We start from the raw sequence: 72,089 nt of genomic DNA, 5'->3' as shown, positions 1-72,089 counted from the left end.
TCACTTTTGCTTTTAATTCCCTTGCCTTTGGGGATGTGCCGAGTAAGAGATTGCTACGGCTGAGGTCAGAGAGGTCTTTTCCTGCTTTCTCCTCTAAGGTTTTGATGGTTTCCTGTCTCACATTCAGGTCCTTTATCCATTTTGAGTTTATTTTTGTGAATGGTGTGAGAAAGTGGTCTAGTTTCAACCTTCTGCATGTTGCTGTCCAGTTCTCCCAGCACCATTTGTTAAAGAGACTGTCTTTTTTCCATTGGATGTTCTTTCCTGCTTTGTCAAAGATGAGTTGGCCATACGTTTGTGGGTTTAGTTCTGGGGTTTCTATTCTATTCCATTGGTCTATGTGTCTGTTTTTGTGCCAATACCATGCTGTCTTGATGATGACAGCTTTGTAGTAGAGGCTAAAGTCTGGGATTGTGATGCCTCCTGCTTTGGTCTTCTTCTTCAAAATTATTTTGGCTATTCTGGGCCTTTTGTGGTTCCATATGAATTTTAGGATGGCTTGTTCTAGTTTTGAGAAGAATGCTGGTGCAATTTTGATTGGGATTGCATTGAATGTGTAGATAGCTTTGGGTAGTATTGACATTTTGACAATATTTATTCTTCCAATCCATGAGCAGGGAATGTCTTTCCATTTATTTATATCTTCTTCAATTACCTTCATAAGCTTTCTATAGTTTTCAGCATACAGATCCTTTACATCTTTGGTTAGACTTATTCCTAGGTATTTTATGCTTCTTGGTGCAATTGTGAATGGGATCAGTTTCTTTATTTGTCTTTCTGTTGCTTCATTGTTAGTGTATAAGAATGCAACTGATTTCTGTATGTTGATTTTGTATCCTGCAACTTTGCTGAATTCATGTATCAGTTCTAGCAGACTTTTGGTGGAGTCTATCGGATTTTCCATGTATAATATCATGTCATCTGCAAAAAGCGAAAGCTTGACTTCATCTTTGCCAATTTGGATGCCTTTGATTTCCTTTTGTTGTCTGATTGCTGATGCTATAACTTCCAGCACTATGTTAAACAACAGCAGTGAGAGTGGGCATCCCTGTCGTGTTCCTGATCTCAGGGAAAAAGCTCTCAGTTTTTCCCCGTTGAGGATGATGTTAGCTTTGGGCTTTCATAAATGGCTTTTATGATCTTTAAGTATGTTCCTTCTATCCCGACTTTCTCAAGGGTTTTTATTAAGAAAGGGTGCTGGATTTTGTCAAAGGCCTTTTCTGCATCGATTGACAGGATCATATGGTTCTTCTCTTTTTTTTTGTTAATGTGATGTATCACATTGATTGATTTGCAAATGTTGAACCAGCTCTGCATCCCAGGAATGAATCCCACTTGATCATGGTGAATAATTCTTTTTATATGCGGTTGAATTCGATTTGCTAGTATCTTACTGAGAGTTTTTGCATCCATATTCATCAGGGATATTGGCCTGTAGTTCTCTTTTTTTACTGGGTCTCTGTCTGGTTTAGGAATCAAAGTAATACTGGCTTCATAGAATGAGTCTGGAAGTTTTCCTTCCCTTTCTATTTCTTGGAATAGCTTGGGAAGGATAGGTATTATCTCTGCTTTAAACGTCTGGTAGAACTCCCCTGGGAAGCCATCTGGTCCTGGACTCTTATTTGTTGGGAGATTTTTGATAATCGATTCAATTTCTTCGCTGGTGATGGGTCTGTTCAAGCTTTCTATTTCCTCCTGATTGAGTTTTGGAAGAGTGTGGGTGTTTAGGAATTTGTCCATTTCTTCCAGGTTGTCCAATTTGTTGGCATATAATTTTTCATAGTATTCCCTGAGAATTGTTTGTATCTCTGAGGGATTGGTTGTAATAATTCCTTTTTCATTCATGATTTTATCTGTTTGGGTCATCTCCCTTTTCTTTTTGAGAAGCCTGGCTAGAGGTTTGTCAATTTTGTTTATTTTTTCAAAAAACCAACTCTTGGTTTCGTTGATCTGCTCTACAGTTTTTTTAGATTCTATATTGTTTATTTCTGCTCTGATCTTTATGATTTCTCTTCTTCTGCTGGGTTTAGGCTGCCTTTGCTGTTCTGCTTCTATTTCCGTTAGGTGTGCTGTTAGATTTTGTATTTGGGATTTTTCTTGTTTCTGGAGATAGGCCTGGGTTGCAATGTATTTTCCTCTCAGGACTGCCTTTGCTGCGTCCCAAAGCGTTTGGATTGTTGTATTTTCATTTTCGTTTGTTTCCATATATTTTTAAATTTCTTCTCGAATTGCCTGCTTGACCCACTCATTCGTTAGTAGGGTGTTCTTTAACCTCCATGCTTTTGGAGGTTTTCCAGACTTTTTCCTGTGGTTGATTTCAAGCTTCATAGCATTGTGGTCTGAAAGTATGCATGGTATAATTTCAATTCTTGTGAACTTATGAAGGGCTGTTTTGTGACCCAGTATATGATCTATCTTGGAGAATGTTCCATGTGCACTCGAGAGGAAAGTATATTCTGTTGTTTTGGGATGCAGAGTTGTAAATATATCTGTCAAGTCCATCTGATCCAATGTATCATTCAGGGCCCTTGTTTCTTTATTGACCATGTGTCTAGATGATCTATCCATTTCTGTAAGTGGAGTGTTAAAGTCCCCTGCAATTACCACATTCTTATCAATAAGGTTGCTTATGTTTATGAGTAACTGTTTTATATATTTGGGGGCTCCTGTATTCGGCGCATAGACATTTATAATTGTTAGCTCTTCCTGATGGATAGACCCTGTAATTATTATATAATGCCCTTCTTCATCTCTTGTTACAGCCTTTAATTTAAAGTCTAGTTTGTCTGATATAAGTATGGCTACTCCAGCTTTCTTTTGGCTTCCAGTAGCATGATAAATAGTTCTCCATCCCCTCACTCTCAATCTGAAGGTGTCCTCAGGTCTAAAATGAGTCTCTTGTAGACAGCAAATAGATGGGTCTTGTGTTTTTATCCATTCTGATACCCTATGTCTTTTGGTTGGCGCATTTAATCCATTTACATTCAGTGTTATTATAGAAAGATACGGGTTTAGAGTCATTGTGATGTCTGTATGTTTTATGCTTGTAGTGATGTCTCTGGTACTTTGTCTCACAGATCCCCCTTAGGATCTCTTGTAGGGCTGGTTTAGTGGTGACAAATTCCTTCAGTTTTTGTTTGTTTGGGAAGACCTTTATCTCTCCTTCTATTCTAAATGACAGACTTGCTGGATAAAGGATTCTCGGCTGCATATTTTTTCTGTTTAGCACACTGAAGATCTCGTGCCAGTGCTTTCTGGCCTGCCAAGTTTCAAAAGAGAGATCAGTCACGAGTCTTATAGGTCTCCCTTTATATGTGAGGGCACGTTTATCCCTTGCTGCTTTCAGAATTTTCTCTTTATCCTTGTATTTTGCCAGTTTCACTATGATATGTCATGCAGAAGATCGATTCAAGTTACGTCTGAAGGGAGTTCTCTGGGCCTCTTGGATTTCAATGCCTTTTTCCTTCCCCGGTTCAGGGAAGTTCTCAGCTATTATTTCTTCAAGTACCCTTTCAGCACCTTTCCCTCTCTCTTCCTCCTCTGGGATACCAATTATGCGTATATTATTTCTTTTTAGTGTATCACTTAGTTCTCTAATTTTCCCCTCATACTCCTGGATTTTTTTATCTCTCTTTCTCTCAGCTTCCTCTTTTTCCATAACTTTATCTTCTAGTTCACCTATTCTCTCCTCTGCCTCTTCAACCCGAGCCGTCGTGGTTTCCATTTTGTTTTGCATTTCGTTTAAAGCGTTTTTCAGCTCCTCGTGACTGTTCCTTAGTCCCTTGATCTCTGTAGCAAGAGATTCTCTGCTGTCCTCTATACTGTTTTCAAGCCCAGCGATTAATTTTATGACTAGTATTCTAAATTCACTTTCTGTTATATTATTTAAATCCTTTTTGATCAGTTTATTGGCTGTTGTTATTTCCTGGAGATTCTTCTGAGGGGAATTCTTCCGTTTGGTCATTTTGGATAGTCCCTGGAGTGGGGAGGACCTGCAGGGCACTTCCCCTGTGCTGTGGTGTATAACTGGAGTTAGTGGGCGGGGCCGCAGTCAGACCTGATGTCTGCCCCCAGCCCACCACTGGGCCCACAGTCAGACTGGTGTGTGCCTTCTCTTCCCCTCTCCTAGGGGCGGGATTCATTGTGGGGTGGCGTGGCCCATCTGGGCTACTTGCACACTGCCACGCTTGTGGTGCTGGGGATCTGGCGTATTAGCTGGGGTGGGTAGGCAAGGTGCACGGGGGCAGGAGGGGCAGGCTTAGCTTGCTTTTCCTTAGGTGATCCACTTCAGGAGGGGCCCTGTGGCAGCGGGAGGGAGTCAGATCCGCTGCTGGAGGTTTGGCTCCGCAGAAGCACAGAGTTGGGTGTTTGTGCGGAGCGAGCAAGTTCCCTGGCAGGAACTGGTTCCCTTTGGGATTTTGGCTGGGGGATGGGCGAGGGAGATGGCGCTGGCAGCGCCTTTGTTCCCCGCCAAGCTGAGCTCTGTCGTCCGGGGGCTCAGCAACACTCCCTCCCTTTGTCCTCCAGCCTTCCCGCTTTCTGAGCAGAGCTGTTAACTTATGACCTCTCAGACGCTAAGTCGCGCTTGCTGTCAGAACACACTCCCTCCGGCCCCTCCGCTTTTGCCAGTCAGACTTGGGGGCTCTGCTTGGCCGGCAGGCTGCCCCTCCGCTCCGGCTCCCTCCCGCCAGTCCGTGGAGCGCGCACCGCCTTGCCGCCCTTCCTACCCTCTTCTGTGGGCCTCTCGTCTGCACTTGGCTCCAGAGACTCCATTCTGCTAATCCTCTGGCGGTTTTCTGGGTTATTTAGGCAGGTGTAGGTGGAATCTAAGTGATCAGCAGGACGCGCAGTGAGCCCAGTGTCCTCCTATGCCGCCATCTTCCCTGGAAACTCCTTAATGGTTTTGCCTTATATTTGTGTTGAAGAATTCATATAACTTTGCCACGTCACTGTTGTTGATTATATTTGTTAGCTTCAGCATTTTCCTTGTTGTTAATAGTATTAAAATGCTTTCTGAAAAGTCTCAAAGGAAGGGTGTCTGTGAATTTAGGGGAAAAAAGAAGAAAAAAAGAGGAAGAAATAGTCTACCTGTCATAGGCTTCCAAGAGGGTGCAGGAGAACCACAATGAGGATGAATGTCCAATGCTAGGTATTAAGATGGGGATAGGGACTATTCCAGAAAGTGATGCCTAGGGTATAGAATCTTGTGTGATTCACCAGTCAAAATTCCTACCTCTCTTGTGCAATGGGACTGTACTGTTTGGCCAAAACTTCATGCTCAATATAGCACCTATTATTACATCAACTCTGATGAAATGAGGGAGGAATCAGGGTCTTTCCTGAATATATATGGTTTCTTAGATATAGTGCTAGTAAATGTAATATGCTCTCTCCAATCAATGTACTCTAATAAAATTATAAAGATTGAGATTGGAGAATGTGGAGAATTCAAAAGGAATTTCCCCACTACTAGCAACTATGACTAAAAGGCCCTAAAAGGAGAGTTTAAAGAGTTGGAAGAAAAGCAAAGGAATGAAAATAATCTTTTTAGATGATTACCAAGAACTGGATCCTTTATATAATTTGTTTTGTTTCATTCATTCTCTGGAATAGGTATTATTACCATCATATTATACATGAAAAAAAAAAATCAAGAACTTAGAGAGGTTAAGAAACTTACCTAAAATATAAACAACTAACATTCTTGGAATCAAGATATAAAATCCAAGTTATTTTATTCCAAGGTTATGTTCTTTCCACTGTTATATTATTTCCTGAAGTAAACAGGCTTATTTTTCATTAAGTCTTCAAATTTAGTTGTCACTAGGCCTTCTCTGAACTAACTCAATGTGGCAGTCACTTCCTTTATAAGCACTCTCTGACTTTTCCCTTAAGCTCTGTCATGAGACTCACTTCCACCCTTTTTTTTCTCCTACAGAGGATGCAATTTCCTTCTCTAAAACCAATCCTTATTCCTCTACTTTGCATCAGTGTTTCCCAAAATGTAATTTGCAGATAAGCCACCTGAGGATCTTATAAAATGCAAATTCTGATTTGGTAGGCCTGAGATAGGATCTGAGCTTCTATACTTCCAACAATCTCCCAAATTGTAACACTCCATGAACCATACTCTGTGTAGTAATGGCTTAGCCCCATCCCTTAATTCCAATTCTATTAGCTTTTCCTTTCTCCCTGAACCAGCCTCCAAGATGCTCCCCAATGATTGTCACCTCTTGTGTCCACACCTTTGTGTACTTCCTTTCCACACTGAGTAATATTGACAGTGTGACTTCTTAGGTTTGTTTGTAAACGTCATTGTGACTTCTACCTTGCTCTTTCTTTGGAAGAATGAATAAGATGAAGCTAGCTGCCATGTTGTGAGGATACTTAAGGAGCCCTATGAAAAAGTCCCGATGGCCAAAACAAAGACTGTGGTGCTATCCATGTGAGTGAGCCATCTTGGAGGAACCATTCTCTGTCACTAGTAAAACTTTCAGATGACTGCAACTCCTGCTGACATTTTGACTGCAATCTTATGAATGTTCTCAAGCTAGAACCATCCAGCTAAGAGGCTCCCAAATTCATACTATAGAAACTCTGAGATAATAAATGTTGATTGTTGAGTTAAGCAACTTTTAGGTTGATTTGTTTGAGAGAAATAAATAATAGACCTTCACGTCTACCTTCAAGCATGAAAAGATTTTATTTGGAAAAAAAACCCCAAAAACACCAGGCCTCTTTTAGTTCCTATTTCATGCCCCTTTCTCCCTCACCAGCACACTTCTCCAAAGTGTAAGTATTGGCTGGCTCCATTTGATTTCTTTTTCCCCCAACTATATTGAGATACAATTCACAAAATTCCAAGATATTTAGTGGACATTGTTGTGATTTGCTATACATACACAGTGTAAAAGTATTCCCCCATCTAGTTAATTAACACATCCCTCACCTCACATATTTATCTTTTTTTTTTTTTTTGGTGAGAACCCTTTCTATTCTCTTAACAAGTTTTAATTATACAATACAGTGTTAACTATAGTCACCATGCTGTACATTAGATCTGCAGAATGTATTTAACTTAGAGCTGAAAGTTTATACCCTATTACCAGCCTCTCTCTATTATACTTACTCCCTAGCCTCTGACAACCACTTTTCTACTCTTTGTATCAGTTTGAATTTTTTTCTTTACATTACACATATAAGTGATACCATGAAGTATTTGTCTTTTTCTGTCTGGGTTATCTCACTTAGCATAATGCCCCCAAGATCCATCTTGTCACAAAAAGTAGGATTTCCTTGTTTCTTGTAACTCAGTGATATTCCACTGTATGCACCACTTCTTCTTTATTCATTCATCCATTGATGGACACTTAGGTTGTTCCCATATCTTGGCTATTATGAATAATGCTGCAACAAACATGGGAGTGCAGGTGTCTATTTGCTATCTTGTTTTCATTTCCTTTGGATATATATCCAGAAGTCGTATTGCTTTATCACATGATAGTTCTATTTTTAGCTTCTTGAGGAAGCTCCACATTGTTTTCTACAGTGACTGCACCAATTTACACTCCTACAAATAGTGCACAAGGGTTCCTTTTTCTCCACATTCTTTCCAACACTTGTTATTGTCTGATTTTTTTTATAGTGGCCATTTATTTGGTTTTGATTTGCATTTCACTGATGATTAATGATGTTATGCATTTTTTCATGTTTGTTGAAAATCTGTATATCTTGTTTGGAGAAATGTTTATTCAAGGTCTTTTGCCCATTTTATAATTGGGTTATTTGGGATTTTTTGTTGTCAGGGTGTAGGAATTCTTTACATACTCTGGATATTGACCCCTGATCATATATATGGGTTGCAAATATTTTTTTTTGCCATTCTACAGGTTGCCTTTTCACTCTGTTGATGGTTTTCTTAGCTGCACAGTTTTTAAGTTTGATGTAGATCCATTTGTCTATTTTTGCCTTTGTTGCCTGCATTTTTGATGTCATATTCAAGACATTGCTAAATCCAGTATCATGAATGTTTTCTCCTATTTTTTCTTCCAGAAGTTTTATAGTTTCAGGTATTACATTTATGTCTTAAACCCATTTTGAGTTCATTTTTGTATATGGTATAAGGTAAGAGTCCAACTGCTATTTGTGCAGACTTTCAATCCTTTCCTTTCAACTCCTTACCCTCTCCTTCCAAGGAACTGGAGTTTCATTATCTGAGCCTTTCTGTAAGAGTCAGCTGACTTTTGTTTGCTTCTCTTGGCTCCCACTACACAGAAGTTTTTTGGTTTTCTACCACCAATCCTTCCTTTCCCCTTTACTCCTTTACTATAGCTATCCCCCAGAGTTCAGTTTCTAGTATCATACTTTCTTTTCTGTTTTCTCTCTATTACTTTGGGGAGCAATTTATATTTTCTAGTTTCAAATCCATACACTCACATGATTTCTCTCAGATCTGTATTTTCAGTCCATGTCTCTTTCTACCATTAGGTTAATTTACCTTGGATACCTCATTCATTTGATAGCTTCAAATTGTATATGTCCTAGCCTCGGTTTACCATCCTTTCTCTAAAAGGTTTGTAATGTTAGCATCTTTATTTCAGTAACCCATTCTCATAAATTTGGAGTTCAAATTTACTCTTCTTTTTCAATTTCTTTATCTAGTTGTAGTCAGGTTCCATGTCTTCTTTCTTCAAAACCTTTTTCATTGTATTTCTAGTGCTGCCATCCTTGTATAGGCTCTCATTTTTTTGGCCCTAAATACTGTGGTAGCAACAGAACTTGTTTTCCTCCCCCTATTTTCTCCTCATCTAGTCCATCCTATGTCCCTCTACTAGACTAATTTTCTAATTAATATATCACTCCTATAATCAAAACCTCCTCTTGTTGCACTTAGGCTCAACTCTATGTTTCTAGACCTAGCAGTCAATTTCCTTCACTATCTGCTCCCGATCATTGATATAGCTAGTTGTATCTCCTTGCTAGTCCCCAACAGGAAACTTGGCCTCCCTGTGGAACATTTCATGCTCATTTCCATGTGCATTTTCTTATGTTAAAAAGCTCTTCACCTATTGCTCTCCTAATCCAAATGCTTCACTCCATTCAAGTTCTGTTATTTCTACAAAGGTTTTCCTTACTCTTCAGTCCATAGTAATACCATTTGTGAATACCTTCAATTCTTATCCTCTGCACCATTTATTTGGTTCTCAGGAAATTTTGTTGTTGAATGAATGAATGACATTATCTTGTGCTGCTACTTACTCATTCCATGTTTTTTGACATCTTTCTTCCATGTAGATTTTAACTTTATGAAAGGTAGGAACTCATCTAATTTTTCTTTTGCATAATTCTTATCACCTAGCATGGTGTAATGCCCCAAATAGATGTAATCCTGGGGGCACAGATTGTTTCTTGATAGTGTGGGCTGATGGCCAGAAATCTGTATTTCTAATAAGTCTTTCATCCTTCTCTCCATCTCATAAGATTTTGATGTACTGTTTGAGGATAGAGATCTTATCTACTTTCTTCATCATGTATCTTTAGTGCCTGGGATATAGTAGCTACTAGGTAATATTTTTGAATTGGTTATGCATTTGACTACAAACCACATTTGGAAACCATGGGGTAGGAGAAAGAACAAGAGACTAAATTAAAACTTTGAACTACATATGAAATACAAATGTTGCATATGTATTTGCATGTTGGGAAAATGTATATGAAATGTTTTGAAAAGTTGAAAGCAATTCCAAAGTGTAAACTATTATTTTAAGATGCTAAAGTTTTGTTTTAAGTGTGATTTCTTTCTGGTGGGTAGCAAATTTGCCCTGTAAAAGATAAAAATAACCTCATAAGTTTTATTTTTAGGTTTCTTATTTCTTATAAAGATAGGAAAAATTATCTTTTTTGGGGAGTACAAATCATAGACCTTTGAGTTGGAAGAGCACAAAAAGTTTAAGCTCCATTCACTTTAAACAAATATACCATTTATTGACTTCATTATAAATGAGGAAATTGGGGACTTAGACAGATTTAAGGATTTACCTAAGGTGGAGATTCTCTCAAAGTGTTGTCTACAGATGCCTCAGGCACTGTAATACACTAGGAAGTTTGTTCAAAAGTATAGACTCCAGAGCTCTACCCACGACTTAGTAAATTAGAATCTTTAAAGGAATCTGCATTTTTAGAGGCTTCTTGTATTATCTGTGGTTTTTGGCATAGTGCTTCTCACACTCTAATGTTCATCTGAATTACCTAAGGATCTTACTAAACTACAAATTCAGATGCAGCATGGGATATTTTTCATTTGTAACAAGTTTTCAAGTGATGCTGATGTTTCTTGTCCATGGACCACATTTTGAATATGAAACATTCAAAGCAGCAGTTCTCAAGATGTGGTCTCAGAACGAGCAGCATCACCACCATCTTGGAACTTGTTAGAAACACAACTTTAGGGCCCCACTCCAGACCTACTGAATCAGAAACTTTGATACATGTGAAAATTTGAGAACACATTAACATTTGAGAACTACTGATTTAAGAACTTTGATTGAAAACCTCTTGCCAGAGCCTACCAGATAGTCTGATTTAGTTATCCGTGATTGAAGCCTGGACATTTTTAAAGTTCCCTAGTTGATTCTAATATGCATTCATGATTGCAAATGGTAGTTTGAAAATGTTGGCCTAAGGTGGTACTTGTATTCTTAGCAGGACCTAAGACTCTTGCATGCTGGTGACATCCTCTTTCCACTCTTTCTGTGGTTCTTAAACACCAGCACTTCAGAATACTGACATGTGCTTGGATTCTGCCTAATAATCTCATCACAACTCCCTCCACCCCACAGCCAAGCGCCCCCTTACCTCCCATACACACAGACAGGGAGTGGGAAGGGAGAGAAGAAAGGAATTGTTTCATCTAGGGAGATTTTTAAAGATTCCAATTCCCAGCCTGGGTTACGGTATGGAAATTTGGACTTTCTTTAAAGTTCTCTAGTTTTCAAGCATCTTGCCTTGCATGACCCTGTTTACCCTATACTCCTCCCTTCGTACAGGCTCAGATCACTTTTGCACATGGGACATCTTTTCAAATAGAAAAATGCAAAGGTTTGGGTTAGTTTGAGTAAATAAATAAATAAGATAGCCTAAATTCTATAGTTGTTGAGTAGATTTTAAATCAAAGTATGACTTTTAGATGCTCTTTGTGGGGCAGAAGCTGAGCTGAGAATAGAAAGATATTTCTTGGTGCATCAGTGGATAGAGTTCAAGTCACACATTTACAGCTAATTGCTTATCAGAATGTAGTTTTATTTAAACTCCCGTTTTTGGCAATGCCTCCTTTTTACCAACCCTACCACGATCATACTTCTCTCTGCAAAAAAAAAAAAAAAAAAAAAAATTACCTTTATCAAAGAACTCATAATAAGTTCCTACTAATGTTATATAGGTGATGAATTAGAACTGTTTGGCTAAATTTTTAGAGTTTAATGGGGATCAAAACATCAAACTAACATAATGAAGTTCTTATAGTAAAACACTGTAGACTGACAAGAAAGTGAACAGAAGGTAGAAACTTGGGAGAATGTGGAAGTTAACCTCTATATTAATTTTCTATTGCTGTCCTGCTTAATCCTTTCACCTTGAACACTGGTGGGACCTGTGAATATGACAAAATAGTCACCCTTTTGATTGCTTTGTTATATAGTACTCTGTCTCAGGAGAGAGAGAGAGAGAGACAGACAATGGAGATAGTCTCTTGTTGACCTCGAAGAAGCTGTCATGTTGTAAGAGACCACGTGGTTAGAACTTGAGAGAGATTTCTAGGAACTGAGAATAACATGTGGCTGACAAACAGCAACAAAATGGGAACCTCAGTCCTATAACCACAAAGAACTGAATTCCCCATACAAACTGAATGAGCCTAGGAGAGGACCTCAAACTCTAGGTGGAAATGGAGACCTGTTGACACCTTGCCTTCAGTTTTTCAAGAGGAAGAAAAAATTCAGATTTGCATGAAGGAATAAAAAGTACCTAAATGGTAAGTATGTGGGCAAATATAAAAAACTGTCCATTTTTGGCACTGAATGCAAAATTAAATGTATTGTGGGATTTATAATGTTTGTAGATATAAAATGTAAAACGACAATAGCACAAAGGGCAGGGAGGTAACTTCTCACATTTTACATGAGGTGATACAGTGCTAACTCTCAATAGACTCTGATAAATTTAGGGTGCATATTTTAACCCCTAAAGTAAATAACAGAGACACACAGAGAGAGAACTGTAAAAAAGATTAGCTAAAAATCCAAAAGAGGATTTTTCTCATTTTCTTTCTTTTCCTCTTCCACATACTTTTCTTTCCCTTCCTAAATAATTCAGAACTAAAGCCAACAGGTAGGGCCAAGCAAGGTAGGTGTCTATGCCAGAATTGGGAGAAAAACAGTGGCCCAGAGGATGATATCAGGGCCCAGCTAGGTTGAGGAGGATGTCTACTTGGGGTTTAGGTAAGCAGGATGTGGTAACCAGTATTCTAATAGGCCTTGGTATTAGTCTCCTAGGGAAACTCTAGCAAAGTATCACAAACTGTGAGGCTTAAAATGACATATGTTATACTTCTGGAGGCCTGAAGTCCAAAATCGAGGTTGTCAGAGTTGTTTTTTTCTGCCTGCTCTGAGGAAACAACTTTCCCTTACTTCTCTCCCAGCTTCTGGTGGTTGCCAACAGTATTTGGCTTTCCTTGGCTTGTGGCAGCATAACTCCAATCTTTGACTCTGTCTTCACATGATCATCTTCTCTGTCTCTGTCTCCTGTGTCCAAATCTCCCTCTTTTTCCTTTTATAAAGGAAACAAGTTATTTCCTTTATTTCCTTATTTCCTTCTTTTATAAAGACACAAGTTATTGGAGTTAGGGCCTACCTGAAATCCAGGATGATTTCATCTTGATATCCTTAATGAATTATACCTGCAAAGACTCTATTTCCAAATAAGGCCACCTCCTGGGGTTCAAGGTGGACATGATTTTTTGGGGAGTAATAATATTCAACTTGTAGCATCCCTCAAGGCTTCTCCCCCTAGTAATTTAACAGCTTCATGAGACGCTGAGCAGAGAATCTATCTATGCCATGCCTGGATTTATGACCTACAGAAATAATGAATTAATAGATAGGTGTTATTTTAAGCCACAAAGATTGTGGTAATTTGTTACTCAATAATAGAAAACTAAGAGAGTATCTGCAAAGGAAGGCTGCCTGATGCAAAGTATAGAAATATTAGTGGGATGTAGAGGAAGGCATCCTCAAGGAAGGTATCCCAACTTGGGGTGTTGGAATTCAAGTGGAGGTAGGAGGGCATTTACACAAAAGGGAGGCTCAGCACAGGGTATCATAGCCAAGATGGATGCAGGGGGCGTCAGTGTAGGAGCATAGCACTGGTGACTTGTCATAGCCTAGCCAGAATGGAGAGGTATCAATATTAGAGGGAGGTAGCCCAGTACAGAGTACTGCAATCTATGCTGAATGAGGAGGATGTCCACATGGGAAGGCAGACCAATTCTGGTTGTCAGAACCTGAGCTAGGTGAAGAATGTATCTGCATAAGAGGTGGCTCAGTACTAGGAGAGAGAGCTCAAGATGGGTGAGGGCATCCATGGAAAAGAAAAGCCCAGTTTGTCATAGAGCAGGTTGAGTGAGGAAAGTGCTTTGATGATGGTACTGCCTGGGTTGGGGTATCAGAGCCAAGTGGATAAAAGACAGTATTCACATGGAGAAGCACACTTACATGGGGTGCCAGAGTTAAACCCATTAAGGAAAGTGTCCATGTTAGAGAGAGAGTAACCTGATACTACATGTTGGAGCCCAAGTAGGTGAAGAGGGCTTTCATGTGGTGAGAGCTCAGAACAGGGGGTTGGAACAAGAATGGGATGAAAAGGGCATCCATATGAGGGTTGAGGATTCCAGTGCTGAATGTTGGAACCTAAGTGGGATAAACAGGAAATTTGTTCAGGGGATGAGAAGCAGTGGTGACAGATTAATTATGTCAGAGGAATTGATTAAGTAAGAAAATATTGTGAGTATAATGGGAGACATAATCTTATTGCCAGAGAAGCGAGTTTAAATGAAAAGTAGGGGTGCTTGGGTGACTCAGTCAGTTGAGCATTCAGCTTTTGAGCTCAGGTCATGGTGTCACAGTTCTTGAGTTCAAGCCCCACATCAAGCTCCACAATGACAGCAAGGAGCCTGCTTGGGATTCTCTCTCTTTCTGTCTCTGCCCCTCCCTCACGTGTGCTCTCATCGTCTTTCTCAAAATAAATAAACAAACAAATAAATAAATAAAATATGAAAAGGAAAAATAGGAATGAACTTTATAATGTTGAAATTGAATTGGAGATGTTGATGTAAATTCCTGGTTTTTACTATCTACATAGATGTAGAAATAACTATAAATGTAAATGTCTATAAATACATACATACACACACTTGCATATATTTACCAACTCTGTCCACTGTGAGGATCTGAAAACTACTTCCAATAATAATGACATACCAAATGTCCAGATTTTGGTCTCTAAATAATATTACCATTAAAAGGAAATAGGATTCCGGAGGGAAATGGCTGACTCCAAACCTGGGAGATAAAAAGTAGAAGATGAGCCTGGAGCTGGTTGTTTTATGTCAAAAAGTAAGGAAAATCTCAAAGAATGAGAAGACATAACAAAAAGACAGTAAGTCATTTTGAAGGGGCTACAACTCTCCAAATCTGGGATAATTGGAGCATCAAAATTAATGATAGCAATGGATGATAGTGCACAGAATAAAAACTAGGAAGCCAGGAGTCCATAGTGATATGCATACATAAATGAATAAATTAACAGTTTGAAGAGGAACAGTTTACGTAGTCTAAAAGTATTTCCTCATAAAATGTTTATTTTTTTATTTTTTTCATTTATTAATTTTTAAAATTTACATGCAAGTTAGTTAACATATGGTGCAATAACGATTTCAGGAATAGAATCTAGGGATTCATAACCTACATATAACATCCAGTACACATCCCATCAAGTGTCCTCCTAATGCCTCTTGCCCATTTAGCCCATCCCCCCACAAACACCCCTCTAGTAACCACAGTTTCTTCGCTGTATTTAAGAGTCTCTTATGGTTTGTCCCCTCCCTGTTTTTATATTATTTTTTATTCCCTTCCCTTATGTTCATCTGTTTGTATCTTAAATTCCACATATGAGTGAAGTCATGGTATTTGTTTTTCTCTCACTGACGTATTTCACTTAGGATAATACACTGTAGTTGCATCCATATTGTTGTAAATGGCAAGATTTCATTCATTTTCATCGCCAAGTAATGTTCCATTGTACATATATACCACATCTTCTCTATCCATTCATCAGTTGATGGACATTTTGGGCTCTTTCCATACTTTGGCTCTTGTTGATAGTGCTGGTACAAACATTGGATGCATGTGACCTTTTGAAACAGCACTCCTGTATCCTTTGGATAAATACCCACTAGAGCAATTTCTGGGTTGTAATGTAGTTCTATTTTTAATTGTTTGAGGAACCTCCATACTCTTTTGCAGGGTGACTTCACCAGTTTGCATTTCCACCAGCAGTGCAAAAGAGTTCTTCTTTCTCGACATCCTTGCCAACATCTTTTGTTTCCTGGGTTGTTAATTTTAGCCATTATGACAGGTGTGAAGTGGTATCTCACTCTGGTTTCGATTTGTATCTCCCTGATGGTGAGCTATATTGAGGATTTTTACATGTGTCTGCTAGTCATTTAGATGTCTTCTTTGGAAAAGTGTCCATTCATGTCTTTTGCCCATTTCTTCACTGGATTATTTGTTTTTTGGGTGTTGAGTTTGATAAGTTCCTTATAGATTTTAGGATACTAACCCTTTATCAGATATGTCATTTGCAAATATCTTGTCCCATTCATCAGTTGCCTTTTGGTTTTGATGATTCTTTCCTTCACCATGCATAAGCTTTTTATCTTGATGAGGTCCCAATAGTTCATTTCTGCTGTTGTTTCCCTTGCCTCTGAGACATGGCAGATAAGAAGTTGCGGCAGCAAAGGTCAAAGAGGTTGTTGCCTGTTTTCTCCTCTAGATTTTTTTTCCTGGGATTTTTATTAAATTATATTGAATTTATGGATCAATATGAGGGTAATTTACTCATAAACTATATGGTGTCTTTCAGTGTATGAATATGAATTAACTCTCTGCTTTTTATTTTATTTTATTTTAAATATAATTTATTGTCAAATTGGTTTCCATACAACACCCAGTGCTCATCCCAAAAAATGCCCTCCTCCATGCCCATCACCCACTTTTCCCTCTCCCCAACTGCCCACCAACCCTCAGTTTGTTCTCAGTATTTGAGTCTCTTATGGTTTGCCTCCCTCCCTCTCTGTAACTTTTTTTCCCCTTCTCTTCCTCCATGGTCTTCTGTTAAGTTTCTCAAGATCCACATATGAGTGAAAACATATGGTATCTGTCTTTCTCTGACTGATTTATTTCACTTAGCATGATACCCTCCAGTTCCATCCACGTTTCTGCAAATGGTCAGATTTCATTCTTTCCCATTGCCAGGTAGTATTCCATTGTATATATAAACCACATTTTCTTTATCCATTTGTCAGTTGATGGACATTTGGGCTTTTCCCATAATTTGACTATTGTTGAAAATGCTGCTATAAACATTGGGGTACATGTGCCCCTATGCATCAGCACTTCTGTATCCCTTGGGTAAATTCTTAGCAGTGCGATTGCTGGTCCTGGGTAGATCTATTTTTAACTTTTTGAGGAACCTCCACACTGTTTTCCAGAGCAGCTGCACCAATTTGCATTCTCACCAACAGTGCAAGAGGGTTCATATTTCTCCACATCCTCACCAGCATCTTTAGTCTCCTGATTTGTTCATTTTAGCCACTCTGACCAGCATGAGATGATATCTCAGTGTGGTTTTGGTTTGTATTTCCCTGATGAGGAGTGATGTAGAACATCTTTTCATGTGTCTGCAGGCCATCTGGATATCTTCTTTGGAATGGTGTCTATTTATGTCTTCTGCCCATTTCTTCACTGGGTTATTTGTTATTTGAGTATGGTGTTTGGAGAGTTATTTATAGATTTTAGATACTAGCCCTTTATCCAATATGTCATTTACAAATATCTTTTCCCATTCCATTGGTTGCCTTTTAGTTTTGTTAATTGTTTCCTTTGCATTGCAGAAGCTTTTTATCTTGATGAGGTCCCGATAGTTCATTTTTGCTTTTAATTCCCTTGCCTTTGGAGATATGTCAGGTATGAAATTGCTGCGGCTGAGGTCAGAGAGGTTTTTTCCTGCTTTCTCCTCTAGGGTTTTGATGGTTTCTTGTCACACATTCAGGTCCTTTATCCATTTTGAGTTTATTTTTGTGAATGGTGTAAAAAAGTGGTCTAGTTTCATTTTTCCGCATGCTGCTGTCCAGTTCTCCAGGCACCATTTGTTAAAGAGACTGTCTTTTTTTCCATTGGATACTCTTTCCTACTTTTTCAAAGATTAGCTGGCCATACATTTGTGGGTCCAATTCTAGGGTCTCTATTCTATTCCATTGGCTTATGTGTCTGTTTTCGTGTCAATACCATACTGTCTTGATGACGACAGCTTTGTAGTAGAGGCTAAAGTCTGGGATCATGATGCCTCCCACTTTGCTTTTCTTCTTCAATGTTACTTTGGCTTTTCAGGAATTTTTGCATTTCCATACAAATTTGAGGATTGATTGTTCTAGTTTTGAGAAGAATGCTAGTGAAAATTTGATTGGGATTGGATTGAATGTGTAGATTGCTTTGGGTACTATTGACATTTTAACAATATTTATTCTTCCAATCCATGAACATTGAATGTTTTTCCATTTCTTTGTGTCTTCTTCAATTTCCTTTATAAGCTTTCTATAGTTTTCAGCATACAGATCTTTTACACCTTTGGTTAGGTTTATTCCTAGACATTTTATGGTTCTTGGTGCAATTGTGAATGGGATCAGTTTCTTTATTTCTCCGTTGCTTCATTATTGGTGTATAAAAATGCAACCGATTTCTGTACACTGATTTTGTACCCTGCAACTTTGCTGAATTCATGTATCAGTTCTAGCAGACTTTTGGTGGAGTCTGTCGGGTTTTCCATGTAGAGTATCATGTCGTCTGCGAAAAGCGAAAGCTTGACTTCATCCTTGCCAATTTTGATGCCTCTGATTTCCTTTTGTTGTCTGATTGCTGATGCTAGGACTTCCGACACTATGTTTAACAACAGTGGTGAGAATGGATAGCCCTGTCCTGTGCTTAATCTCAGGGGGAAAGCTCTCAGTTTTTCCCCATTGAGGATGATATTAGCTGTGGGCTTTTCATATATGGCTTTTATGATGTTTAAGTATGTTCCTTCTATCCCAACTTTCTTGAGAGTTTTCATTAAGAAACGATGCTATATATTGTGTCAAATGCTTTTTTCTGCATCTATTGACAGGATCGTATGGTTCTTATCTTTTCTTTTATTAATTGGTGTATCACACTGATTGATTTGTGTATGTTGAACGAGCCCTGTAGCCCAGGAATGATCCCACTTGATCATGGTGAATAATAATTCTTTTTATATGCTGTTGAATTCGATTTGCCAGTATTTTGTTGAGAATTTTTGCACCCATATTCATCAGGGATATTGGCCTGTAGTTCTCTCTTTTTTCTGGGTATCTGTCTGGTTTGGGAATCAAAGTAATGCTGGCTTCATAGAATGAGTCCAGAAGTTTTCCTTCCCTTTCTGTTTTTTGGAACAGCTTGAGAAGTATAAGTATTAACTCTGCTTTAAATGTCTGGTAGAATTCCCCAGGGAAGACATATGGTCCAGGACTCTTATTTGGAGATTTTTTGATAACTGATTCAATTTATTCACTAATTATGGGTTTGTTCAAAATTTCTATTTCTTCCTGTTTGAGTTTTGGTAGTGTGTGGGTGTTTAAGAATTTGTCCATTTCTTCCAGGTTGTCCAGTTTGTTGGCATATAATTTTTCATAGTATTCCCTGATAATTGCTTGTATCTCTGAGGGGTTGGTTGTAATAAATCCATTTTCATTCATGATTTTATCTATTTGGGTCCTCTCTCTTTTCTCTTTGAGAAGCCTGGCTGGAGGCTTATCAATTTTCTTTATTTTTTCAAAAAAAAAAACAACTCTTGGTTTCATTGATCTGTTCTACTGTTTTTTGGATTCTATATTGTTTATTTTTGCTCGGATCTTTATTATTTCTCTTCTGCTGGGTTTGGGGTGTCTTTGCTGCTCTACTTCTAGTTCCATTAGGTGTGCTGTTAGATTTTGTATTTATAATTTTTCTTATTTCTTGAGATAGGCCTGGATTGCAATGTGTTTTCCTCTTAGGACTGCCTTTGCTGCATCTCGAAAGGTTTGGATTGTTGTGTTTCATTTTCATTTGTTTCCATATATCTTTTAATTTCTTCTCTAATTGCCTGGTTTATGCATTCATTCTTTAGTAAGATGTTCTTTAACCTCCATGCTTTTGGAGGGTTTCCAGACTTTTTCCTGTGGTTGATTTCAACTTTCATAGCATTGTGATCTGAAAGTGTGCATGGTATGATCCCAATTCTTTTATATTTATTGAGGGCTGTTTTGTAACCCAGTATGTGATCTATCTTGGAAAATGTTCCATGTGCACTCGAGAAGAAAGTATATTCTGCTGCTTTGGGATGTAGAGTTCTAAATATATCTGTCAAGTCCATCTGGTCCAATGTATCATTCAGGGCCATTGCTTCCTTACTGATTCTCTGTCTAGATGACCTGTCCATTGTTGTAAGTGGAGTATTAAAGTCCTCTGCAATTCCCACATTCTTATCAGTAAGATTGCTTATGTTTGTGATTAATTGTTTTATATATTTGGGTGCTATCTAATTTGGTGCATAGACATTTATAATTGTTAGCTCTTCCTGATGGATAGACTCTGTATTATTACATAATTCCCTTCTCCATCTCTTTTTACAGCCTTTATTTAAAGTCTAGTTTGTCTGATATAACTTCCAGTAGCATGATAGATGGTTTTCCATCCCCTCACTTTCAATCTGAAGGTGTCCTCAGATCTAAAATGAGTCTCTTGTAGACAGAAAATAGATGGGTCTTGGTTTTTTATCCATTCTGATACCCTGTGTCTTTTGATTGGAGCATTTAGTCCATTTACATTCAGTGTTATTATTGAAAGATATGCGTTTAGAGTCATTGTGTTATCTGTAGGTTTCATGCTTGTAGTGATGTCTCTGCTACTTTGTGGTCCTTGCAACATTTCACTCACAGAGTCCCACTTAGGATCTCTTGTAGGGCTGTTTTAGTGGTGATGAATGCCTTCAGTTTTTGTTTGTTTGAGAAAACCTTTATCTCTCATTCTATTCTGAATGACAGACTTGCTGAATAAAGGATTCTTGGCTGCATATTTTTCCTGTTCATCACATCGAAGATTTCCTGCCATTCCTTTCTGGCCTGACATGTTTCAGTAGATAGGCCTGCTACTAACTTTATATGTCTACATTTGTATGTTAAGACCTGTTTATCCCCAGCTTCTCTCAGAATTCTCTCTTTATCCTTGTATTTTTCCAGTTTCATTGTGGTATGTCATGCAGAAGATCGATTCAAGTTACATCTGAAGGGAATTCTCTGTGCCTTTTGGATTTCAATGTCTGTGTCCTTCCCAAGATTGGGGAAGTTCTCAGCTATGACTTGTTCAAGTATGCCTTCATCCCCTTTCTCTCTCTCTTCTTCTTCTTCTGGAACTTCTACGGTACAAATAATGTTCTGTTTTATTGCATCACTTAGTTCTCTATTTCTTCCTTCTTGATCCTGGATTTTTTTTATCTCTTTTTTTCAGCTTCCTCTTTTTCCATAATTTGATCTTCTAATTCACTTATTCTCTCCTCTGCCTCTTCAATCCATGCTGTGGCCACCTCCATTTTTTTTGCACCTCATTTATAACATTTCTTAATTCGTCATAACTATTTTTTAGTTCCTTAGTCTCTTCAGCAATAGATTCTTTGCTGTCTTCTATGCCTTTTTCAAGCCCAGCGATTAATCTTATGACTATTATTCTAAATTCTTGCTTAGTTACATTGCTTATATCTGTTTTGATCAATTATTTAGCTGTCACTTCTTCCTGGAATTTCTTTTGAGGAGAATTCTGTTTCATAGTGTTGGCTAGGTTTCTCTCCTTAAAAATCTTGTTATGTGCTCTGCACCTGCAAGCACTACTGTATTAATGTGGGGGTCATACACCATCCGGGTCCTGGCCCTTCTGGAAGTGTATTTTGGAGAGTGTTATTTCCTCTATGTTTTGACTTTGGTTATTTTATTTCTCTACTTGTAGTGATATTTTGGACCCTCCACGAGGTGTGCTTTGATTTGTTCCTTGAAATAGCTGTGGAAAGGAAAACAGACAAACAGGAAACAAAACACACAAACAGACAAAACAGACCAAAAAAAACACACACAAACAAAACAAAACCAAACAATCCAAAAGCAAAAAAACCAGAAACACCAGCTATAAGTAAAGAACAGAGTGGAGGTGGTGCTGATGGAAGAGCACATACAAAGAGAAAAATGACAGGGGTGGGGACAAAGAGAAAAAAAAAAAACATTGACCAGACAGAGACTTAATGGTTTAATCTAGAGAGAGAGAAAGAAAATTAGGAGGTGGGGAAAAAGAAATGAAGATAAAGTTACCCAGACATAGAAACTATATGGCTTGATTATTCCAGATATACAGAAAGTAAAGAAGGAGGTGTAGAACATGTATCAAGAGAATGGATTAAATATGTCTGCTTAAACAAACCAACAACCAGAGTAACCAGCCTAGAGGATGGAAGAGATAAGAAGGGGAATAAGAAGGGAGAATATATCTAAATAACTAGAATTGTCCTGGAATTAATCCACACTGTGCAGCAGTGCTGGTCTGGAGGATGGAGCCGTCTGGGTCCACAGCATCTATCCCGCTCCAGTAGGTACAGAGTTACCCAGCAGGGAGAGGCATGGTTTGGTGTATGCTGTTCCCACATCCACTGTGGCCCCGAGGACTGATCCCTGAGGCCCCATCTCAGGTGGTGGTGGGGGAATGGTGATCCCCTAGTCTCTTCTCCACGGACCTGCTGGACTCCGCTTGAGTTGTCCTCATTGTGCTACTGCAAGATTACAACCTGAACCAAAGTCGGACACTCAACTGATAGAGCCAGCCAGGCACCCCTCTTGAGGGTTTTTATGAAGAAAGGATGCTGTATTTTGTCAGATGCTTTCTCTGCATCTATTGAGAGGACCATGTGGTTCTTAATATTTCTTTTATTAATGTGATGTATCACATTGATTGATTTGTGGATATTGAACTAGCCCTATATCCCAGGAATAAATCCCACTTGATCGTGGTGAATAATTCTTTTAATGTATTGTTGGATCCGGTTGGCTAGTATCTTGTTGAGAAATTATGCATCCATGTTCATCAGAGAAATTGACCTGCAGTTCTTCTTTTAGTGGGGTCTTTGGTTTTGTAATCGAGGTAATGCTGGCCTTGTAGAATGAGCTTGGAAGTTTTCCTTCAGTTACTATTTTTTGGAACAGCTTCAAAAGAATAGGTGTTATGGGGGACCTGGGTGGCTCAGTTGGTTAAGCCTCCGACTTCAGCTCAGGTCATGATCTTGCTGTTCATGAGTTTGAGCCCCACATCGGGCCCTGGGCTGACAGCTCAGAACCTGGAGCCTGCTTTGGATTCTGTGTCTCCCTCTCTCTCTGCCCCTCCCCCGCATGCACTCCACATCTCTCTCTCTCTTAAAAGTCAATAAACATTTTAAAAAATGTTAAAAAAGAATAGGAGTTAACTCTTCTTTAAATGTTTGGTAGAATTGCCCTTGACAGCCATCTGGCCCTGGACTCGTGTTTTGGGACATTTTTGATTACTGATTCAATATCTTTACTGGTTATGGGTCTGATCAAATTTTCTTTCTTCCTGTTTCAGTTTTGGTAGTTTATGTTTCTAGGAAATTGCCCATTTCTTCCAGATTGCCCAATTTATTGGCATACAATTACTCATAATATTTTCTTATTATTGTTTGTATTTCTGCAATGTTGGTTGTGTTGTCTCCTCTTTCATTCGTGATTTTATTTATTTGCATCCATTTCTTTTTGATAAAACTGGTTAGGAGTTTATCCATTTTGTTAATTCTTTCAAAGAACCCAGTTCTGGTTTCATTGATCTGTTCTACTGTTTTGTTTTGTTTTCTTTTTTTTTGATATCACCGATTTCTGCTCTAATTTTTATTATTTCCCATCTTCTGCTGGTTTTGGTCTTTATTTGCTGTTCTTTTTCCAGCTCTTTAAGGTGTTAGGTTAAGTTGTATATCTGAGACTTTTCTTCCTTCTTTAGGAAGGCTTAGATTGCTTTATACTTCCCTCTTATGACCCCCTTTGCTGCATCCCAGAGGTTTTGGGCTGTCATGTTTTCATTTTCACTGGCTTCCGTGTACTTTTTAATTTTGTCTTTAATTTCTTGTTAATCCATTCATTCTTTACTAGGATGTTCTTTAATCTCCAAGTATTCATGATCTTTCCAAATTTTTTCTTGTGATTGATTTCAAGTTTCATAGCATCATAGTCTGCAAATATGATCTCAATCTTGTACTTGTTGGGGCTGATTTGTCTCCCAATGTGTGATCTATTCTGGAGAATGTTTCATGTGCAATCCAGAAGAATATGTATTCTGCTGTTTTAGTATGAAATGTTCTGAATATATCTGTTATTTCCAGTTCAGTACGTCATTCAAAGCCAATGTTTCCTTGTTGATTTTCTGATTAGATGATCCGTCCATTGTTGTAAGTGGGGTGTTGAATACCCTTACTATTATGGTATTATTATCAATGAGTTTCTTTATGTTTGTGATTAATTGATTTAAATATTTGGGTACTATATGTTGGGGGCATAAATGTTTACAATTGTTAGATCTTGGTGGATAGACCGCTTAATTATGATATAATGCCCTTCTTCATCTCTTGTTACAGTCTTTATTTTAAAATCTAGCTTGTCTAAAACAGACACATAGACCAATGGAGTGGAATAGAGAACCCAGAATTGGAATCACAAATGTATGGCCAACTAATCTTTGGAAAAGCAAGAAAGAGTATCCAATGGAAAAAAGACAGTCTCTTTAACAAATGGTGCCTGGAGAACTGGGCAGCAACATGCAGAAGAATGAAACTAGACCACTTTCTTACACCATACACAAAAATAAACTCAAAATGGATGAAAAACCTAAATGTGAGACAGGAAACCATCAAAATCCTAGAGGAGAAAACAGGAAAAAGCCTCTTTGACCTCAGCCGCAGCAATTTCTTGCTTGACACATCTCCAAAGGCAAGGGAATTAAAAACAAAAATGAACTATTGAACATCAAGATAAAAAGCTTCTGCACTGCAAAGGAAACAATCAGCAAAACTAAAGGTCAACTTACAGAATGGGAAAAGATATTTATAAATGACATACCAGATAAAGGGTTAGTATCCAAAATCTATAAAGAACTTCCCAATTTCAACACCCAAAAAACAAATAATCCAGTGAAGAAATGGGCAGAAGACATGAATAGACACTTTTCCAAGGAAGACATCCAGATGGCCTACAGACATATGAAAAGATGCTCAACATCACTCATCATCAGGGAAATACAAATCAGAACTACACTGAGATACCACTCACACCAGAGTGGCTAAAATGAACAAATCAGGAAACAACAGATGCTGGAGAGGATGTGGAGAAACGGGAATCCTTTTGCACTACTGGTGGGAATGCAAACTGGCACAGCCATTCTGGAAAACAGTGTGGAGGTTCCTCAAAAAAAATAAAACTACCCTATCAGCCAGCAATAGCACTGCTAGGAATTTATCCAAAGGATAAGGAGTGCTGGTTCATAGTGGCACATGTACCCCAGGGTTTACAGCAGTGCTTTCAACAATAGCTAAATTATGGAATGAGACTAAATGTCCAGCAGGTGATGAATAGACATAGAAGTGATTTATATATATAACGGAATACTACTTGGCAATGAGAAAGAATGAAATCATGTCCTTTGCAGCAACATGAATGGAACTGGAGAGTATTATGCTAAGTGAAATAAGTCAGTCAGAGAAAGATAGATATCATATGTTTTTACTCTACGGGAAACTTGAGAAACTTAATGGAAGACCATGGGGGAAGGGAAGGGGAAAAAATGGCTACAAACAGAGAAGGAGGGAGGCAAACCATAAGAGACTCTTAAATACAGAGAACAAACTGAGGGTTAGTGTGGGCAGTGGGAGAGAAGGGAAATAGGTGATGGGCATTGAGGAGGGCACTTGTTGGGATTAGCACTGTGTGTTGTATGTAAGCAATGAATCATGGGAATCTACCCCAAAACCAAGAGCACACTATATACATTGTATGTTAGCCAACTTGACAATAAATTATATTAAAAAAATAATATCTAGTTTGTTTGATATAAGTATGGCTACTCCAGCTTTCTTTTCATGACCATTAGCATGATAGATAGTTCTCCATCCTCTTACTTTCAATCTGAAAGTGTCTTTAGGTCTAAAGTGGGCCTCTTGTAAACAGTATATAGATGGATCTTGTTTTCTTATCCATTCTGATACCCTATGTCTTTTGATCAGAGTGTTTAGTCCATTGACATTTAGAGTGAGTTCTGAAAGATATGAATTTAGTGCCATTAAGTTGCCTGTAGAGTTGGAGTTTCTGATGGTGTTTCTAGACTTTGTTGGTTTGGGTCTTTTTTGTTTTGTTTCTTCTTTTCTCCCCTCAGAGTCTGCCTTAAAATTTCTTGAAGGGTTGGTTTAGTGGTCATGAACTCCTTTAGTTTCTGTTTGTGAAGCTCTTTATCTCTCTTTCTATTTTGAATGACAGCCTTGCTGGATAAAGAATTCTTGACTGCATATTTTTCCAGTTCAGCAGGTTGAATATATCCTGCCACTCCTTTCTGGCCTGCTGAGTTTCTGTGGATAGGCCTGCTGCAAACCTGATCTGTCTTACCTTATAGGTTAAAGACTATTTTTCCCTTGTTGCTTTCATAATTCTTTCCTTGTCTGTGTATTTTATGAATTTGACTATGATATGCCTTGCTGATGGTCAGTTTTAGATGAATCTAATGGGAGTTTTCTGTGTTTGAATTTTGATGTCTGTGTCTTTCCCCAGTTTAGGAAAGTTTTCCACTATAATTTGCTCACCTAAACCTTCCACCCCCTTTTCTCTCTCTTCATCTTCGGGGACTCCTATGATTCAGATGTTATTCCTTTTTAATAAGTCACTAATTTCTCTAATTATTGTATTGTGCTCTTTTGCCTTAGTTTCCCTCTTTTTCTCTTCTTCATTATTCTCCATAATTTTCTCTTCTATATCATTTTTTCTCTGCTTTGCTTCGTCCATCCCTGCACCATGGCATCCATTCAAGATTGCATCTTGGTTATAGCATTTTTAACTTTGTCCTGACTAGATTTTCCTTCTTTTATCTCTGAAGAAAGGGATTCTATGTGTTTTTCAACCCCAGCTAGTATTCATGGTTTTAAACTCTAGTTTAGACATCTCACTTCTATCTGTGTTGAATACGCCCTTAGCTCTCATTTCTTCCTGTTCTATCTTTTGGGGTTAATTTCTTCATTTCATCACTTTGAAGGAAGAAAAATAATAAGAAAATAATAATAATATAATAAAATAATAAAATAAGAATTAAGAATTAAAAAATTATGAACAACGCAAAAAATCAAATAAAGAAACCTGGATGGTAGATGTGTTTTGGTCTGGTTGTTGAACAAAACTTGATAGAATAGAGAAAAAAGGGAAAGAACAGAAAGAAAAGAAAAAAAGGGAAAAAAAGTTAAGAAAAAAGGGAAAAAAGGTAAGAAAAAGTTTAAGAATTATAAAAAGTGTATATAATAAAATAGAATAAGATGAAATGCAGAAAGTGAAATAGAATAAAAAGATTTATAAAAAGAAAATATAGTAAAAAGAATTTGAAAACTTAAAAAAAGAAAATAAAAATAAAATTTTCTCTTTCTGTATCCAAGAAAAAGAAAAGAAAGGAGAAAAAAAAAAAAAAACAATTTAAACAAAGACAGAAGCAAAAACAAAAAACAACAAACTAACCCAAATAGGTGCACCAGCAAACAGAATGAAAACCAAGTGAAGTTACATCCAATTTCCCCTAGAACTCAAACTATGAAGCACTCTATTGTCTGTACACTAAGCAGGAAGAGTGACTTGTGCTGGTCTTCTAGTGCGATGTACTTGGAGGGCACAGATGAGTGGAGCTTGGTGTAATGGCTCCATTCTCCACCTGGTGGCACTGTCTTGCTTACTGGGATGGATCTGTCTGGCACGTGTATGTTCGCATGTATGTGTGTGCATGGGAGGGGTGGTAATGGCTTCATCCAACTTCCTAGTGTCTGGCACAGGAAATTTGTGCTCTCATTGATCTGCAGTCAAGCACCCGTACCCTGTCTGTGTCCAAGCCATCAGTCCGCCTGGTGGCACCTCCCTCCCGAATTTTATCTCAGATGGGGCTATGTTTCCAAACTCCTTACTTCAGAGAACCTTGTGGCTTGGACCCACAACGGTTGGATCCTGGTTTGCCCCAGGATAGGTTCATGTGGTTACCCAGTGGCAGAGATTCAGAGATTATGACAAATCATAACACATAGCCAGCTCCAGGTTTCACCACACTCTGGCATCTTTGTCCCACTACCAGCAAACATGGCAGGTCTCCAGTTTCCAATGGGACTTTTGCCTGTGGGGAGGCCATATGGCCTCTACCAAATGCACTCTAAGCAGGGGAACTGCTTCTCCCTGTGTGATGCACAAACTCCTCATACCTCACTGGCTGCTCCTGGGGATTCAATCCTCACCAGAGCACTGCCAGGTATTGAGCTTCAGAATTTCTGACTCTGGGCTTCACTCTTTATAGAATCCTAATGGTAATTGAAATCTTCTCCTTTTTCCCTATCAATGGTTTTAGGGAATATATTTCTTGTTCAGTTCCTTGTGAGTGTTTCCACTCTTTCTCTTTCTCTCCTGCTACTTTCAGGAGGAGTGCTTTTCCTGCATGATCCCAGTGTGCTGCACTCTCCCTCTTTCTCTTTGTCCTCTCTCCAAAAACAGCTCCCTGCTCTCTGCAGCTTTTTCTCCTCCAGTTCACCTCTCTGCACTGTATGCTTGCTGAGTTCTTTGGCTCAAGTTATGCATATTATTGTGTTAATTCTAAGATCAATTTCCTAGGTGTGCAAAATGGTTTGGTATTGATCTAGTTGTGCTTCAGGAAAAAGACAAGCTGAGAATTTCTATACTACTTCTCCATCTTGGAAATCCTCACTCATAAAATACTTATTAAACAAAACAAAAAAGGGTAACTTTTCTGGTAGAATCCCCTAGACAGCACCTTAAATCAAATGATCAAAAAGAACATCGTCATTAGTGGGTCAGATTGAATTTCAAATTAGTTGAGAAGTGTTACAGCATTACTTCCCTAGTATTCTTGCCCAAATTGCATAACTTGGATCTAATCATGACAAGATATCAAATTAAGGAACATCCTACAAAGTAAATGACCTATAATCTTCAAAAGAGTAAAGGTCAATAAAGTTAGGAAAGACTGAAGAACAATTCCAGCTTGAAGAAGGCTAAAAGACATGACAACTAAAGGCAACACAATGGCGCCTGGGTGGCTCAGTTGGTTAGGCATCCGACTTCGGCTCAGGTCATGATCTTGCAGTTCATGAGTTTGAGCCCCATGTCTGTGCTGACAGCTCAGAGCCTGGAGCCTGCTTCAGATTCTGTGTCTCCCTCTCTCTCTGCTCCTCCCCTTCTGGTGCTCTCTCTCTCTCTGTCTTTCAAAAATAAATGTTAAAAAAATTTAAAGGCAACACAAAATCCTGATATGGATTCTTTTTCTGTAAAAAAGATTCTTGGAACAAACTGGAAAAATTTGATTGGGATCTGAGAATTAGATGGTAGTTTATGTCAATTTTAGCTCCCTGATCTTTGTATTGTGGTTATGAAGGAAAATATCCTTCTTCATTGAAATTACAAACTAGTGTACTCATGGGTGATAGGGTATCATGTAGGCAACTTACTCTGATATTGTTCAAGAAAAAATATTTTATACTACTTTCAACTTTCATTTAAGCCTAAGATTTTGTTTTTTAAATTAGAAACTCTGTAGTCTAGCTAGTCTGCCCATTTCCTAATACCAGCTCCACCATTTATGAGCCAAATTCTATGTATTGCATTTTATTTTATTTTATTTTATTTTATTTTATTTTATTTTATTTTATATGAAATTAATTGTCAAATTGGTTTCCATACACCACCCAGTGCTCATCCCAACAGGTGCCCTCCTCAATACCCATCGCCTTCCCTACCCTCCCTCCCACCCCCAATCAGCCCTCATTTTGTTCTCAGTTTTTAAGAGTCTCTTATGGTTTGGCTCCCTCCCTGTCTAACTTTTTTTTTTTACTTCTTCCCCTCCCCCATGGTCTTCTGTTAAGGTTCTCAGGATCCACATAAGAGTGAAAACATATGGTATCTGTCTTTCTCTGTATGACTCATTTCACTTAGCATAACACTCTCCAGTTCCATCCATGTTGCTACAAAAGGCCATATTTCATTCTTTCTCATTGCCATGTAGTATTCCATTGTGTATATAAGCCACAATTTCTTTATCCATTGGTCAGTTGATGAACATTTAGGCTCTTTCCATAATTTGGCTATTGTTTTATTGCATTTTAATTATTTATAAGAGATAGGTTTGTTACAGGATTAAATGAGATAATACAAGTAAGACTTCAAAAAAAACTATTCAAAGAATTATAATTGATATTAACAAATATTTAAGTATTTAAAAAGTTAGGGAGGAAAGAACAGGGAAAGAAAAGACAACGTAAATTGTAGACAAATAGCAAAATGGTAGACCTAAACTCAGTGATATCAAATATAAATGAGTTAAACATTCAAGTTAAAAAAGCATAGATTGCCAGACTGATTGGAAAGAGAGCCCAACTGTATGTGTCTAAAAGAAACTAACTTTAAATATAAAGACACAAATAAATTAAAAGTAAATGGATAGAAAAAATTATACCAAGTAAGTATCACAAAAATGGACTATATTAATATCACACAATTAGACTTCAAGACAAAGTGTACAACCCCAAATAAGAAGGACCTTATTGGAAAGATAAAATAGTCAGTCATTAAGTAGACTTAATAATCATAGATATATATGCATCTGATACTGGAGCTTCAAAATATATGAAGCAAAATTTGAAAGAACTGAGGGGAGAAATAGACAAATCTATAGTCAGTTGGAGATTTTTATCATTCTTCTTGGTAACTGGAAGAACTGGACAAAAATTACTAAGGACAAAGAAGATTTGACCTGATTGATAGTTCTTCAAGTCTGTACCCAACACTTGCAAAAGTTACATTTTTTGCAAGTGTATATGGAATGTTCTCCCAGTGGGGGCATGAAATAAGAATCACCTTCAAAAGATTGAATATTACAGAGTATATTCTCTGACCACAACAACTTAGAAATTAGTAACAATATGATGTCTAGAAAAGCCTAAATATTTAGAAATTAAACCATACTACACTGTATTTTGATTAACTTGAATTTAAATTAAAAACAACAACAACAAAGCAAAACATTATAACTCCAAATAACACATAGAAAGGTTGAAGAAGAGCACAAGTGAAAACTAAAAATTATCCAACCACTTTGGAAAACTTTTTGGTGGTTTCTTATATACATATATACTATTGTCTCTTTTTTTTTTCCATAACATATACACTGTTCTATCGCCCAGCAATTCCAATCCTAAGATTTTGTCCTAGAGAAATGTCAACAATTTGTCTATAAAACAAGATGTACATGAATATTCATAGCAGCTTTATTTATAATAAATACAAACTGGAAACAACCCAAATGTTCATCAACTTGAGATAGGAGAAAAAAAAATTAGTATAGTCATGCCATAAATATTACTCAGCAATGAAAAAGAGTGAACTGCTGATCATATAACATGGGAAAACCTCAAAAACATTATGTAAGCTTAAAAATTAAAACAGTAGAGTATGTATTGTATTTTTCTATGCACATGACATTGAAAACCAGACAAAACTAATCTATGGTGATAGAAATCAGAAAAGTGGTTCCCTATGGGACCAGAAGGGGTGTCTAGGGAATTTTCTGAAGTGATAGAAGTGTTTTATGTCTGGATTGTGATGTTGTTATACAGGTATATTCACTTGTCAAAACTCATAAAATTGTACATTTAGATGTATGTGTCTCACTGTGTGTAAATTTTAACTCATTTTTGAAAAGATATTTTTCCATATATTCCTAGAATTCATATTCTACTGAGATAATCAGTCATGAATAAGATAAGTGATATCCCTAAATTGCAAATATGTTGCTTCTGGAATTAAAAGAATAATATAAATATTAATAAAACCACCTCAGTGAATAGAGGTAGAAGAGGATCTCATAAAGCATGTATTATTTGAAATGGATCTTGAAGGTTGTGTAGCAATTTTTCAGGTGAATGGTGGGAGGTCATTCTATGCAGACAGAATGCATTGTGCAAAGGCACATGACATTGACTATAGAGTGTAAGCTAAAGATGGAAAGGAGGGGTTCAAGGACAAATTGCAATGGGCATTTTGGAGTAAGCTGAAGCATTGGGCTTCCATAACACAAACCTGTAGAGGTTTTAAAGCAATGGAATGATATGATTAATGTGTCTTTTAGTAGTATGTAGGATACCCTGGAATAGGAAGAAATTGATGCCCATGTCCTGGACTCTCAATGCCTTTTGAATGAAATTGCTCTGAGCATATCCCCTGCTTGAGTGTGTATTTTAGTTATCTGTCAAATGATGATCAGGACTGTACACTGAATGACCCTAAAGGTTTTCTCTGGGTTTCCCTGCAATGAGCTACCTGCAACTAGTGCTTCTCCATAGTGGTAGCATCTAAACATAGCCTCACTTCTGACATGGTACCCAAATGCTATCAGCTTGGGAGAGCAACTTCCCAAAGTAACTGGTGACCAATTCCAGACTGTTTCTCCCTTATGTACAAGGATACTACCATACTTTCCCTATAAAAAGGAAGAGTAATATGGGGGTAGGATCCCACTTTCTAAAGCACAAAAATGGTTCATCAAAATAGCCCAAATATATCTCTCTGCAGGATGAGATCTTGCTGGTGTATTTCAGAAGTCTCTTTGTCCAGAAATATTTCAAACTCTACACACCTGATTGGACCAGGGGTAGGTCAACCCATACTTTGTTCACTAGCTGACAATTCATAGCCTAGAGTAACAAGATGATTTGTATCATTGACATTCTTCCTTTTGGGGCAATGAAATAGGGAGTACTAAAAGGTACTTGACCATTTAGCAGCAGGAGCAGTTTTTGGAAGAGTGTCAAAAAATGAGTGTCAAAAAGTGCAAACCCAAGCCAAGTATAATAGAAGCTAAGAAGGAGCTGAAAAAAGGAGAATGGGCCAATGTGCAGAGAGAATGGAGACCCCAGGAAAGGGAAAGTAAGAGTACTCAGCCTCCATACCTGTCTTAGGGTTTTTTTTTGGGGGGGGGGGGCGAGGTTACATGGAGGAATTCCAAATTAACTTTAAAGTCCCATAAATTATTTCTATCATTTTTCCACTAGCCTATTCCCTTGGACATTTTCCTTTAAGTTACATGAGTAGAATTCTGTTCTTTACTCTTTGTAAGCCTTTAGAATGCTATGGTAGCTATTGTTTTGAGCTTCCTGAAAAGCTTTCCACCACCCTTACCTTGTAGTAAAAGATTCTGATCCCTGGCCACAGGGAAGAAAGGTGGACATGCCAAATAGGCTTTTAGAAATATAAGACTGAAACTGGAGTGAGAGTTTGGGCTGGAAAGAGATCATCTTCATCATATAGATAAAAACAAGGAAGTAACTTTTTTCTATTAGTTTTTATTTTAATTCTAGTTAGTTAACATACAATGTTATCTTAGTTTCAGATGTACAATATAGTGAATCAATACTTCCATATATCACCATATGTTCATGATCACAGGTGCACACCTTAATCCCCATCACCTATTTAACCCATCCCCCTACACACCTCCCCTCTTGTAACTATCAATTTGTTCTCTGTAATTAAGAGTCTGTTTCTTGATTTTTTCCCCTCTCTGTCTTATTTTTCCCTTTGCTTATTTGTTTTGTTTCTTAAATTCTACATGAGTGGAATTATATGGTATTCATTTTCTCTGACTGACTTATTTTGCTTAGCATTATACTCTCTCGCTCCATCCATGTCATTGCAAATGGCAACATTTCATTCTTTTTTATGGCTGAATAATATTCCACTGTGTGTGTGTGTGTGTGTGTGTGTGTGTGTGTGTGTGTGTGTGTGTAATCACCTCTTCTTTATCCATTAATCATTTGATGGATACTTGGGCTGCTTCCATGTCTTGGCTATTGTAAATAATGCTGCTATAAACATAGGGGTGCATGTATCCCTTTGAATTAGTGTTCTTGTAGTCTTTGGGCAAAAATACCCAGTAGTGCAATTAATAGATCATAAGGTAGTTCTATTTTTAACTTTTTGAGGAACCTCCATACTGTTTTCCACAGTGGCTGCACCAGTTTGCAGTGCAAAAGGGTTCCCCTTTCTCTGTATCCTTACCAACATCTGTTGTTTCTTGTTTCTTTGTTGTTTCTTGTATTTTTGATTTTAGCCATCCTGACAGGTATAAGTTGGTGCCTCATTATAGTTTGGATTTGCATTTCCCTAATGATGAGTGATGTTGAGCATCTTTTATGTACTGTTGGCCATCTGGATGTTTTCTTTGGAGAAATGTCTGTTCATGTCTTCTGCTCACTTTTAATTGGATTATTTGTGTGTGTGTTGAGTTTTATAACTTCTCTATATATTTGGATACTAACTCTTTATCGAATATGTCATTTGCAAATGCCTTCTCCCATTCTGTATGTTACCTTTTAATTTTGGTGATTGTTTCCTTTGCTGTGCAGAAACTTTTATTTTGATATAGTCTCAATGGTTTATTTTTGCTTTTGTTTCCCTTGCTTCAGGAGACATAACTAGAAAAAAGTTACTACAGCCAATGTCAAAGAGGTTACTGCCTGTGTTCTAGGACTTTTAGGGCTTCATGTCTCACATTTAGGTCTTTCATCCATTTTGAATTTATTTTTGTGTATAGTGTAAAAAAGTGGTCCAGTTTCATTCTTTTGCATGTTGCTATCCAGTTTTCCCAATACCATTTGGTGAAGAGACTGTCATTTTCCCATTGGATATTCTTTCCTGCTTTGTCAAAGATTAATTGACCATATAACTGTGGTTTATTTCTGGATTTTCTATTCTGTACTATTGATCTGTGTGCCTTTTTTTTTGTACCAGTACCATACTGTTTTGACTACTATAGCTTCAAGTAATACAACTTGAAGCCCAGAATTGTGCTGCCTCCAGCTTTGCTTTTCTTTTTTAAGTTTGCTTTGGCTATTCAAGTTTTTTTGTTGGTTTCATATAAATTTTAGGATTGTTTGTTCTAGTTCTCTGAAAAAAAAATACTGTTTGTATTTTGATAGGGATTACATTAAATGTACAGATTGCTTTGGATTGCAAAGTAAGGTTTTTAAGTTTATTTTGAGAAAGCAAGAGAGAGAGAGAGAGACAGAGAGAGGGAGAGAGAAAATTCTAAGAAGGCTCTATGCTGACAGCATAGATGTGGGGCTCGACCTCACAAACCATGAAATCATGACCTGAGCCAAATCAAGAGCCCCACGCTTCACCAAATGAGCCACCCAGGTGCTCCCCTAAGGGAAGTAATTTTTATAGAAAACTTCCAACATATTAGGTACTGGCACATTATATATATCAATACCAATTAATTTTGATACATCCAGGGATGTATTGACAGAGGAGGGAACTGAGGTTTAAAGAGTTTAAAGTGGCTTAGCCACTGTCATGCAATGGGTAGGGGTCAGAGTGATCAGTCTACAAAGCCCATGCCCCTCCATCAACCCTGGGGTGCCTCCCAGTTTATGGGAGTTCAGAAGGTCTATCTTCTAGGAAGATATTAATGATGAGAGCAAGACTTGGAATTCTGGGGCACTCCAGCTCTTGAGAAGAGGAGCTAGCCAAAGAAAAGGGAAAGACCCACCATGGTGCTATGGGTGTGGGTGAGTACTTTGAAAAGCAAAAGGGTGTTCAGCCGTCAAATGGTTCAAAAACATCAGGAAGGATGAGGAGTGAATTGGATCTGGTAATTAGAAGCTCAAGTGTGACCTTTGTGAAAACCAATTCTGCCGGTGCTGAAAGTAGAAGCCAAGTTTAAAATTTTTTTTTAATGTTTATTTATTATTGAGAAACAGAGAGAGACAGAGTGAGCATGGGAGGGGCAGAGAGAAGGGGAGACACAGAATCTGAAGTAGGCTCCAGGCTCTAAGCTGTCTGCACAGAGTCGGACCAGGGGCTCCAACTCACAAATCCTCACAAACCTGAGATCATGACCTGAGCTGGAAGTCAGACGCTTAACCGATTTAGTCACCAGGCGCCCCAGTAGAAGCCAGGTTTTAATGAGCACACAAGTTCATAAGAATTGAGGGAGTGAGGAGTGTCAGTAGACCGTATTGAGTATGGGCTGTGACAACAAGGGAAGGAGCCAATAGTGATGGCATACCTCAGAATTTGGAGTTCCAAGGAGGAGCAGGCATGAGGGATTAGCAGTGGATAGAGCAGGATAGAGTGGGCGCCTTTTGAAATAGGAACTAAGGAGGTAAGAAAGGAGTCATAATTGGTAGGTCTGTGCATGTGTGAGAAATTTGGGCAGTTTATACGGTTGAAAGTGAAATCTACAAAAGTAAAAATAAAGGATCAGCTGCAGCACATATTGGAAATCCCTGTAAGCTTACAAATTCCTAATTTGTTATCCCTCTTTTACAGATTGGGTACTTCAGGTTCAGTAACTTGATCAAAATCAAATTGCAAAGACCAACTCATGACCGCGAAGTTCTTAACCTAGGTTGAAGTCAGCAGTAACTCGACCTCGCCAGCGGCCGGCGGCCCGGGACACGGCTGGAACTACACTTCCCAGTGTGCTAGGCTGGGCGGGGCGCGAGCGGGGAGGGCGCAGGCTCCTTCCCAGAAGCAAAAGCGGAAACAAAAGAGTCTCGCCGGCGTCCCCTCCCGCACACTCGCGCACACTCGCGCTCGGGCGCACTCGGAGCAGGCACCGGCTGCCGGAGCGAGTTGGCGAGCAGCGAGCCGGGGACCTGCAGGGTTGATCCAGCCGAGCGGAGAGCGAACAGAGCCCACGACGACCCTACGTCCCCGAACCCTGCAGCCGCCCCCAACCGGCCGGTGTCCCCGCCGCCCTCCCTGACCCATGGCGCTGAAGAGGATTCAGAAAGTGAGTGCGGAGGCCAGGCCTGGAGCGGCGGGGTGCGCTTCGGCTCCCTGTCCACACTCACCCGGGCGATGGTCCCGAAAGACGCGCTGAGAGGGCAAGAGATGGGAGGGTGGGCGGGGATCCGGCCAGAGATGCCGGACCGGCCAGAGGGCACTGGATAGGTGAAGTGGGAGCAGGAGCAGGTCCCGGGTGGCCGGAGGTGCTTGGAGGCGGGGGCCCCGCTGCGGGCTCGCGCAGGAGCTGAGCCAGGAACCCTAGGGTGGAGATCCTTCTCGGGCTTCAGACCTTCCCGAAATCTGTGCTTCACGGTCACGACTGGATTTTGCCCTATACCAGTCTAGTTTTGGCCCCTGTCATGCTGTTTCCTCCACGCTGTTTCTTAAGCGTGTTCTCTTATGTTCTTGCTTCCCCGGGCTCCGGGAGAGGGCAAGGAAGGTGTGGTGGGCCTGCAGCCTTTCTCCTCGGTACTGTGGGTTTGTTCTTTTTCTCCTCTGCGGTTGGCTCCTGCTCAGATCCCCGAACGGGCTGGAAAAGCCCATTTGGGGCCCAGGAGCCAGAAGAAGCCTCTTTGCCTCTTCTATTTTGGTACCTCTTCTGCTGCCACTTCAGGTCACATAGCTGTAGTGAAAACATAGTTGCTGATACACAACAAGATGACCTCCTGGCTGTGATTCATCGTGAGTCAAGCCAAACAGGTTTTTTCCCCCTTATGATAAACTTACATGTAAAGTTCGAAACACAAAGAAACTGCCACAGTTTAAGTTGTTTGATGCTTTGACACATGAGTATAGAATGAAGAAGAAATGTGTATGTTCATTCGACAAATATTTATCCATTCCAACTCTGTGTAAGGAATTATCTTCTCTTGCATAATACTGTATTTATTGCTACTGTTTCAGATGTGAACATCCCACAAAATTGGGGTTGGGGCATTTTTTTTTTTCTGTTCAATTTTATTTTTTGTTGGGTTATTGGTCTGTTCACTGACACAAGTTTTAAAAAGGTTTTATAGCTACAGTTTATGTGGAGAACACTGAGAATTTATATCTTAAATGGGGAGTGTTTCAGCAAGTTAAGCCAACAACAGACAGCATGCCTTGTAAATAATTTTAGAAGAAATCAGTGCTACAGAAAATTTTTATTAGGTTTTTCAGGCATGAAGTGATAGAGATATATATACATTGTGCTGTCATCTTCTAGTACAGAGGACAGCAACTTTCAGGTCCAGACTTTTTTGTTGTTCAAACACTGAATCTGTAAAATACTGTGTGTGTTTGTGTGTGTGCGCGCGTGCCATTTGAGGGTCTTTCACTATAAAACTAACATCATTAAAACTAATTAACTTTCACTATAAAAGCTAACACTCCACATCTATTGATTAATGTTTTCTGATTTGAAGATAATGCAGTTATACATTCAAAATTATCCTAGTTTTGAAGCCCTAATCAGCATCTTTGCCATGCCTTGTATACTTACAAATGATGATGTAATATTGGCTTACATTTGAATTAAACAACACACATGTTCCAAGGAAGTTTTAAAATTCCATTTCCTCCTTTCCTACTTGTGACAATTCTTCATAAGACTTTGCATATACCATAGCTTTTAAATAATTTAGAATTTGTCCACAGCAAGTAGACAAAGAAAATGGACACTATTTGTGAATACTTTACTGGGCAGTTGTCAGTCACCATGCTGAACCAATGTATTTGGCTTATATTTATAATATGGAATACACCCAAATCATATTTTTAATTTATAACAGAGTTGCCTGGTAAAAAATAAAATCACATAAAATTGATGTTAGGCCTGTAACAAATTGATATTTTGGAGAATAAATTGGGGATCACATAATGTCGCATCTCTATGTGTCAGTCTTTGGCTTTCCTTTTTTGTTATCAGAGAAGTTGACTTGCACAAATCTCCCTTTCCACTAGTCACATGTTCCATTCCCTCAAACTTTAAGGGGTGTTATTTTGTTTGATTTTCCACTTTTCTTACTTTTCACACCTTGATTAGAAACCAGTTCCAGGTAAGGTGTGCTGTTTGCCTTATGAACAGTAACAAAGCCTTTTTTTATATCATCAGTATATAAATTTATATTTGAATCTTGGCATGTTCCAACCAAAGAAGATGAATATTAAAGAAGATGAATATTAACTTTTGGCCTTTCTCTGTAAATGTATGAAAATAACACTATCCAATACCTTCCAGGTCATTGGGTTGTGATTTTCCTTTCCTAAAGTGGCAGACCTTAAAGTTGTGTAGAACTACTGAGAACTCTGCATTTTGGAGTTGAATAGAGGGTAGGGGCAGCTTCAGAATAGCTTTGGAACTGCTTCTAGGGTAGCATATTAGAAATAACTGTGGGACGTTTTCAGACTGTCCCCACTGTTGTAAATGGAAAGATGTTGAATCCCTCAGATAGGCTGGGGTGGAAAGAAGTTGAGAATTATTATTCAGAGAAGGAACCTGAGGCCAGGAGTGAAGGAATGCTTTGTTTAAATTAATCTCTGAAGAAGTGACTTGAGAATGTTGAAAAAGTCATGACTTCACATTTCTTTACCTCATGTGAAAAGATTAAAGATGATTGAATTAAAATTGTATGTATATACGAAGCATGTAGATATCAATGTTTAAAATATATTTTTATAGTAAAGTATGCTAAATGACTTAATACTCTTATTTAGACATCCAGTGCCAGTTTTGCATTTCAGCTCATAAATTTACACACCCATGCCCTATTTTTTGATACAGTAGAAGATGTTATCACAGTCACCTAAATCACTAAAGGGAGAAAGTTTGGACAAAGTCTGAGGAAAGATACCTAAGATATATTTGAAAAAAGAGGATAGTTTTTTAGCTGGGCATCTATTATTTTCTAGAATTATTTCTAAGTGTTTCTCTTATCAATACTATGTTTAATCCTTGATAAGCTTTTGTTGGAAATCACTTTTAAAATTATGAATGTTATATCATAATACTGCATGTTTTGAAAAGCAGAAGAAAAACAGGAGATCCTAATATAGTCATTATTATCATCTTAGTATATTTTTTTCTAGATTTTTTTATTTGATAAATTGAAGTTATGATCATCATACTATCATGATATGATATTATTGCTTTTTTGGTCTTTTGAAAAGTGAAACAAGTTTTGTTTTGCAAATATAGCAACACAGATAACTACTCCTTAGTGTACAGTTCTATCCTCAAAATGGAATATTTGCTTTTTTAATAGTAATTTGACTTAAACTTCTTATGTAAGAAGATTAAAATACAACTTTATAAATGTTTTGAGCTGCTGAATTTTTTTATTTGTACAATTCCACAGTACACTCTTTATATCAGTCTGGGAGATCTTAGGATACTTAAAAAAACAACCAAGCCCTTTGTGGATAGAGCATCAAAGAGAAGAAGGTCTGTTTTTTTATTTCTCGCTCTGTGACTTACTAGTCTGTTTCCCTATCCATATAATGATACTGTAGCTAAGTACAACCAGCATGTAATATATAATGATTACTCTGTGATAGATGCTGTTCTAAGTGTTTGACATATATTAATTGATATAACCATTAGTGAATCCAAGAAGTTGAAATAATTATTATCCCTGTTTTGCAGATGATGAAGCAGAGGCACAGAAAGTTGAGTAATGTATTGAGAATCACATATCTAATAAGTGGCAGTGCTAGGGTTCAAAACCAGGCAGTTGGCTTTAGATTCCATGCTATTAACCATTTTAGTACATGGCTTTTCTTATCCAAATGGACTTATATCTATTGTATTTAAATTGATAGACATATAGAGTCAAGTGAGTTTATGGTCATGATTTGCAAACTGGACTATTCTATACATATGTAAAGTGGTATTTAAACCTTGGCATATTTAATCATTTTCACTGATGCATCACACTGTGTTGTTGTGCATTTTAAATCTCTGGTCTCAAGTAACATATGCTGAATCATTTAACATGGTAAATGAGTAATATAACTTTGTTTATTCTTGTTCTATCACTTAAAATTTTTCTCCTCCAAAGGGATTTAGAATAATTGTTTGGAAGTTATAAATATTCTGTCAAAGTATCATTTCATTGTGAAGTTTTCATTTGAGAAAACTATTTATGAACTGATACAGCTGTTTAGTCCCTCTAGTGGCTTTGAGTAGCAGTCGACTGTTCAGATGACACAAATATGTTAGGAAGACTTGCAGATTACAAGATTAGGTCTAGGACTCCAGATTCTTTCAGTAAAGAAGGATACAACTTTGGGGCACCAGGGTGGCTCAGTCTGTTAAGCATCCACTTTGGCTCAGGTCATGATCTCACAGTTCGTGGGTTTGAACTCCACGTCAGGGTCTGAGCTAGAAGCTCAGAGCCTGGAGCGTGCTTTGGATTGTCTCCCTCTCTCTGCCCCTCCCCCACTCATGTTCTGTCTCTGTCTCTCAAAAATAAATAAACGTTAAAAAAAAGAAGGATATAACTTTAACAAAAATTTTAGAAAGGAAGAACACAGTATTTATGCTTCTTGGTAGATGAAGTGGTTTTCCTTGAGATGAAAGGAAGAAAGTGTTCTTTTTCTAAAAAGCCACAATGTCAGTTTTTTTGGCTTCTAAATCTTTGCAATTAAGCTCACTCTTCCTTTTACCCTGGGTATCATGTATTTTTCTTTCTTAATCACAACAAAAGTGTAAAAAAACAAGATAACCTATTACAGGTAAAGAGTTCTGAGGTCCTTCTCTGTGGAAATAAATAGCATAGATCTAAATGAAGCTGTTTATGCCTATTTTAGGAAGCCAAACACATATTATAAAAACCAAGTTAGCAGGATGTGGGATTGCCCCCACTAAAGCAGAGTAGCATCCTTACATGCTTTAGTTCCCTGAAATACACATAGAAAGCATATTTAACGAGTGCTACTAATCAAAATAATAAGCCTGATACTTTCCATCAAACTGAATTAATGGTTGTCTATAATGTATTAGCTCTCCTGTCTTCCCACCTTCTTTTTAACAGTGGGTGAACTGATATTACATTAATTAAAAACAGGTATTGAGATACTTGTCCTGTCTCCTTTTAACCTTGTGATGCTGGAATAAAAGATGCTAGAATATACAATCCAGATTTTCAGGGAATTGGAGGGATCCTCAGGCTACCTCAGAACATCTGTCTGAAGGCAAAACAGGTTCTGTTTCTAGCCACTCTTGGTCAAGATGGCCTCTGAAAAGCTGAACTTTTTCTGCATTTAATTGGTTCTGGGATGAATTTGAAGGTTCTGTTAAACACATTACACAGTATTAGAGGCTACTATGTTCTGCAGTTGTCCTTTGTATGGGGAGGAAGCTACCATCCTGAAGCTTAGTTTAGTGCTACCCATCGTGTTTCTGGATGTTTCCTCCACTGCTCTCTATTCCTATTATTCTGTTTTTTGTTTTGTTTTGTTTTGTTTTGTTTTGTGGCTCTTTCTCTTCAGTGTACCACATTGCTTATTAGATGCCTAGTATCGTTTTGGATTTATGAAAACCTTTCCAACAGGGATAAGGTTGGTGTGTTGCTTCCTTCACTTTAAACTTACTTAGTAGTGCAAACAATCTGACGATTCTCAGTGCAAATGACTACCCTCCTTATGTGAGCGGAGTCTGGATTTTGTTTAGAGGGAACCAAAAAGACCTGATGGCCTGTGCTCATTGTTCTTCTCTAAACCAGTAAAATTCTGGCCTGTGTTTTTGCTTCCCCTAAATTTTGATGTGTTGTATTTTCATTTAGTTAAAAATATTTCCTAATTTCCCTTTTGATTCTTCAACCCTTGAGTTATTTAGAAGTATATTATTTATTCTCCCAATACTTGTGATTTTACAGATAGTTTTCTTCTCTTTTCGGTCTTTTTTTTTTTTATGTTTATTATTGAGAGAAACAGAGCCTGCATGGGAGGGGCAGACAGAGACGGGGACGGAGGATCTGAAGTGGGCTTCCCTCTGACAGCAGAGCCCAAGGTGGGGCTCAGAATGACAAACTGCCAGGAGCTGACCTGAGCCGAAGTCAGACCCTTAACCTACTGAGCCACCCAGGCGCCCCCAGATAGCTTTCTGTTATTGATTCTGAGTTAATTCCATTATGAACAAAGAAATTGTTATTTGACTCCTTTTCAATATTTGGGATTTGTTTTATGGCCCAGTGTATGGTCTGTACTTTATCCTTCCATAATAGTGATGCCCTTCAGATGCCCAACATAGCTTTTGAATGAAAATATTTAATGAATTCCAGACTTCATTTTGCCAGTTTCTGGTTGGTGTCTGTGGAGCCTAGGTTATTTCTAAGGAATGAATGCCAAACCTTCCCGATGTCTTCTTGCACTTTTATGAGCTTCCAGAACAGGAGTGATGAAACCAATTTAGTGGGTCATAAACATCATTTTAAAAAATGGAATAGAAAATGGAATATTAATGCTTTAGGTATAGTAAGAGTGGTAGTGTTTCATGAAACTTTTTTTTTTTAATTATATATTTGTGCCTGTGCCCTGTGCCTGTGTGTATGTGTGCTAGGTTGTACTATATGTATCATATTTTTCTTGTTATGAATTGCTGTAAGAAAAGTATGAAAAACATTGTTCAATAGCATAAGATCCTTAGGTAAAATTAATATTATCAGAAATATATGCCACACATTCGTATGTGTGTATATATAGAGAGAGCAAATGGACATACATACACATAGAAACACATATACACATATATATATGTATATATATATTCACATATACAGTATAAAGTACTGTAGCCTTGGAAACCGTTCTATTTGCTACAAACCGCCAATGCTCATTGTTTTCTACTAAAAGTTGTAGCATTTGTGATATATAACCACAGTATTCAAGAATAGTGCTGAGTGATACTAAGATTAATTGATTTATTATGCAAATACTTATTAAGTGCCTGCTGTATAACAGTTATTTGGGATAGAACTGTAAGAAGTGATACATAATAAATATTTGACAAATATTGAAAGATATGTTGGTCTTTTAAGTAGTTTTTAAGAAATAGGCTGCTAGCTTTTTATTCTTTCATTTTTTTTCTTTCTTTTTTTCCTGAAGCACCTTTCTTTGTTACTATGAAGTAAATAGTAACTTTTAATAATGTAGCATTGAAAATGCTCTATGTTGCATGTTACATTATGTGTTAGAATTGTATTATGCATTTTGAAAAGTTGTCTGTAATTTTCTATCATGTTTTTCTTGCCTCTCAGAGTATCTTTAAACAAAAACACTCCTCAAAGCTTATGGAGTAGTGTTCATTTCTAACCTTTTGTAAAATTAGAGTTCCTGGAAAAAGAAAAAGAATCCCTTTTCATTTCCTCACTTGTCACACTTTTGTGTTTCTTGAGTATGGCTGAAACTGTACAAATGACCTTAATTCAAGTACCAGAGTATTGTTGACTCCAATATTGATTGAGAATAATGGGCTGTAGTTACTGTAGCCTTGAGGTGAGTATTGTTTCAGGGTGGGGAGAGTGCTGGAGTGGAAATCAGATGGTCTGAGCCTTTGTTCTAACTTTGGCTTTATGACCTTGGCCAAGATACTCATAGTCTTTATTTTCTTTATCTAGAAATGATGCATTGAACTAGATCGTTTCCGTGGTCCTTTCTGATTTATAATGAGTCTTTTAAGATGTCTTACTCTTTGATTAAAAAGCAGTTATTTGTGATGCAAATAAGATATATTTCTGTTTTTGTACCAGTATCACATAACAAGCTTTTCTAATTCCATTTAGCTCCCATCTGTTTCACAGGTATCTTTAAAGTATAGAGATCGTTTTATCCACATATTTAGAAAACTGCCTTATACAGCTACCTTCCATGTAGTAGATTTTTTTGGATTCTAGTTAATGCATTTATGGAGTACCTTCTGTATATAAGGCATATACAAAATGAAATAAGGAGATACATGGAAAAGTGATGTATAGCTAGCATGAACCTAAGAAATTTAAAACTATTAATAGTGAGAAAGATACCATAATTATTGGGTAGACTTATGAAAGTACAATAAGGAAAATGTAACATATTTGAACAGAAAGAGAGTTGAAGGTTGGAGAGACCAAATTTATTTAGGGAAGATCAGGAAAAATATTATGCAGATGGAATTAGATATAGGTTTGGAAGAATGGGTAGCATTTTTAAAGATGAGGTTCATAAAGGAAGCTACAGAAATGAAAGCACCAGAAAGTACTTGTCTTGTTTAGGAAGGAACAGATAATCCTGCCTTTGGGAAGCATTTGGGGAATAGTAGACATACAAGTTCATACAGTGGAGGGCCTTGAAGACTCATCATGAGAAATGTGTACTTAATGCTTCAAATTTGGGAAAGTTTGGGAAGCCATTGAAGTTTTTTTGAGTAAGGAAGTAACATTCTTAATCATATTCTTAGGTATCCATTCTTGCCCTCATAGAACATAGGATTGTTTACCATTTGTAATTACAAATCTGATGAATGTCATAGTATAGAGTTCTCTGGGAATATAGCAGGGACCCTTTGAAGTGTTCAAGCAAAACCTTAAAAAAATGTGTTTAAGATGAGACTTTAAAGGTAAAAGGAAAGTAGGTAAAGTGAATGAGTGTGTGTGTGGTGGGGAGGTGCTTAGGAGTCTTCTATCTAAAAGGAAACAAGGGACAAAATAGCATTTGGGGACTTTAAAGTTATGATTGGTATGGAGAGTATTGGGGGAAAATGGTTGCAGAGAGAAGGAGTCAGATGCTAGAAGGCCTGGTAATAAGCCATTTTAAGGATTTATAAATTTTATGTTAAAGCTAATGAAAAATATTGAAAGGGTTCAACTTGGTACTTTGAGAAGATGATTTTAACTACAGTGTCTTGGTAGAGAAATAGGACAAGTCAGTTAACCCACTACACTTGTTTAAGTGAGATCCAAAGAGGGTCTGACCTAGGATGGTGGCAGAAGACATTTGGAAAGAGGGTTATATGAGAAACCCTGGCCTTTTTGAGTTGGTCTGACCCACCCATGCCTACTTGGCCTTTCAGATCAGATCTCTAAGGCTCGGTGGTCAAGGCAGTCTCTTCAGGCCCCTACTACCCAATCTGTTCTCAGATACTTTAATAGTGTCTCCCTGATTTGAACCTTTGGCTTCTTATGCTGAAATGTCTCATCTTGCTCTTCTCAGACTTTTTTTGTCCATTGGACCTCAGTTTTTTATATTCTGGGACCCTTTCAGTGGGAGGGATTTGGACTGAAGGAGAATCTGAACAACTTGTACTGATTAATATGAGGGATGGGAGAGTGGGGTGGGATATGATGAAGGAATCAGATGGTGATTCTAAAGTTTAGAGTTTGGATTACTGGAAAAAGTATATTTTTATCATAATACTTCATAAAGAAGACTGAAATACAGTTTTTACTGGGATATCTTAGATTTATCTGAGATGCATTTTTATTTATGTAATTCCTGTGATGGAAATATATGTAAAGGAGGTGACTGGGAGTCTTCTCTTTAAGAGGAAGCTATGTTTTAAACTACAGGCAAGATAATATCGTGGGAAATTGAAAGTCATTATGACTGCTGTAGAAATCACTGGGAAAAAGTGGTTGCAGATCTGAGATATTGGGTAGATGATGTCCCTAATCTTGACCTCAAACATTTATTCCAAATTATGCTCTTTATAACTCTGGTTCAATAAATACTATTTTGATGTAACAAAGTCAGTAGCATAACTGCTTTCTTCATCTTTTTTTGTGCAGAATTTGGCTGCATTATTATTATTGATTGATTGACTGATTTTTTAATAAATAGCCTTTACCAGATATATCTGATCCAGAGACAGTGAAGCAGCTAGGACCATTGTGTTGAAATGAGTAGTTCCTATGACTTAATCAATTGGATGCCATCAGCGTTTTGAAGTCTTCCAGGAAAAATCTGCATGGTTAATAATAAAGCTGTTCTTTAATTCAAGAGTTTAAGGAGGTTCTGTATATGGAGACCTTTCTGACAATTGTTTGATATCTCTATTGAAATAGCTCTAGTCAGCTGGGTAAGGAGACCAGAGTCTGAACTGTAAGCCTGTGAATGTTTATTTACAGACAAATCAAATATAGCTCATATATCCCTTTAGAGACAACATCAAAAATACAATGTGGTAAGAATCACTGTCTTGTTTTAGGAGTTTTCAGGTAAAGATAGTTGTGTCACATGAATTAATTGCCTGTTGAGCCAGGGTTTATGAAATAATGTTTTCATATGCTTTGGGTTCAGTAATTTAGATTTTGGACTGTAAATCAGTCCCTATGAACAGGCTGTGCATTAATGTCCTTTATACACATCCAGTGGGGTATATATTGTATCTATTACAGAGATTTAGACCTTCTGAACATTGAAGCTAGAGAACAACCAAGCTTTTTCAGTCTGGTCAGCATAATTTTTTAGAGAATATTTACTGCATAGTGTCATATTAAGTTTGATGGTAAATAAATAAGGCAGCTCTGACTTGTTAGCTTTCATTCTCCACTGTTCAGGTTGGACTTTTAGCCTTCTGGGAACTGAGAGATTAATGCAAGCCTCTCTTCTCTTAGATTCCCTTCTTTGTTTCCTTTTATTTGTTTACTTTCTTTGAATTAGGCTGCCTCATCTACTTTTAGATTTTTAAATTCCCTAGAGGCAGGGACTGTGTCTAGGTTGGTTTTATGGAGAACACTCAGCATATTGTGGGGGTGTTATAAACATGCCATCTGTATCAATTTAAAATTCAGTTTCAGACCTCTTAGTACTTTCCTTTGTGTCTACTTGGTTATAGAAATCTGAACTGGAATAGAGGTGCTTAGCCATGTAAGGCTATATAAATCCATTAAGTACACATTTTTGTGGACGTATAATGCTTCTATAGTTCCAGTCAAAATCTGCCTTTCATATACAATATCTTATATTTTTATCTTTAAATTTAGATACCCCAATTAGTTTTTTTATTTGAATGTTAATCACATTGGAATAGAAAATTGCTTCACTGACAGATTACTTTTGTCTGGAGCATCTTTCACCAGTTTGATGGTATTTATTGCCTGATCTGTGTTTAGGTATAAGGTTAGTTTGTTTTAAGCTTACTTTGTCTCAAAGGAGAAGAAGGAAATTGGATCAACTATGTATTTCAATTTTAGATTTTAAAAGTCACTGGAAATGAAATTGGAAGATACACCCATACATTAGACACACACGCACACACACACACACACACGCACACACCACATAGTGTGTTGACTATAATGAATTTCTTTTCATATATGGATTCATAACTAGTCTCATTGTTTGATAGACATCTGTTAACATTAGAAGATTTCTAGGGGCGCCTGGGTGGCGCAGTCGGTTAAGCGTCCGACTTCAGCCAGGTCACGATCTCGCGCTCCGTGAGTTCGAGCCCCGCGTCAGGCTCTGGGCTGATGGCTCAGAGCCTGGAGCCTGTTTCCGGTTCTGTGTCTCCCTCTCTCTCTGACCCTCCCCCGTTCATGCTCTGTCTCTCTCTGTCCCAAAAATAAATAAAAAACGTTGAAAAAAAAAAAAAAAAAAAAAAAAGAAGATTTCTACATATTTCTGTTAGGTATATACCTGACAGTAAACTTGCTGGGTCATTAAGTATTCCTGTGTTTACCTTTGGTAGTTAATGTCAAACTTTGCCTCATTCACCAGCAGCATGAGAGTTCCAGTTGCCTACCATCTTTGCCAACACTTAAATTTTTTCTGGCTTTTTCACTTTAACTATTCTGCTGGGTTTGTGGTGGCATCACATTTTGGTTTTAATTACATTTTTCGTTGATGCCTAATGAAGCCAGGCCCCTTCTCATATATGTATTGGCTGTTTGGATAGTCTTGTCTTGTCTTGTCTTTTCCTTTCCTTTTCTCTTCTCTTTTTTCTTCCTTCCTTCCTCCCTCCTTTCCTCTTTCTTTCTTTCTTTCTTTCTTTCTTTCTTTCTTTCTTTCTTTCACAGTCTCTTTTATAAAGTGCCTATTCGAATCTGTCTTTTAAAAATTGATCTGTAGATAAAGATTTTATGTATTCTGGATGTGGTTCTTTTGTCAGATATGTATATTACAAATATTTTCTTCTGTTTGATGGTTTGCTTGCCGTGTAATACTTTTAATGTGTCTTTCGATGAACAAATGTTCTTGATTTTAGTCCAGTCCAAATTTTTTATTTTTTCCCTTATGGGTAGTGCTCTTTGTTTGTGTCCTGCTTAAGAAGTTTCTGTCTCCTCCAAGGTCATGAAGACATTTTATGTTTCCTTTTAAAAGCATTATTTTATCTTTTAAATGTAAACCTATGATCTATTTAGAATCCATAGAACCATATCCAAAGATATGGTTTGAAGTGGGAGAGGTCAAGGTTTATTTTTTTCCCATATGGATACCTAGATGACCATCTATTGAAAAAATTTTTCTTTTCCTCCACTAGAATCCTGCTGACTTCACTTTTAATTTTTGAAGGCTAGGTTTGCCATTGTTTTCTTTCCATTTGAAATACATTGATAAATAACGTAAATACTCATGGTCCCACTCATATGTCAGACACCATCACTTTTGCTTCTACATCAAAAGTGCTATTTGTTTATCAGAAATAGTGATAATATCCTAAGTTGGGTTTAAAGGATATATTGTCCATTTCTTTCATGTGCAACTCTCTGCAGTTAAACTTTATAGAGCCCTAGGGAGATACCACCCCATTAAAGTGTGTGAAAGATACCCCCTGGATTTGGCTTATGCCCTGTGTGGCAAAATGAGGCAGCCCTAACTGCTACTTGTAATAACTGGCTAATACAAAAACAAAATACATTAAGTTTTCTGTGCTGTAGCAATCTACCTTTTGCAAATAAGGGTTATTTTTATTTAAGTATAGTATTGTAGTGTGCCACAGGTTTAAAGGGGTAGAGTAGGAGATAGTCTTTGAGGTAGTATATGTGGCTTTCCCGAATTTACTAGATCATATAACCTTATTTATTAATGTTTCATACTTGTACTTATTTTTTATTTAAAAGGTAGTTAGTGTCAGTCCAGATATTCTATGCCAGTTCCTTACTAGATCACACTTCTGTCCTAGGAAGAAACTTTCTAAGATCCTTAGAATGTTCTAAACTTGAGTAGACACATTCAGAAGATGACTCTTGAGGTGTATGGCTACTCTTAAATGTATTTGCTTGGAGACAGAACCATTTTTAAGTTTCTAAGAATCTAGAGGCCCTCTTTACTATAGCTTTTAAACTGTGTCTTGTGAAGTTATTTTTTTCCACAAATCAGTTCTCCTTGAATTTCATGCCTCAGTTTAATCATCAACAAATATGCCTGACTGGTGACTTAGGAGGATTTTTATTAGCATCATAACCTGATATCATTAAGTCTTTAAAACATTGAGAGGGTAAAGGTGGGATAATAGTATAAAAACAGAATCATAATCCCTATTAGATAGGATGTGGAACTGCTTAATAAACGTTTGCTATAATTAGTCCACTGGTTAAATTAATCATGGGACAAAAAACAACAAAAACAAAAAACTCTGTCATTGCCACAAACTGCGACCCTATCCCTGGGCAGCTCTGTCACCAAGGATTGCCAGTGGTTGGAAGATACCCTACTTTGAGCCTGGTCAACTCAGCACAAACCCCTAACTCCTGTCAGAAAAGCAACCAAAAGCTGTATCCTGACATTAGGTCAGCAGCATCCTAAATAAACAATAAGGATGGAATATTTAGAGTTATGAGGTCTTCTAAACCAGAAAAAAAAAACCAAAAATTACTAATGAGAATTTTGTGTGGCTTTGGCTATTTTACTAGAATATCATACATTCTGTAAATTGAAAATAGTTGCAGCAGTAGCATGATTTTTAATACTTTAATGATTAATATTCTTTTGAGATTCATTTTTAGGTATGATTATTTGTTACTTAAAAGGCCACCTCGGTGTTTTTAAGTGAACTGCACTCTTCTCTCTTAACACCTGTTATTACAATACTCTTTTTATTATATGTAGTCTACATGGCTACCTAAGGGAATAATTGATTCTGATTCTGTTGCCAAGTCTAATTATTTGCATTTCTTTAATGTTTTTATTTATTTTTGAGAAAGAGAGACACAGACAGATCATGAGCGGGGGAGGGGCAGAGAGTGAGCAAGACTCAGAATCTGAAACAAGCTCCAGGCTCCAAGCTGTCAGCACAGAGCATGATGCAGGGCTCCAACTGGAGATGAGATCATGAATGGAGCCAAAGTTGGACGCTTAACTGACTGAGCCACCCAAGCACCCTAATCATTTGTATTTCTAAAAGATTTAAATTTGAGTTGTCTATTCCCCGCTGATCATGTTTTTCCTTAAATTTTATTGGTTAGCTGAAATCATATCACACACCCTATATGAAAGGCATTGTGCTAAGGGTTATGGAGGAATCCATCAATAAAATGCAATAAAACCCTAGTTTAAAAAAAAAAAAACATTCTGGTAGAAGAGGAAAAGGAGGGAAGAAATAAGTTCTTATTATAATACATGCCAAATATTTAGGTACTTTTGCATTTTCATTCAATTTTCAATATAGTTCTTCAGGGTTACCAGTGATGTCCCCAGATGAGGCACTTGATACTCAAAGAGGTTAAGTTGCCCAGAGTCACACAGCTAGTAAAGGTTAGTGCAAGGCCAGATTTCATCCAAGTCTGACCCCAAAACTTGTGGTCAGTGACTGTTGAGAAGATGGCCACTATTAAGGAGAATGGGTAAATTTTGGGCATAGGGAAACAGAAAGAAGATTATTTTAGGAGAAAGAAAATTGTGAAGGCCAGAAAATTTAGCCTTATTACAACCAAGTAATCAGGTGAAACCTGACTAGATGCTCTCAAACTTTTGGTTCTTAGGACCTCCTGGTATGAAAAGCACTGAGGGCTTCAAAGAGCTTTTTTGTTTGTATGGGTTATATCTATTAATATTTACCATATGAGAAACAAAAACAAATTTAAAAATAGTAATTTAGAAATAACAAAACCATTACATATTAACATCAAGTAACATTTTTATTAAAAATAACTTTTCCAGGGGCACCTGGGTGGCTCAGTTGGTTAAGCATCCAACTCTTGACTTTGGCTTAGGTCATGATCTAACGGTTCATGAGTTTGAGCCCCACGTTGGAGCTGCACTGTCAGTGCAGAGCCCGCTTAGGATTCGGTCTCTGTCTTTCTCTCTGCCCCACCCCCGCTTGTGCTCTCTCTCTCTCAAAATAAATAAGAATTAAAAAAATCAAAATCTAAGAATTAGATGATAGTTGAATCCTCATATCTGCTTAGGAATTCAGTCTGTTACAATATCACATGCCATATAACTGGAAAACTCCACTGTATACTCATGAGATATTGAGAGTGAAAAAAGGTAAATAACATGTTAGTTTTATCATGAAATTAATGCTGTCTGCATAGACCTCCTGAAGGTGTTTTAGAAAACCCATGGGACTTCTTTGGAGTATTATTGGGCAAGCTTGTGAAAGAGAACCCAATTGAGTATGTAGGGTTGAGTTCATTGGTTAAGTTTGGTTTTAATAAACAATGTGGGAGCCACTGAAATTTTCTAAGGGAAGATGAAATAGAGCTGTGCTTTTAGAAGATTATTCTACACATAATGCATAGATTTGGGAAGCAATTGTAGTTGTACTATAATTGGTTGTTGAGGTAACTGTGATAAGCAGTGTAACAGATATTGAGAATATATTGTCCTCTTCATCTGACTATACATGAAGGACAAGAGAAAGAGTCAAAATGATGCTGAGATTTTTGAGCCTTGTGACTGGGAGACTAATACTCTATTAGTAGATCTAGGAAACACAGGAGAAGAAGTAAGCTTGAGAAGGAAAGTAGTGGATTAAGTTTTAGAAAAATGTACAAAATCTACAAAAAAAATGTTTTACGTTATTATTACGTTGAAATAAATTTAGTCTTAGAGAAAAGTTACAAAAAATGATACAAAAAATTCATATGTATCCTTCACCTATTTTTCCCTAATATCTACAACTTACATAACCATAGTACATCTATCAAAATGAAGAAAGTAACATTAAGCACAATACTATAAACTAAACTCCTGACCTAACTCAGATTTCACCAGTTTTTCTACTGTTCTTTTCCTATTTGAGGATCCATTCTGGGACCCCACACTGAATTTATTTGTTATGTCTCCTTAGTACATATATTGTATATGTACTAAGATATGTACTAAGATAGTTCCTCGGTTTTCCTCTTTTAAAAATTATTTAGTGAAAAGAGAAGATGTTTATTATAAGTGTAGTGGAAAAAAGTGTCTTTTCATCTTTTTAAAAATGCCTAAGAACCTGAGTAAAATTTCACTATTTTTTCTTTAAAAAGTTACAAAAGTGGGCGCCTGGGTGGCTCAGCCAGTTAAGCGTCCGACTTCGGCTCAGGTCATGATCTTGCAGTTTGTGAGTTCAAGCCCCGGGTTGGGCTCTGTGCTGACAGCTCAGAGCCTGGAGCCTGCTTTGGATTCTGTGCCCCTCCCTCTCTCTCTGCCCCTCCCCTGCTCTCAGTCTGTCTCTCTGTCTCTCAAAAATAAATAATAAAAATATTTTTAAAAAATAAATGGTTTTAAATGCTTTGTCTTTGAGACCTTTTACCTTTAGTCAGTGTGAGGTAAAAGCATGGCCATGAGGAGGCCTAGGCAAGGGATTAAAATGAAGCAGTTATTTGGAGACTACCTATAGTGTACATCCTAGATTTCGAGGTACTTGGTGGAATAGGAAGAAGTGTTCAGGAAGTCAGAGCCAGGGTCGGGTTGTGAACTGTATTTTAGAGTGGCTTCCATGAGCAGTAAGAAATGTGAAGTTAGGTTTTGGCTCTTACATGAGGATCTTATGGACTTGAGCAATTTGTATAATTCAGTGATGATTCTTAAAGAGACAGTGGAGAGAGGAGCAAAGGAAGAGATTACTAATCCTAGAATTTCCTTTTGAAATAACATAAGAATCACTAAATTATTTTTAATAGAAAATTTATGTGGCTGTGATGATAGAAGTAGATAAGTAAGAATGCCAATTAAATCAGAAAAACTATAAATCAATAATAAGACAGTTTTTGAAAAACTTGGAGTAAACTAAATCAGAAGAGACAATTTAACAAGGATCAGTGGTTCTTGTTTTGTGTGTGTGTGTGTGTGTGTGTGTGTGTGTGTGTGTGTGTCCTATCTTAAAAGTACACTGGCTGCTGAATAGACTAAGAACAAAAGGGTGGGGTTTTGGTTTCTTTGGTTTTAGTTTTTGTTTGTTATGTATTTCACCCCCTTAGCAAGTCTCAGAATTCCTCATTTTTCTTTATTCAGTTTTGGAATCTGTAGTTTTCTGGGTGAGGGAGAGTATATTTTGAGCCTTTTGTTTTCTGTTGGTTCTGTCTGTAGCTAGACAAAATAGTTTCATTTATATATTTCCAAATATATCAGGGCATATTTCTAGAGATGTGGTTTAAGAAAGGTATAGAACCTTAGATATTTAGACACCTAAAAAGTCTAGGATGTGTTAGTCTCCTCACCTAAGCATTAGTGTCATTATTAGTAACTAATGATCAATCTCACTGTTAAGAATGTTTGATGTACTGTCAGCTGCTTCTTTCCTATAATAAGTGAGCTTTAAATAGACAACTTAAGAACATAACCTTTACAGTTCAGTTGTGAGATTTTTTCTCTTGTCCTGAGCTCTAACTGCTCCTAACAGGAGGTGGAATCAGGGCACAAAAATATAAAAACAAGATAACCTTTATTTTTCTATAATATGTTAAGGAGATTTGAAGAACAGTTTAACATTTAAAATTTGAACATGATTCAAGGCTATTAAAAATAAAATTAATATGGAGTTGTTAGTATACAAAATAAATTTATGTATTTATATATATTTGATATATTCACACATACAATAGTTCTGTAAAAGCTGTATGGAAGTTATTTATAACTTCCAGTTTTTTAACTATGGAAACTCATTTTCTAAATAACTAGTTTTGTAGTTAAGATAAGGGCAAACTAGTCCTATTTATCCATTTACACTAATGTTTAGAAAACTCAACGTGATTAATATTTTCAGAAGTAATCTCCTAAAAGCCCAGATTAGAAAACTATTAAATAAAGCACAGTCATCTAAAATGGATCTTGACTTGAGAACACCCCTCCCCCAAGTCATTTAAACTGTTCAATAATTGCATTCTGCTACTAGAGAATTGGACAGTTATCCATTCCATATTAACGTAACATTTACTTGAATGCTTACTACATGTCAGGGATTGCTGTACATTTCACATGTATCATTTCTCTTGTTTGTTATAGAAACTATGGATAAAGGTACAAATGCCACTTTACATTGAAGAAAACTAAGGTTTAGAGAGGAAAAAAAAATGTTTTGCCCAAGATCATATGGCAAGTGAGTAATGGCACCTGGACTTGAAGTTCCAAGCCTTGCTTTTTGACCATTTTTGCTAAGTCAAAGACTGAAATCTTCCTCTTTATTGTTCAACTATACCTGGAGCAAAGAAGCTGCTAACTGTGTTAAATTCTTATCAGGAAGAAGAATATAGCACCAGCTGTGAAGATAACAGCAACAAAAACAAAATGAAAGTACCAAGATATACTGGAGAAGATTTGGAAGAAGGAGACCAGAGTTTGCATTTGGCTCAGTTTTAAGCTCATATGTCACTTTCTTAGGAAGGCCTTTCCTACCACATCCTCTTCCATATTTGTCTCTGTTAGAACACTGAACTCATTGCTGTAATTATACAGTGATTCTAAGGTGCACATATTTTTCATTGTAGCATGTCTAAAATCTGGATTCATCTTATAATTGATGGTATCTTAATTGGTAGCATTTCTTCTTAATTGTTGGTACAGAAAATAAGGATGTAATTTATGTTCGATGGCATCTTAGATTTGATGAAACACAGTATTTAAATGTGTTCCCATGGAAAGGTTTATATCATTCCAACAGTTTTAAGTACCAGGTAGAGACAACGATTTTCCAGTTTCTAACCTAGTTCTCTTTTAAAGTCCAGATCTGCATGCATGATTAACTGAATCTCCCTTTGATACCACAGGGATCCCTGTTTCAATATGTGTACTTTCCAAACAAACTTTGTCTTTTAGTATTCCATCTCAGTAATGGAATCTACATTTGTGAAGCTAAAAAGCTAGAAGTTTGCCAGGTTTTGAATCCTACTTCTACCCTATACTAGTTATAAAGAGACACAGTGAAACGTTTGCCTTTATTCTTCACCTGTAAAATGGGTACCATAATAACACCTACCCCCGGAAGTGGTTAGGACAATAAAACATGGAGTACATGTTAGCTGCCACTAATCTTCATGATAAATATCTGTGACCTCTCTCCTTAACTCTATACATGTAATTTCATCATGAAACCCTGTGAGAGGTAAGCTCTTCAAAACATCTCATTTCTATCCACTTTTATCTCATTGCTACTTCTCCACCCCAAGCCCTCATTTTTCTCACCTATACTAATAGCTTCTCCTCTTTTGCATCTCTAATCTGTTCTATACAAAGACCAGTCAGCCATCTTTCAAATCAGGTCATGCAGCTTCTTAAAACCCCCAATCCTTGGTATGATGTGTATTGTTCTCAGTTGTCTGCCTGGCCTACATTTTCAGCCTCATCTTTTGCCACTCTACCTCACAGTGTCACTCATTTCTCCCAAAACAAATTCCCATTCATCCTTATTTTTCAACTTAGATGCCACTTCCTCAAAGACATTCTGATCTTCCAAACTTGAAGTGGGTACTTCAGTCCTAATGTATAATCTTTTATATTGAATTTATACCTTTCAAATTTGGGGTGAAGGTAAGGAAGTTAAATGATTTCTCCAAGGCTTGTGATGCTAGTTATGGCAGAACTAGAATGTCAACCCAGGACTGGCCAACTGTCATTTCCATGATCCTTCATTTGCTTCCTTGAGAGCAGAAAAGAGCATATGAATCAATGTGCCAGGCTTTCAAATATGGCCTGACTTCTCTCCTTTCTTTCCATTTAATCTTCAGGTTGTTCTTTCAATATCCATTTGGCTGTCAGCCATCACTCCCAAAGTAGATTGTAAACCTACTGAAGTCGTTCTTCATATATTCTTATAGTATAGGTGCTTTTTTTTTTTTTTTTTACATGAGAGAGCATTTGCATGAGCAAGGGAGGGGCAGAGAGCGAATCCCAAGCAGGGATGGGGCTCAATCTCATGACCATGAGATCATGACCTGAGCTGGTATCAAGAGTTGAATGCTTAACAGACTGAGTTACCAAGACACCTCTATAGCATTCTTATATATCTAGCACTTACATAAATTACTTTGCGTACAGTAGATACTCATAAATATTTTTGCCTTAAGAATATTAGAGAAAAACTATTGTAATCAATTTAATTTTTTCAAGGTTTGGAGCTATCTCACGAAGGAATTTCATACCTCCCATCCTCTTCTACCAATCAGTAACAGTACATTGGCTGTTTCATATTTTGAATAGAACTGCCTAAAATTATTTTGAAGTAATTTGTGTCTATTCTATACAAAGACAATAGTTTGTGTCTTCATGAATTATTATGATTGTGTCACTGGAAAAACAATTAACCTTAAATATTTTTGCTTTGCTACAGGAATTAAGTGATCTACAACGTGACCCACCTGCTCATTGTTCAGCTGGACCTGTGGGAGATGACTGTAAGCATTGCTTTCTTGCTAGGATTTTGCTACCATTAATGATATAGGTTTGAACACTTGTTAATGACTCCAAAACTCCTTTGTTTGTTTCAGTGTTCCACTGGCAAGCAACTATTATGGGACCTGTAAGTATGATTCACAAATATGAAATTAATTCTCTCAGCCATACTTCATTCTTGCCATTTCACCTTTGATCAGATGTTTGTAGCTAAGGTGGAGTTTTTTTGTACTCTGAATCACTCAGGAAGAAAAATACAGTTAAAGGATTTATGATAATTTTCTAAAGCAATGGTGGCAAATACTTGCTAGGATCACTGTGATTTTTCCTTTGCCACATCCTTGATCATTACACATAGTCATGGATCATGCATAGTGCAACCAGCTGTGTGTTTGCTTTATCTGTTTAAAAAAAAATTTTTTTTTAACGTTTGTTTATTTTTGAGACAAAGAGAGACAAAGCATGAATGGGGGAGGGTCAGAGAGAGGGAGACACAGAATCTGAAACAGGCTCCAGGCTCTGAGCTGTCAGCACAGAGCCGACACGGGGCTCAAACTCACGGACCGCGAGATCATGACCTGAGCCGAAGTCGGCCGCTTAACCGACTGAGCCACCCAGGCGCCCCATCTGTTTTTAAACACAAAAGTCAGTTGTTCAGAACTAAGCATTATTCTCACATCACCAAGTTTTGTAGGTTAGAAATGAGTCTCATTAACTCAGTAATGGAATACCTGCAAGTAACAAGCACCAGTTTACAATAACTTTCTTCACTGTTCGCATGTGTGAGAGAACGGATGAGATACTGCAATGGATCTGTCTTTGCCACCTCACGATTGGTTGTTTTTAGTTTTGGTGTATTGTACTGAACTCAGAATTACCTGTGATTTTATGATTGGCTTTTCTTAACACTTAACCACCTTTGTTAAGATTATTTCTTTCTATACCTAAGAGGCAGTTATGACTTGAAGCAGGCTTTTCTTTCGTGCACAAAAAACTGATTGCATAAGAATGGGCATTGACAACCTTCTGGGTGAGAGTATACTAGTAGCATGTTTCCATGAACATCATTCTCTCTTCCCTCCCCTGAAAGAGCTGTATCTAGTAAGCCATAGAGGTTTTAATCATATTGCCTTGTGTTTCACTTTTAAAAACAATAGCAATTACTGAATTTTCAGAGCTGGAGTCCTCGGAAAATGTCTCAAATTACTAAATTGTTATATTAAGTTAGCTTACCAAAGGGTAAAATGCAATATATTTATTTAAATAACAACAGTAAGAATCTAGGTATTTGTTTTTCACTGCTTACTAAGAACCTTCAAAATACTATTATTAAAAGGCCCACCCTAACCACTTGAATTATAGCCCTTCACAGATATTTCTTAGGTGAATCACATGTAGCAAATGGTTACAAATGATGTTACTCATCCCCCCTTTATTTTAGTAATGCATACATGCCACTCTATAATATGATTTGAATATCTGAGCAGACCATATCTGTTGATTGTAATTACTTACATTTTCCACATTCCTTATAATTTTTGATGAACTAGAATTAAACTAGTAAGAATAATTACACTGTACAGTTTTCTAATGTATATGCAGAAACTTAAGGAAGTAATGATAGTCTTGCTGTTATTACCAAAGTGGTAGTTTAACATGATAAATTTAATTAAATATAAAGGAGTCAAAATAGAATTTTAGGGTTTAACTGTTACTAAGTGAAGATTGGAGGTCTGCATTGTGTGTTACTTAGCCTTTCCTTTTTATAACTTGGTCTTTTTAGTTTATCTCTATTCTTGCCCCTTTCTTATAGGACTATCAGAACTTAAGTTTTATAAATAAAAAGGTAAACATAGCCCTAACCTTTTTTCCCATACTGATTACTGTTGCAGAAAATTCTTCTTTTCTCAAAGCAGTCTTGCGTGTATACTGATCTTTAAAAATCTTTACTCACAAACAGACCTGTTTGAGTAAGTCACACCACTGTGTGTGTGCGATTTTTATGTTTAACCATCATGATTGTTGTCTTCCTTCATACCTGCAAAGGGAAACCTGTTTTCAAGGTAAATGATTTGAACTTATGACAAAATGATGGCATTTTTTTTTTCAAATATATTTGGGGGGAAATCATCTTAGGTTATTAAATAAATATAATAACCAAACACTGATGCAAATATTTGTAATTTCAGCCTGATAGCGCCTATCAAGGTGGAGTCTTCTTTCTCACTGTACATTTTCCGACAGACTATCCTTTTAAGCCACCAAAGGTATTTTTAGTTTTGTGATTGGTGTGACTCCTTTATCAGGGATTTTACTTTCTACCCCAAGATATGTTCATGATATCAGAGACTTTGGGTAGATTAGCATGTTCAAACTATTCTGTAAAATCACTGTATCTAAAATATGCTTTCTTACTCAAATATTGGACTATATCTGTAAAACAAAAGGTGGTATCTGATATACTATAAATTAGCTTCTTTACCTTTTTTTCCCCCCTCCTCATTAGATATATATGTAGTTTGGGAAATTTTTTAATGGTCAAAAATCAGACTTTTCTTTTTTTTTTTTTTTTTTAATTTTTATTTTTAATGTTTATTTATTTTTGACAGAGAGAGAGAGAGACAGAGCATGAGCGGGGGAGGGGCAGAGACAGGGAGACACAGAATCCGAAGCAGGCTCCAGGCTCTGAGCTGTCAGCATAGAGCCCGACGCGGGGCTCGAACTCACAGACCGTGAGGTCATGACCTGAGCCGAAGTCGGACACTCAACCGACTGAGCCACCCAGGTGCCCCCAAAAATCAGACTTTTCTGTTCAGAGGATTATCTTTCCAAAGTTGACCTTATTTCTCAGTTCTTAAGTATTCAACAAAAATTTATTGAGCACCTCCAATGTTCTGTTACATTGGGGACTACAAAAGTAAATATGACACAGCCCCTTTATTAAGTATGGTAGGGAAAATAAAAACATGTTCTTATTAGATTAAATTTAGACTAGACCTGAAGAGAAAATAAATGATGGTGACATCAAGGAGGGACAGATTTGTTAACAAATTCTGTCACTTGAAATAATTATTTTATATTTTTAAGAACACCTGATTAACATTATATTTATGAAACAATATAACAATAACTCTTGTGGAAGATTAGAATTGTTAGCAGATTCCTTAGGATAAGTAATAGGCTGAGGCCCCTCAACTTGCCTCTGGAACAATGTCAGCACTCTATTTGTAGATCCAGGCATCACTTGTAAGTATCAGTGATTTTCAAATTAAGAAAAGGATTACTTTGAGGGATGATGGAAGCCATGGTTAATTATTCAGGTACTACTCAGCCAGTCATACCAGCTATCATGGATTGTCACATTTTTGTTTTGTTTTTAGATTGCTTTCACAACAAAAATTTACCATCCAAACATAAACAGTAATGGAAGTATTTGTCTTGATATCCTGAGGTCACAATGGTCACCAGCTCTGACTGTATCAAAAGGTAATTTCATTTATCAGATTTATAACAGCTGATAACAGTGAGACAAAAAATATTTAGGGACTAAATATTTAGGGAAGTATTAGCGGAAGTATTCAGGGACTAAAGTTAAAAAAAAAATCTGTGTTTTCTCCTGCTTTGATTTTGCTTTTCTTACCTAGTTCTTCTATTACTCTTTTGCTTTTAGCAATTAACTTATGGGGAGGGGTTGATGGGCAAATATAAATGATAAAATGAGAGAAATCTTAAATGTTAGAGCTAGAAATTTGGATAAGCCTGTTGACATTTTGCCCCTTTAGTTTGGGCTTTAAAGAGAGAGACAGAGATAGAGTAAAAATAAGATTTTGGGACCAGCTGCCTCATTTATTATGTGGGATTGTTGATGTAATGAGTAAAGCTTTATATCTTTTACTTCATCTAGGAAATACCTGATTAGGCTGATAACTGATTTAAAATGAATGACACACTTCACTCTTTAGAATAATGCACTACATTTAGCATGTTATCCTAAACTTTGAATAATCAATAACATTATTGTAATGACTGATAACATAATCCCTGCGGATTCTCATCTTTCACAGATATATAGTTTTGTTCTTTGCTAAATTATCAGATATGTACCCTAGACTATCTGAAGCCTTTTTGTTATTAGCCAATACTATTTGCTGTGCCAGCCCTCTTAATTCATGTCTTGTTTCTCTAGCAGAAGAGAACCTGACTGTTCAAAATATTGTTTTGAGTTAGAAGCATCTGCCCCTGAAGTAATTTCGTAGTTTTCCCTTTTTGTAAAATTTTTTTAAAATTTAGGAAAACTTATTTCTCTTGAAGGATTCAGGGGAGGAATCTATGGTCATTTAAAATGTCTTTTAAATAAATGCTATCTGAATGTTTAACTTATTTTTTATAAAAGTGATAAGGATTATAGGAAGCAGCATCCACAGCCATAATTATTTCAAATATTAGGTAAGTAGTAGCCCTTCAGGTCAGCTAGTTATTATGACTGGCAGCTTTTCTGACCAAAAATATTTGTTTAAAATGTTCATGTCGATTCTAGTGCCTTTTTAAAAAATCTCACATAGTGTAACTGTTATGCAGTAGATGTAGGAAAAATTTTCTGTTGAAGGGTTATTCAAATTAATATACTCTTTTCCTGGAATGGTATCACAAAATGAAATTCATTTGGCATAAGTGCTTAAGTACTTACACATATAAAAGAAATGGCAGACTGCCAGATGTTAAGCATTTATCTCCTAACTCTTGCAGCTTTTTATAAATATTAATTAGTATGGTTGGCTTCTGGAAACTATCCTTTAAGAAGAATTTCTAATAGCCTCAGTTTCCTCATCTGTAAAATGGGGATTATAATAGTATTACCATATAAGGTCACTATGCATCTGGCACATAGTAAGCACTCAAATGAATGTTAACTATTACTACCTTTTTCCTTATCTTAAAACATTTGATTTGTGTGCATGATCGTGAAATAAGGGCACCTGGCTCTTGACAGCAAGAGTGGGGAATGAAGAACTTCCCTCTTGGTTATTTTATAGGGTAGCTTATACTTTTGTTCATTTGTGCATTTTTCACTTTTTAATATTTTAAATGGTTTATTTTGCTTTTTATCATGAGTTTAGTATGGAAACTTTCTAGGGATGTGGGCCCAGATAATCTACCCTATTGGTTTAATATACAAGGCATAAAATTTCACTGGGCAGATAAGGAAGATGAATAAAATATTAGTTTTCTCATTAGCCCTGAGCAACCCCTTGTCTGTATCATTTAAGAATTAACTCTGCTTTATACATTCACTTGTGGATTTGTAAGAGTAGGAAAAGGTAAAGGAACATAGAGGTGGGTGAAGATGAAATATTGTTCCAAAGACTCCTTGTACCCCCTCAGAAGTGGTAGCATGCAATTGAAGCAGAAAAATGAGGAACCAGAGTCCTTGTTCCTTACTTTTTCAGATACTTAGATTTTTTTTTAAATGTAGCTATTTGAATTTGTATTTTGACATGGCAGTAAACAACTACTTTTTCAATTTTCACTTATATTTTAATATACTATACAAGCTATGTATTGATAACTGTTCACATTATGTTTAAATGAGTGATACAAATGTGTATGGAATAAAAGATTCATTAAAAAATCTGACAAATGTTTCTTCTTGGTAGGCAAACTATAGCACCAAAGTAAAAAAGTGCATAAACATGAGTCCGAAATGGTTTTTGGACTGTTAACTGTAATTTGATTGCTTTAATTTGAATTGATTAGAACATAGATCTTCTGCATTAGATAATTTTCTCATTAAAATACAAAAATATCTCTAAGAAATATCTAAAGTTAGGATACGTTCTAACAATGTTTTGAATTAGGTACCATATTTGGGGTGTATACGTATTACCTAAAAATATTTTTGTAGAGAACTCTTGAGTTTAAATGTTGTTAATAGTTACTTTAGAGATGCACATTTTTTAAATAAGTAGAAATTCAAATAGAATTTAAAACTTCAAAAGTTTTAGTAATTTTTTATTATATACATTGTATGGTAATTTTATAATTTTAAATATTAAAAATACTTGCTCCTAACCAAAGATAATCTAAAATGTAATTTAATATGTTTATTTTATTATGTTTTCTTTGTAAGTTCATTGTCTATATTCAGTAAAGTCATTTTCATACATGTGATTGTATAAAATAGATCATTATCTAATGTGATGTTCTCTTTTCAATCTAGTTTTATTGTCCATATGTTCTCTACTTTGTGATCCTAATCCTGATGACCCCTTAGTACCAGATATTGCACAAATCTATAAATCAGACAAAGAAAAGTAAGTGTTTACTTATATTAGTTTCTGCTTAGAAGTATTTCTAGGTAGTCTGCCAAAACATAAGTATTATTAATATATTTAAGTCCATTTAATTGTGCTTATTATCTTTCCAATGGAAGATATTGTTTCTTTTAAAATTTTTTTAAAATCTTTTTTAAATCTTTTAAAAATATTTTTATAAAAAATATTGTTCCTTCCTACATAGTGTTTAATCCTTTACTATTTAATAGTACATGTTTATATTTGCATGATATGTCATGTTTTTTGATAGAAAGAACTATCCATAGTTCTAGGTAATAAATTTAAAATAAAAGTATTTGATAATTGGAAAGCATTGAATACTATATTCCTTATCTTCTCCCCAGAAGAGAAGATATCCCTAACTGCCTCCACCCTGACCTAATTTTCAAGCTGCCTCATTTTGCTGGTACCATTGATTCATTTACAGTTTACAGATTAATGCCCATTCAGGGTTGGCTTTTATAGATTTGTTAGAAATTGGTTTCTTCATTTTTTTGTTAATAACTTAGGTATTTTTTTATATTGGTTGTAGAGAAATCCATCAGTTAAAAAATCACTTGTTTTCTGTTTTATTTAATGTATGGTCTAAGTCACATTGACCCAATAATTGGCATATGAACGATTATTGCAATTAAGTGTAAGATGGTAGAATATACAGTTTTATGTAAACAGGTCTTCTAAAAGGTTCAATTTGTATGTTTTTACTATATCCCTTTTGTATGCCCACAGATACAACAGACATGCAAGAGAATGGACTCAGAAATATGCAATGTAAAAACAAAAAAAAATTTCATATATACCAGAGTACTGTAAAATCTAGGTTTTTTCCAACATTAGCAGTAAATTGAGCACTGTTTACTGTTTCATTGTACCATGAAATCTTTGATTTTTATCCATTTTACATGTATTTCTGAAGCAAGACAGACTTCCAAAAATACCCTTAAGACTGTGATGAGAGCATTTGTCATTTTGTATGCATTGAGAAAGACATTTATTATGGTTTTTAAGATACTTGGACATCTGCATCTTCAGCTTACAAGATCTGTAGTGCATCTGAAAAGCAACCAAATTATTTTTTGCTGAAACTAGATGTTTTTACATGAGAAATACTGTATGTGTTGTCTAAGATGTTATCAGTTTTATAAATCTGTATTCAGATTTCATTCTTTGTTAGCTCACTTTATAATTTGTATTTTTTTACTGTATAGACTAAATATATTCTATGTACATGTACCTAAACTCGTTACCTTTTTCCTGTGAACAGTATTGAAAAAACCCAACAACTGGTAATTAAATGAATTAACTGTCTGTCTCCCTTGTTTTAGGGTATTCTGTAGATTGAGTGCAGATTTCTGAAACCTGAAATGATCTTTACACTGTAATTCTCAGTATCCTGATTATGGAGAAACACTTGTTTTGATTTTGTTATACTTGACTTAACTTTATTGCAATGTGAATTAATTGCACTGCTAAGTAGGAAGATGTGTAACTTTTATTTGTTGCTATTCACATTTGAATTTTTTTTTCTGTATAGGCAATATTATATTGACATCTTTTACAGATATTAATGTAGCTTTTTCCATATAAATAAAATGCTTTTTCTACTATTTGTCTTGATTACTTAAAGAAATAAATTATCTATAAGTAAGGATAAAAACTATAAAATTTTGCATGAAAATTAATTCCAAATTGTGGAAATGAGGTCTGTTGTATTTAGCATTAATTGCCATTGATTCTAAAAATTCTATTTCTTTAGGTTTGTATCTGTTTACTGTATTAAAAGTCTAGAGGATGATATACATTGGTCCCTTGTTATAGAAGAGAATTTAGAATATGCTGAGGTTTGTCTTGGATCACATTTTAAATGGATTATTTACTAAAGTACTGTGATGAGTATAAGGCAGTGTCACCCACATTGAAGAAAGCATAGACCTGAAAAATACATTAGTTTAATTCATTAAAATGCCCCTCTAGATGAAATGGACATTGTATTTCTTAACATTTTAAAAGCTAGGATTTTTATCATTTGGTGTCATCACAGTTTGAAAGAGGACATCCAGTTTTTACTAAAGATGTTATAAAGAAAATTCTAAAATGATGCTTTCCTCTGTTTTTATAAATTTCCAGTTAAAAAGTGATTTAAATAAACAGGTTATCTTTGCAGATTTTAAAGAAAGCTAGAAAGTTTAATGTTTTAACTTGAAAAAAATACATTTCTAATTATTTAGCATGCTTACCAAACTTGAGTGGGTGTCATTTTTAAGAAGAGTTGTAGCTCTTTGGATTATTGCAGTAGCTGTGTAAGTGTACAAGAATCTGTGATTGATGTAGTCATTAGCGAAGCATTTAAATCACTTAAGTATTTTATCATGGATCATTATTATTAAAGTACAAAATAACCTGTTGTTAGAAAATGTGTTTTTATAAATGAATGTAAAAATAATTAAATGAATTGTGAAGTGGATGTTTAAGAAAATAGAGGCTTAAAAAGTACTATTAAGTAATGTCTTGAAACAGACATATCATGAAAAACACTGCTTTACTACCTATATGATTATAAGCTACATTCACCCAGAATTTGAACACTCAACATCATTAGATTTCAGTATTTAGTGTATTTTGATAGTAAAGGATTTTGTTTCTTGAATATCTTCCACTTTTTTAAAACTTTGATTTGTGTGGCATTTATTTTTGGAAGTGGCTTTTTTTTTTCTTTATTAAAGTTTTTGAAAGTTGTCTAACTCTTGTTTGCCTTTGCTTACATCTGAATTATACGACCAGATTCTGGAAGAGTGAACACAAGTTACCATACTTAAATAAAAACCTTAAGAGTTCAACAGTGGCATAATGATTAGCCAGGTCACCATTTTGGTTATGTTGTTTTTGCTTAATGCTGACAAAGAGTGCATCAATTACCTTGTACAACTGCAAGTTCAAAGCAGGGAACTTCCTCCATGGATTAATCATTAATTTAGGGACTGCTTTGGAGTGAAGAAAATGAATAGTCTTTGGAGATTTAGGATTTTAACCTTTTGAAGTCTTGGGTGGTCCAAGACAGTTGGAAACCATATTCAAATTGGATTCTGGACACTTGTAACTGCCACATATAGTAAATCAGTAATACAAGTTGTAAGGGTAACCTGACTTGCATCCCCCAACTAACTCAAAAGCATGTGGTTCCTGTGGTACAGGCTTTACACCTACCTATGTAAACCATATATGATTATTCATTTTTGCTTTAAGTTATCCCCTTGCCCCCCATCCTTAAACTATTTAAGGAAGGTGAAAAATTTACTTTGTAGATCAACTACTTATAAATTGCAAAGAATCATAAGGTATCAGGTGAGAAAGAAACACAGAAACAAGAGGAACCCTGAAAGTTAATATTCAAAAGAGTAACTTTTAAAAAAACTTGAAAAAAATGTCACGTAGTTTTTCATTTCTTTTATTACTTTATCACAGTGATCTGTTTATCTTTGTATATGATTCAGTCATTGATGTTATGCAGGATCCTGCTCTCACAGTTCTGTATTTTTAAGATGGAAAGATTGGGATATTAATTTTCCTCTTAGATTAAAAGAGATTGTTGGTCATGAAAGAGATTGTTGGTTTGATAGAGTAGAGTATCCTACTCTATCAAAGTAGGATTTTCAAAAAATGTTTGCTTAAAACAGAGGCTTAAATGCAATTCATTAGCCCTAAAGGATAATGCAGGTCATTTGTGAAAGTTCTCATTTAAAAAAAATTTTTTTTATTATGTTTATTTAATTTGAGAGAGACAGAATGTGAGTGGGGGAGGGGCAGAGAGAGGGAGACAGAATCCAAGCAGGCTCCAGGCTCTGAGCCCTCAGAATAGACCCAACACGGGCTCAAACTCACAAGCCAGGAGATCATGACCTGAGCTGAAGTCTGACACTTAACCGACTGAGCCACCAAACACCCCTAAAGTTCTCATTTTTTTTTTTTTTAATGTTTATCTATTTTTGAGAGACAGAGAACGAGCAGGGGAGGAACAGAGAGAGAATGAGACACAGAATCCAAAGCACGCTCCAGGCTTTGAGCTGTCAGCACAGCCTGATGCGGGGCTCGAACCCACGAACCGTGAGGTCATAACCTGAGCAGAAATCAGTTGCTCAACCGATTGAGCCACCCAGGTGCCCCGTTCTCATTTTTTTAATAGTGCTTCTCTAATAGTTCTAATAGTTGCACAGATGAGAGACGATTCATCTGATTTCACTTGTAAAAATTGCTATGTATAGATAACTAGTCGTGTGTGTGTGTGTGTGTGTGCGCGTTGAGTGATGTTGGCAAACTTCCTACACAATTGATGTGCTTTCACCAGAAGTTTTTTCAGTAGTAGTGATAATTAAAAATTTGTGGACAGCTGATGTTTTTGGTTGTAGAAATAATCTAGTGTAAAAGTATCTTCAGGACAACCTGAGTATTAAACCACTTAGTTGTATTACATTTAAATTTCTGCTGCCATTATCCTGTTATATATAAGAATGTAGTTTTAAATTATAAATGAATTGAACTAATAGAAGGAGGGAATATTCACCTAAAACTATTAGCATTTGGAGGCATTTTTATACAATAAGATATATTTCTTTAAAAACTTACTTTAGCACTCTATTAGGTTCTACTTGTAGAGGAAGGGATGTGCCTTTTTTACCTCAGGAGGAAGTTGCCTTTATTATTCTGAGTTATGCTTTCCCCATATAATTTATTTGTGTGACGATCTCTTTACTGCAAAGGATCACGATGAGTTGTGTATGAAATACAGTATTGTAAATTCTTAATATACATATTATGAGAAACAGTTGTGACACCACTTGTGTTAGCACTTCTGACCCACTCGTTTTAGCAGTCCCGTGAGCACCCACACATTCAACGTGTCAATGTAATTCATAAGACTAAGCATGTGGTCATACTCCTAGCTAAAATTTATTATAGTGACACAGTGAAGATACACAGCTGGATCAGAAAGAGGAAAAGACTAGAGTCTAGAGGAATCCATGTGCAGGCTTCCTATGCTGTCCTTGAAGGGGCCACATTGAGTGCACTCCCTCCAACAATGCATTAACCTGGGCACACTGTTTCTCCCTAGGGAAACCTGTTTAAAATTCAAAGTCCAGAGTTTTTATTGGAGACTAAATCATATAGGCACATTTTGCCCTCCAAAATCCTAATCTCCCAAAAGAAAAGCAAGTATTCACCATAAATCATATTGTTTTTAAACAGTCTTATCAGGCTAGCACAGCCTATACAACCTTTGCACATAAAGAAAATTTCAAAACCAAGTTCTAGATGCCTGCTGAGGGTCAATCTTGTAAGCAAGCCCTTCTAAAGATCAGGCCTGCACCGTTTGTTGAAAAGACTTTTCTTTCCCTTTGAATGGTCATGGTACTCTTGTTGAAAATCAACTAGACACAGGTTTATTTCTGGACTCTATATTCTACAGATCTACATGCTTTATGTTAGTACCATACTATATTGATTACTGTAGCTTTGTAGTAACTTCTGAAATCAGGAATTATGGGTCTTCCAAATTTGTTCTTTTGTGATAGTTTGACTCTTCACGTCCCTTGTGATTCCAAATGCATCTCAGGGTCAGCTTTTCCACTTCTGCTGAGATTTTAATTGGGATTGTATTGAATCTATAGAGAGGTTTTAGTAAAGACATCTTTTGTTCTGGTTATTTATTGTTGAATGACAAATAACCCCAAATTAAGTAGTGTAAAGGAAAAACCTTTTTTATTATGCTCATGGATTCTGTTGATAAGGATTTGGGATGGGGCACAGTAGGGATGGCTTATCTATTCCATGATACTTAGGCCTCAGTTGGGAGCAACTAGGGACTGGAGGCTTAAACCATCAGGAGGTTTATTCACTCAGATGTTGGCATCTGGACAAGTATTGTCTACTAGAGCACTTATTAAAAGACTTTCTATGTGACTTAAGCTTCTCACAATATGGCAGCTCAGCTCTAAGAGGGAGCATCTGGGGAGCAGTGTTCCAAGAGAACAAGGAGAAAGCTGCATGACCTTTTATGATCTAACCTTTGACGTTACAGTGTCACTTCTGCTGTACTTCATTGGTGGAAGCAGTTATAAGCCCTCTCAAAGGGAAGGTGACATAGACTCCCACCTTTCCATGAGAAAATCTGGGGTCACTACCACATCTTATGAATTCCTCCATTCCATGAATATATATTCATGTTTAATGGTTGAATGTTTTATAGTTTTATGCGTAGAGGTCTTGTATATTTTTCACTGGATTTATTCCTAGTATCTGATTTTTAAAATGTATTAAAATGTTTCTCATTTTCTATGTTCTTACTGTATAGAGATCAATTTATAATATTTTCCTTGTATCTGGCAACCTTGTTAAATTCCTTTTTAATGGTTTGTACAATTTTAAGGTTTTCTGCAATTATATTTATGTAACCTGTCAATAGTGATAACTTCCTCATTTCTAATATATATATATGTCTCTTATTTCCTTTTCTTTCCTTGTTGCATTAGCTATGACCTCCAGTATCATGCTGAATAAAAATGATGACAGCAAGCATCCTTTCTTGATTTCTGAGGGAATGCTTTCATCTTTTCAGTATTAAGTATGGTGTCTGTTTATTACTAAATTACCATCTATTCCTAATTTATGGATCATTTTTACCACTGTTGAGTTACATGTTAAGTTTTATTGAGTACTTTTTCTACATCAATCAAGATTATTATTGTGCTTTTTATCTCTTTTCTCAATGTAGTATGAATTACATTAACTGATGTTCAAATGTTAAGTTATCTCTACATTTCTGGACTAAACCCCCTTTGAGATGCATTATCCTCTTCTAAAACCGCTGACTTCTGGTGGGAGCTAGATGGTGGCATAGGAGGAGGACCCTAGGCTTGGCTCATCTCAAACACAGCTAGATAACTATCAAATAATGCTGAATATCCAAGATTGACCTGAGGACTGACAGAACAAACTGCACAACTAGACAGAGAGAAGAGGTCAGCCACAGGAAGGAAGTGGGAGAAGAAACAAATTGTAAGTGCTGCGGGGGGGTGGGGGGGGGGAGCCCTGGTCGAGGAGAAAGGCAAGACAGAATGGAGTGCACAGGGATATGCATAAGGAGAACACCTCCCCAAAGCCAGTGGCTGGGAAAACAAGAGGCACTGATATTTTCATGAGTTTTTGCAACCAGTGGGGTCAAAGACTGGAGTTTCAGACGTCAGCAGGTTTGGCTGGGATAGATCACTGAAGGTGTTGCCCTGCTCCAGGAGAGAAGGCATGCAAGCAACCTCGGGGCAGAGGGCATGATCTGAAGATCTCCTAAGGTGCGCGGGAAGAGAATGTTTGCTCTGCTTGGAGTGCATCTGTGAGAGGTAGCATTCACAGAGAAGCCTCTCCTGTGACCAAAGAATGAGGGGGGCATCATTTCCCTCCCCTGCCCCTCAGAATAGGTGCAGAGACCTGCTGAGGACCACTAACCCAGATACTGGCTGTTTAGTCTGCTTTGTTCCAAATCCCATACCCCTGAACTTGAGTGCCACTGCCCTTGTTGGTCAAACCTGCATCAGTTGCAGCATGGTGAGACCCACCCCCAGAAGACTAGTGCAAGTATCCCTGCCATTCAAGGACCCTAAAGTTTGGAGTTATAAAGTCACCAGGCTTGGCTGGGATAGAGCCCAAAGTGCACTGTTCTGCTTCAGGTGGGCAAGCAACCCAGAGACAGACAGCATGAAAACAATGATCTGAAAAATGCCTGGGATGCAGGAGGGGAAATTATTCACTCTTCTGGGAGTGCTTCCCTGAGAGCAAGAAGCATGGGCTCCCCTCTAGGGGACAAAGCAGCTGGCTGGTGCCATTTCCCTTCCCCACCCCTCAGCATCAACCAACTTCAATAAACAGCACAACACCAACACTGGTTGCATAACTGGCTTACAGCAAGTCCTGCCCTGCTGTGCTCTGTTGATACTGCTTTTTTTCAGGCAAGTGTGCCTAGGGACTAGAGCAGCAGGCTCCTTCTCCAGAAGAATAGAACAAACCATGCATACACCTTGCCTACCAACCATAGAGTTCTACAAGGCTTCAGTTCTAGTGGAAGTAGCATCAGGTCTCATTTAACAAGGAGACCATAGTACCCCTAGTTAAAACTCATCATACTCTGGCCAAGGTCCAAAAATACCCACTCCCGGCAAGGAGAACCTCTGCATATGACTGACCTGAGGGACAGGCTGCCAAAACACATCAGCAGAGTGCACACAGCACACATCAGACATTCTCTGAAGCACCAGGCCCTGGACACTATATGACCCCTTCTTTATAAAGACATCACTCTCAGGAGCAAGAAACACAAAATGCCACAATGGAGGAATTCATCCCAAAAGAAAGAACAAGAAAAAGTCAGGGCCAAGGATCTAAGTGAAACAGATATAAGTAATATGCCTGATGGAGAATTTAAAGCAACAATCATAAGAATACTTGCTGGGCTTGAGAAAAGCATGGAAAACATCAGAGAGACCCTTACTGCAGAGATA

The 72,089-nt window shown here is 36.9% G+C and overlaps 1 protein-coding gene across 4 annotated transcripts; it reads left to right on the top strand.

Annotated features, from left to right (window-relative positions):
• Window positions 1-36,247: 36,247 nt before the first annotated feature.
• Window positions 36,248-65,153, top strand: UBE2D1 (ubiquitin conjugating enzyme E2 D1). 4 transcript variants are annotated; one of them, XM_060642762.3, is made up of 9 exons: window positions 36,252-36,509; window positions 54,833-54,926; window positions 55,067-55,928; window positions 57,153-57,216; window positions 57,310-57,341; window positions 59,404-59,481; window positions 60,595-60,700; window positions 63,432-63,525; window positions 64,276-65,153. In XM_060642762.3, the coding sequence occupies exons 5-9, from the start codon at window positions 57,333-57,335 to the stop codon at window positions 64,319-64,321; spliced, it is 333 nt and encodes a 110-aa protein (XP_060498745.1). In that variant the 5' UTR covers window positions 36,252-36,509; window positions 54,833-54,926; window positions 55,067-55,928; window positions 57,153-57,216; window positions 57,310-57,332; the 3' UTR covers window positions 64,322-65,153. The 4 variants fall into 4 exon arrangements, with proteins under 4 accessions (XP_081646670.1, XP_060498745.1, XP_060498746.1 ...); XM_060642763.3 differs by having other exon boundaries at window positions 54,833-55,928; XM_060642760.3 differs by lacking the exons at window positions 54,833-54,926; window positions 55,067-55,928.
• Window positions 65,154-72,089: the final 6,936 nt, after the last annotated feature.

Source organism: Panthera onca, chromosome D2 (assembly GCF_046562875.1).
Source record: "Panthera onca isolate mPanOnc1 chromosome D2, mPanOnc1 haplotype 2, whole genome shotgun sequence".
Lineage (NCBI taxonomy): Eukaryota > Metazoa > Chordata > Mammalia > Carnivora > Felidae > Panthera > Panthera onca.
This window is presented reverse-complemented; position numbering and strand designations above follow the sequence as displayed.

Bases quoted from the DNA above. Each gene is read 5' to 3' on its own strand.
- UBE2D1 (XM_060642760.3), top strand. From the start codon at position 36,486: ATGGCGCTGAAGAGGATTCAGAAA. The intron at 57,342-59,403 runs GTAAGTATGATT...TTGTAATTTCAG, and splicing joins AAGCAACTATTATGGGACCT to CCTGATAGCGCCTATCAAGG. The intron at 59,482-60,594 runs GTATTTTTAGTT...TTTTGTTTTTAG, and splicing joins ATCCTTTTAAGCCACCAAAG to ATTGCTTTCACAACAAAAAT.